Source organism: Rhinoderma darwinii, chromosome 12 (assembly GCF_050947455.1).
Source record: "Rhinoderma darwinii isolate aRhiDar2 chromosome 12, aRhiDar2.hap1, whole genome shotgun sequence".
Classification (NCBI taxonomy): domain Eukaryota; kingdom Metazoa; phylum Chordata; class Amphibia; order Anura; family Rhinodermatidae; genus Rhinoderma; species Rhinoderma darwinii.
Window position 1 is genome coordinate 4402220 of NC_134698.1, and position 72089 is coordinate 4474308.

General features: G+C 41.8%; 3 protein-coding genes across 3 annotated transcripts; all 3 read right to left on the reverse strand.

Annotated features, from left to right (window-relative positions):
* Nucleotides 1–1620: 1620 nt before the first annotated feature.
* Nucleotides 1621–8790, reverse strand: LOC142665016 (SLAM family member 9-like). The gene is made up of 4 exons (XM_075844551.1): nucleotides 8672–8790; nucleotides 6443–6843; nucleotides 3538–3795; nucleotides 1621–1946 (listed from the first exon to the last, which is right to left on the reverse strand). The coding sequence occupies exons 1-4, from the start codon at nucleotides 8788–8790 to the stop codon at nucleotides 1786–1788; spliced, it is 939 nt and encodes a 312-aa protein (XP_075700666.1). The 3' UTR covers nucleotides 1621–1785.
* A 3348-nt stretch (nucleotides 8791–12138) lies between these two features.
* On the reverse strand, nucleotides 12139–20957 carry LOC142664355 (uncharacterized). Its single transcript, XM_075843411.1, has 6 exons — nucleotides 20803–20957; nucleotides 18492–18803; nucleotides 16647–16955; nucleotides 15262–15347; nucleotides 14038–14092; nucleotides 12139–12698 (listed from the first exon to the last, which is right to left on the reverse strand). The coding sequence occupies exons 1-6, from the start codon at nucleotides 20840–20842 to the stop codon at nucleotides 12256–12258; spliced, it is 1245 nt and encodes a 414-aa protein (XP_075699526.1). The 5' UTR covers nucleotides 20843–20957; the 3' UTR covers nucleotides 12139–12255.
* A 2649-nt stretch (nucleotides 20958–23606) lies between these two features.
* Nucleotides 23607–26529, reverse strand: LOC142664744 (SLAM family member 5-like). Its single transcript, XM_075844042.1, has 3 exons — nucleotides 26160–26529; nucleotides 24960–25214; nucleotides 23607–24078 (listed from the first exon to the last, which is right to left on the reverse strand). Exons 1-3 carry the CDS (start codon nucleotides 26437–26439, stop codon nucleotides 23951–23953), a joined length of 663 nt encoding a protein of 220 aa, XP_075700157.1. The 5' UTR covers nucleotides 26440–26529; the 3' UTR covers nucleotides 23607–23950.
* Between the last annotated feature and the right edge of the window lie 45560 nt (nucleotides 26530–72089).

Below are 72089 nucleotides of genomic sequence, written 5' to 3' on the forward strand. Positions count from 1 at the left end.
GGTCGATTCAAGATCATGACGACATCACAGGAGATGCGAGCGGATATGCTGGACCTCCGGTCTCGACAGGACCAACTCCTCCAGGCGTTGAACATCCTTGCACGTCGGCAGGAGGCACAAGCTGCTGTTCCTCCTACTACACCTCCTGGCAGTATTAATCCTCAGACTACACCTCTTGGCAGTGTTGACCCGCGTGTTTCTTTGCCACTTTCTGACCACTATGATGGAGAAGCAAGTACCTGTTGTTACCCGTGCCCTGCTACCAGTATCCTGTATCCCGTGTTGTAGTTGTTCCTGTGCCCGCTATAGTGTTGGAGTCGAGTTCTGCCATGTCTGCTGTGTAACACCACGTCTGGTGTCTGCTGTCAAGGTCCCATCTGTGCCGAGCCTCCATTACTGTCTGAACCACTATAGGTACCCTTGTGCTTGGACTATATATATATATTGACTTGGTAATCTGTTGGCCAGCTGCTATCCCGCTACGGCGGTACAGCCAGTGGGTCCACATACCCACAGATCATGACAAAGAGCAACAAACAAAGCAGAATCTTCGCTGCTTTCTTACATCCGAGAAACGAGAAGTTCTGAAGCTGAGTGTGAATAATATCTGCAGATTCACCACATTTTAGGGGAATACAACAGGAAGCTACTAGAAAACACAAAATATACTTCTCAAACATACATGGTATAACATGTAATACACCGTAAGTAGAAATACAAATGAACCTGGTAAAAAGGAGAGATCACAAGGGAGTGCACACCAGGAAAAAGAGAAGGCTATAATCCCATTCAGCGATACATCTGTCAGCAGGTGATACAAGAGCTGCCATAGAGGTACATAGGACCCATAGGGTCTGTACTGCTCTGATATCGTGTATGGCTCCGATATCATGTAGGGGCATACAGAATTTTATTTGTCAGACTAAGTACGAATCCGTTGAAAAGGAAACCCAGAGTGGATCCTATTAAAAGATTCTTTACATTCAGGATAAGGAGCAGAGAAAGTATTCAAGACTTTTCGGATTCAGACAGAATTTTCATGGTGGAAGTACTTTAGTACTTCCTACTTGTGTGCTACAAAATTTCCTGTGTACATATGATTTCAGTCCGCTATTGCTATCTATCAGCCTGTATCCAATTATCTGTTAACAGCCCATATCCAGTTATCTGTTATCAGCCTGTATCAAGCTACCCGCTACCTGCCTGTGTCCAGTCATCCGCTACCAGCTTCCATCCAGCGGCCCGCTGCCAGTCTGCCTCCAACTGTCGGTGACAAGCCTGATGCTTCCATCTTTCAAGGTACGATCTGCCAGTGCCTGTACCTGGTCCGCTGGGCCTGCAGCTACTCCAAAAGGTAGTGACCTACCAGTGGAGTAGCCTAGTGGGTCCATAACCCGCTGGATGTAACAGGTCTATAGTTATATAAAACATAAGAAAAAAATCCTAATAGTAATACTATAATGTAATCAACCAGTAGTAGGCGACCTGCACAATGAAGAGCAGCAAATGAGCAGGGGCGGGGTAAATACCCCTCAGGGGAGGCCCCAACCCATATCTCAAGCACTGGCAGAGGACCCTTAGTTTTCTTGTGGCTGTTTTTGCTGAAATTGCTCAAGTATGTGATAAAACCTAGAATACAATTGATATAAAAAACGTTTTTAAAAACAAAAGCTTTATATAAAACATCCAAATAAAATGTCAATCATCATCTGTCCTCCTGGCTGTAGAGTAAAAAAGTCACTCAGAAAAAAGTACGAGTCAAACTTTTCCGGCCATAAGTCCCATTTAGTGACGACGTCTTGAGTATCTATTAGGGGGGTCCATGACTTCAGTCCTTATATGATGAATGAAGACACAGCCGGTGATAAGTAAGACGACACCACATAATATCCAACGGGTTAATAGTATTGTACCAAGGTCTTTTTGGAATTTCCTTATCAAGGAATCTGAAAAATATAAAATGATTGAGAAGTTTTGTATGAATTGAGAATTATTACATGGGATTACAAGTCGCACCTCTCAGACACATATATACATAATAAGATATATGCAGATAATACAATAATTTGGAAATAAAAATCTGCATTATTATATAATGGATTAACAATTAAATTCCTCTTTATTACTTCATAAAGATAACCATAAAATACTAATAATACATTAATTTGCTCATGAAAAATGGTCAAGCTATTGAATAGTCAAAATACACCCAATTACTGGGTGACCTAACTCCCTAATAATAAGAGGGTGTAGTGGGCGGGGCTCCATGGGACCGATGCTTCAGAGGTACTCATTCTTAGTCATAGAGAGAATCAGATATACTTTACTGACCACCCTGATTGGTTGGCGGCCAGGCAGGAACAAAAAAATAACCAATCCTTAACCTGTTGCTACCTACGGTGCCCCTGCGCCACTATAGAGACCTCGAAACAGCTGATTGGTCGATCAACCAAGCAGCTGTCCAAAATAACTATCAGCGAGCGCCCCCCAATACATTGACATGCTTTGTCCCTCCCCTTCCACCTCTATAGTGGGAATAAGAAGGGAGTCGAAACTTGGCGCCACTGCTTCCATATGCCCACCTCTAGGGAGGGAAGATCATCCCAGAAGACTACAAGTGTCCAAATTTATGTCTTCAGCGTTCTCGTCCTCAGAACAAAGAAGCTTCAGGCTCAGTAGTCATCAAGATCTTCAGCTCTCAGTTACGACGACAGATTTCCTGTAACTTACTATAATTGACAGACGAAGACGTAAAACCCATCAAAAAACAATGGCACCGATAGAACTGGACGGTGAAATTCCAATTTTACCAAAGCTAACAATTGTCGGAAACTCGGTAGAAGTTGACACCAATAATCTAATATCTGTGGTCACCTCTAGATTGTGAGCTGATAAAAGCATAAAGTAAGGACAATGCAATATAAAAATAAAAGAGTCCAAATCCATCATGGAAGGTCAATAGTTGGGACGAACCAGCAAGCGGAGAAGCCTCAATAATGGAAGGTCAATAGCTGGGACAAACCAGTTAGCGGAGAAACCTCTATAATGGAAGTTTAGAAGAACAGAAAAGGTTTCAGATATACTGAATGTCCCAAACTAACCGTTAAGACTTCCAGTCACATATCGGGCTACAACAGTGCCCATACTATACAATGCCCAAACTATTGGGCTGTATCCCCACCATGGCCTAGATTGTCTCTACATCTCCTACATGAAATTAGATGTGAACAGCCAGTCAACCACAACTAGAATGTAACTGGAGCTGAGACAATCCCTCTAGTTAGAGGTCCATTCTAGAGAAGACAATTCAAGTAGAGATGATCAGAGATGTGTTCTGTCCCGGGACAATGCCAGGAAATCACTTGTTTAACAGGATTTGGCAAGTCAGGAACAACATGAAAGGGGCCTTCAAGCTCTTGAGCAACATGATGTCCACCTAAGGTCTATAATCATAAAAGGTGGAATGAAAAGGAGAATTACAAATACTTTATATGAGTACTACCCCAATGAATGACACCATTATATAATTAGAATTACCTGTCTGGCAGTATTTCCCGGGGATCACAGTTTCGGAGACGTTACTGACAGGGTTACGTGCGGTGCAGATATAGGTGATGTCCACACTACTCGGAGGTATATACAGGACACCTTGGGTCACATTGATATCACTGCTGTTTAGATTACTCCATGTTACAGTCACATCTCGTTTATCCACGGTGCACAACAACCCCAGTGAGCAAGTGTCGTTCCTGGTGATGCTGTGGTTGATCTTGATATCTTCAGGTGACAGTCTCTCTATGTAGAAGAAATGTAAGAAACATTTACAAAGGGTTTTCCTGGACTTATCCATAGGATAGACCATCAATATTTTAATGGTGGTAGTCCGACCTCCGGGACTCCTGATTAGCAAAATTAAGGGACCACAGTGTTCCTGTGAGTGCCGTGTTCCCTTTAAATGTTTGGTACTGCGTCTTCGTCTCATTCACTTAAAGAGAACTCAGGCTTAGTATCCAGCATAGCCACCACTATGGATGAGCCGCGGTGCCAGTAGAAATACTGAAGGGTTCGTGGCACTCGCTCGATGTGCTCCATGCCTCAGTGACTCTTTTGTCTGACCCATGGCAGTGGTGCCCAGGTCAGGAGGATATGGATAAGGATGAAGAAAGTGGTGGAAGAAAAGAAAAGGATATAAATATTGCTAAAATTTCAGATTTGTGTAGATGTAAGATGTGGAGAGAGCCCCTTTAGAAATGCTGGGCTCCAGAGACTTCCCGGCAAATACGGACGCTGAAGAGTATGGTGGGCCAGGCTACTATGTGTAGATAAGTAACCCATGTTTTTGTTTCAGGTACCAGTTCCAGTGTAATGCCAAGGGCAGCATCAGTTAAACCCGGGATGAGATACAAGGTGTGCCCATGGCACCAAATGTGAATGTCCTTTTTTATATTTAATTTCTTAACAGGTTGAATACCAAGCATGTGTCTATAAATGTTGGTCGTAGCAGCAATTCTGTATCATTCTAGAGAGTTGCCTCTGCTTAGTGGCCAATCTATATTAGCATTTTATATTTTGCTGTTGTGTATTATAGAAATAGGACCTGTTGTCACATGACCAAGAAGTACATGTTCCAAGTTAGTGCGATACTGTAGATGCTGTTGTTGGCAGGCTGTAGTGGTGCTCACTTGGTGGCAGGGAGGTGTGGCCCCATCTACCATTACTAAGGTGGCAGGTCCCTTGAAGTTGAAGTTTGTAGAACGTGAAGGCTCCTTAACGACAAATGCTGTTAGGCGTATGACTGTGGTGAAGGAAGAAGGTACAGGTCAGTGATCAGGTCGCAAATGATGATTCAGTGGAGCAGACCAAGATAGGGCCCGAGGCGCTGTGATATGAACAGGGTGTGAGAGTCTGAGTAGTGTAATGAGGCTGAATGCTGCGATCCTGAGCGGGATTCATGAGGAGTAGACTACAACTGATTGACTGGAGAAGGCCATCGCATGTAAGAGAGTGTCAGAGACCTGAGAAGGTACCGTACCCTGCTTGTTGAGACAACCATCCTATCCCCACTTAGACTGTTAGTTAAATTGAGTTTGGATTTTTGAGGCAGATTTTGATCTGCCTGCACGTTTGTCGCGTTTTTCGCTGCATTTTTCGCCCGTGACCATTGAGCGCCGCGGGCAAAAACGCCACGAAAAATGCTTTCTCTGCCTCCCATTGATGTCAAAGGGAGGTCAGACACATAAACGCCCGAAGATAGGGCATGTCGCTTCTTTCTCCCGTGAGGCGGTTTTTCCGCAGGAAAAAAACGTCTCCGCCTCCCATTCAAATCAATGGGAGGCATTTTCGGCCATTTTGTAGCGCATTTTCCGACACGGTTTCCACATCAAAAAAACGTGTAAAAAAAACCTGTGTAGACACGGCCTTAGAGTGCATTGTGTTGACGAGCTACTGCCAGAGACTCTAAAACAATATTAAGGCTGAGTTCACACGAGGCAGATATGCTGCGTAAAAGCACACAACGTATCTGCCCTGTGCGCGGCTGGGAATTCCGGGGGAAAAAACACACCAAACTGTGGTGCAGTTTTTCACCCGGAATGTCCGCTGCGGAAAACTGCAGCACTTAGCCGGCCTCTTAGTGTCAGTTTTCATCCCATGTGACTGCCCCTACAGCCTGTGATTGGCTGCACATGGAATGAAAGGTCATCCCAGGAGGAAGAAACACAGACTGGGTAAGTATAAGATTATTTTTTTTCTGAGTTTAATTTTTTGCGGCGGAATCTCTGCACAAAAAATGCGACAACTTCTATTTGTTGCAGGATTTACCTTCCTATTGAATATACAATTGACATGCTGCGGAAGAAAACTCCGCACCGCAGGTGATTTTCTGAGCGTTTTTCAGGTCAGTATTTACGCAGCGTGCGGATGAGGTTTATTTTATCTTATCCACTTTGCTGCTACTGTATTTACTGCAGATTTTCTGCAACTAATTCCGTTGCGGAAAATACGCAACGTGTGAACTGACCATAAAAGGGGAAGCCACTACAGCCAACAACTAAACAAAGTTGTTTGCATGAGTCTGTAACTAAGAATTGTGGTCAGTGAAAAACCGACACCAATCTGCAAAACGCCACGTGCCATGTATATAAGTCCGGAACTTTTACCTTTGTGCACTCTGTGTGAGGGACGGTGGCATTAAGCTGGTTGTACTTTGTATATACTAGTATATATGTGAAACCATCAAGCGTACATTGCCGAGGGAGTGAGTAAAAGTTATAGTTGCTGTAGTCTAATTTAGTTTCGAGCCATCAAAGTTCCTACAGGTGGAGCGTCGCCCTCCCACCACCTCCATGTGACGTAGACCCCGAACACAGAAAAGAAGAAAGAAGAACAGAAAAGAAGAAGAACCGAAAAGAAGAAGAACCGAAAAGAAGAAAGAAGAACCTACCATATACAGTGAGATTAAACTGTACACAGATCCCATGTTCTTCTTTTCGTATATCTGCTTTATAGATCTTCTGATCTTGTGGGGATAAGTTACGGAGGTGTAAGGATCCGTCAGCTTCACTTCTCAATCTTCCCTTATATTGATCTATCACATCACTTTCATCAATAGATTCTCCAGGCTCAGTTGTAATAAGAACGTCTCCTTCTGGTAACAGAATCCAGTAGATAAATGTGATCCCCGTCTGATGGACGCGTAGAATGACTTCTCCTCCTTCAGCACCAGATACATTTTCCCGTCTACAGAACTCATCACAGACGACACCTGATACAAAGTATTTATACCGGATTAATAGGTGGCCGGACGTTAATATATATACTCTACTAATACTGCTGGTTACGGACCTGGATAGAGTTCATTTAGGCCGTTTTCACATTAACGGGCATCATATCGGCCATTTGGACCCCTCATAGACTTGAATCTATTGAGGGAACCCGGGAAAACGGGCAAAAGTTGGACATGTCGTATTTTTTCATGGGCCATTAAAAAAACGGCCGTGTGATTAGCCCCGTAGACGTGTATTGATTTTAATGCCGCCGTGTGACGGCCGTTAAAAAAATGTTCAGCACACGGTCGATAACCCCTGTCGTGTGAATAAGCGCATAGGCCAAATGCACACGTTGCGTATTACGTGCGGTTTTGGCGGCAATATTCACGTGCGGCAAAACCGCATAATACAGTACCAGCAAAATCAATCCACAGTGCGCTGTTTATCTGCACCTGAATTGACACACGGGGTGTATTTTCAGAACCGCAGCATGTCAATTTATCTTGCTATTCCGCTGGCGAAATCCATCTCCGTAGTTATGAAGAAATACGCAGCATGAAAATGCAGCAAAATGTAAAAACCGCACCAAAAAAAGTACCGAAAAAACTAGCGATCCGGTGCGGTTTTTACCTGCGAATTTCCTGCGTATTGCTGCGGTTTTGATGAGTATTTTCCGCACCAAAATACTCAACGTGTGCATGCAGCCTTAGACCTCATGCACACGACCGTAAAAACTCCCGTTATTACGGGTCGTAATTACGACCCGTAATAACGGGCTCATAGACTTCTATTGGCGACGGGTGCCTTCCCGTTTTCTTATGGGAAGGTGTCCGTGCCGTTGAAAAAGATAGAACATGTCCTATTTCAGGCCGTAATAACGGCACGGGCAGCCCATAGAAGTCTATGGAGCTCCCGTAATGACGGGTGGCTACATGTGTGCACCCGTCATTACGGCAGCGTTGCTAGGCGACGCCAGTAAATAGTCACTGTCCAGGGTGCTGAAAGAGTTAAGCGATCGGCAGTAACTCTTTCAGCACCCTGGACAGTGAATTCCGATCACAATATACAGCAACCTGTAAAAAAAAAAAGACGTTCATACTTACCGAGAACTCCCTGCTTCTTCCTCCAGTCAGGTCTCCCGGCCGTTGCCTTGGTGACGCGTCCCTCTCGACATCCGGCCCGACATCCCTGGATGATGTTTCAGCCCATGTGACCGCTGCAGCCAATCACAGGCCAATTACATGCTGCAGCGGTCACATGGACAGCCGCGTCATCCAGGGATGTCGGGCTGGATGTGAAGAGAGGGAAGCGTCACCAAGACAACGACCGGGTAAGTATGAATTTCTTTTACTTTTACCTCGGAAAGGGCTGCCCCTTCTCTCTATCCTGTACTGATAGAGAGAAGGGGCTGCCGATTAGTGCAGTGCAATTTTGCATCGAAAACGTGCCCGTAAATACGGGTGACACCGGACCCGTATTTACGCCAGTATTTACGGGAGGGAAAAAATACGTTCGTGTGCATGAGGCCTTAGGCAGTGAGTTTTATGAAAACCCTGGTCACATTTTACCCCGAGAAGGAGGTATGTGGGGCGTACATGGAGGAGAGGAGGTCTCAAAGCAAAAATCAAAGTTGAGTGTCCTCCTGGTGCTGGATCATACCACCATCCATTATGGAGTAGGGGTTCCCAGCAATCGTTGCCCCCCCCCTCTTTCCATATAATAACCCCCACACCCTCTATAGTCACACCAATGACAGGGTAAAGAAGTGTGGTTATATTGGTTGTCATCCCGCTTTCCCAGAAACAATGTAACAGACATGAACTCAAGTTTCCATAAAATTCCAAAATTCCAAAAATTTGATGTAAAACATAAAACATCTAAATCTATAAAAGTAAAATACTCACATGGTTGATGAATAAACATAAAGAGCAACAAACAAAACAGCATCTTCGTTACTTTGTAACGTCCCAGAAATGAGAAGTTCTGAGGCGGGATGTCCTTCGTATATGAAACTTGACCACATTTCCGATCCTGTCACTGATCATTAGAGATTGGGGGATGAAGAACAGGTTCGATATGTCTGAAGTAAAGCAATCTGCTGCAAACTGCTGTTACCTAAAAGCGTAATTCCACTTTGTGGTTGTATTAAGCAACACAAGTTGAGTAACTTCATAAATACTTCTCTTTACTGCATTTCATTCCAATTCCTCTATTCACATCCGAAGCTGCTTTTTTCCTTTTCGTAAAAATTTATATTTTTGCCCGTGGGAATAGAGAGTCCAGCCCCGACAGTGACCGCAGAATGAAATGCTCCCTGGAAATAGTACAATTAGCAGAATTGTGAATGTTGCTTTAGGCATGAATGGAGAAGAAAAGATAATTAGTACAAGGAAAGTATTTATTAACCCCTTCCGTCCGCAGCCATTTTAAATGTTTTAATTTTTGTTTTTCCTTCCCCATCGTGCATAACTTTTTCCATTTTTCTGTTGATATCGCCATGTGAGGGCTTGTTTTTTGCGGAACGAGATGTAGTTTTTCACGGCACCATTTATTGTACCATATAATGTACTGGGAAACTGGAAAAAGTTTCTTGGTGGCGTGCAATTGGAAAAAAAACAGCGATTCCTCCATTGTTTTTTGGGTTTCGTTTTGACGGCGTTCATTGTACGGTAAAAATTACATGTTAATTTTTTTCTGCGGGTCAGTACGATTACGGCGATACCAAATTTCTAAAAATTTTTCCATGTTTTACTACAAAAAAACGAATTGTTAAAAATTACATTTGTTTTGCGTCGCCAAATTCTGAGAGCCAGAACTTTTTGGTTTTTCAGTAGATCGGGCGGTGCGAGGGCTTATTGCGGGGTAAGCTGTGGTTTCTATTGGTACAATTTTAGTGTTCATGAGACTTTTTCATCACCTTTTATTCCAGTTTACGTTAGCGATGAGGTAACCAAAAATTTGCATGTCTGGAAATGTAAAAAAAAAAAATTATTACGTTTACCAGGCGATGATACAAATTCTATCAATTTTTTCCTCCTCGAGAAGGAGTGATTTTTTTCTGCATAGTCCATTGGATATTGCCATTCGAAAAGCAAAATTCTTAGCATGTACGGTAACTTTTAGGTACGGCCGCACTAATAATCGCTATCACAGGAGCAAATTTTCACACTACGATGATGATCGTTGTCGTAGTATTTGTAAAATTTGCGGCGGCTGACAGCAGACTACGGTCTGTTGAAAAAAAATGATCTTCGATTTCTTGGGTCGTCGTTGGTTAGAGTTAGGCGTGATGGCTTGATCGGCAGATTACGACTGATCGTTCTCCACTTTGTGCACGCCCGCTCTGTGGTTTAACTTTTTTTATTTTTACTATGTCCCTGATCTGTTGGTTTAGGTGCCCCACACACGAGCGTGTTCAGTCCGTGATATACGGTCCGTGTGTCGGCCGCATTTCCCGGACTGAACACAGTGCAGGGAGCCGGGCTCCTAGCATCATAGTTATCTGTTACGCTAGGAGTCCCTGCCTCCCCGCGGATCTACTGTCCCGTAAAGAAAACATGATTACAGTTCAGGACAGTTGTCCCGTAGCGAGGCAGTGACACCTAGCGTCATAGATAACGATGATGCTAGAAGCCCGGCTCCCTGCAGTGTGTTCAGTCCAGGAAATGTGGCCAACATACGGACCGTATATAACGGACTGAACACGCTCATGTGAATCCGGCCTTAGTCTGACATGTTGATGGTGGGATTATTTGTAGGAATTGATCTGACATGCGAATGATTAGCTGGATCGGGGCTATTTATCTGCAGATCATTGGCAGAATCATCATATTATAATAGCATCTGATTTTGACGTCTGTGTATGACCACTACAGATTGTCAGCAGATCTCACCAAATTTTGACGGTCTGCAGATAAATATCTCATGTCTATGGCCAGCAATAAGATAGCCAAACACTTTAGATAACTGTAGGCCGAAAGCGATCCTCCCAGGTATTCCTCCCAATCCCTCCACTCGCGTGCCCACTACTCTCAGCCGTGGAGTCAAGCATTCTCAATAGGTAGAAAGACGCTGCCAGACTCTTCTTTTACGAACAAAAGGATCGGGCATGTTGAAATGTAACAGCCTGATCTTTCTGTCCCTTGACATCTGCCATCGGGAGAGAGTCGGGAGACCGCCATACACATTACACATTCGGCCGGTCCTGCTGGAATCTGCGAGTACGGCTGGCATTCATCTAATGTGCATGGCCACCTGTAGACATGAAATGTTTAAAGGGTAACTAAACTTTCATAAAACTTTTGGGGATCCGAGCACTGAGAACCCCACCGATCGGTAAAACAAAGCATCAGGTGAGCGATGTGCCGCTTCGTTTCTGATCGGCTTTCCTCGGAGCGGTGTACAGACTCAAACTTTTTTTTGGGCCCGTACACCGCTCCGAGGAAAGGCGATTAGAAACGAAGTGACACAGTCCTCATCTTAGCGCTTCTGACGCTTGTTTTTGGGATCGGTGGGAGTCTCAGCACCCGAACCCCACCGATCAAAACTTCTGACCAGTCAGGGGTGATAGGGTCAATTTGTGCTAAATGACGATTGGTCACATAGGTCAAAATGTGCTATTCCTCCTAATAAATTCTTGTGTTGTCGTGTAAATTTTCGCTAGAATTTACGTCACTTTCTGCCGTAAAAGTTAATAAATCTGTCGGACTGTAGTGACCGCGCCTGTTTTGAAGCCACACCAACTTGTCGTAAAAGTGCTGAGCGCAGCGTAAAACTGTAAAAAGTTGCACATTTTTGTGAAAAAAATACTTGCTACTAAATTTTGACAAAATTTTTTACCACTAAAGCCGGGTCAACACCTCAATAAACGAGTGTTTTTTTCTTGGCCAGGAGGGATCACCTGCTCAGCTGAAAGAAATGGAACCATGGGGCTTGTTAGGCGATCCTGTAATGACGTATTGCTGCCTCTATGCTGCCAGCGTTCTCCTACTCCGGTGTCCACGCTGTAACACTGCGCTGTGTCTGATCTTGTATTCTTTTTGTTTGTTTGGTTGCAGAATTACATGTAACTCCACTTTGCTGCCCTCTGCTGGTCTAGGCGTACTTTCTGAAATTTAAAGGGCCAGTACACATGATTTTTTTGGATGCGATAGCGGATGATGATGACACACCTATATGCAGGGGTTGCCTAGTAAAAAATGCCACTTTTTTTTTTTTGTGTGTACGCCGCTGGCAACTCCTTTTTGTAGACACTTTTCAAAACTTTCGAGCAAGGTGCATAAAGTGCCCAAAAAGCATAATAAATTTGACGATCGGCCTGTACGGTGCATTTCGCTTAGTAAATGTCCCCTCATTTTTTTCTAAGTCAACATAACATGTATAAATGTATTTATTACTATTTTCATTAGTACCTTTACCAGAACAATCATTGTAGTCACACACAGAATAGAAAAAGACTTAAAAAAATTATCACATCATTAGGGACGTTTTATCCATGGGGATAGCATAATGTGGGGGGCTGATAATCAGGGGGCATCTGGGGATGATAATCAGGGGGCATCTGGGGATGATAATCAGGGGGCATCTGGGGATGATAATCAGGGGGCATCTGGAAACGTTCTGAAGGTGAGGAGGGGGCTCCCATTAAACGTTCTGAAGGTGAGGAGGGGGCTCCCATTAAATGTTCTGAAGGTGAGGAGGAGGCTCCCATGAAATGTTCTGAAGGTGAGGAGGAGGCTCCCATTAAATGTTCTGAAGGTGAGGAGGGGGCTCCCATTAAATGTTCTGAAGGTGAGGAGGGGGCTCCCATGAATTGTTTGCACTGGGTCCACAAATGTATTAACACATCCCGGTTTGTCGTTCCTCGGTGACCTCTGTGCGGTATCGGAACGCTTATCTGACATGTTCCATCATCCGACTCTGAAATACTTTCTAGAAGAAAATAAAAAACAAAGATTTCAATAAGATCCAGAAAGATCCGACATGACGGTGGGAGCGGCACTTTACGAAGTGTCAGGTCTTCCATACAGGAGTCGTCCAGAGATCTGAGGAGCCCAGAAATCCATTCCAAGACTCCCCAAATCCAACATGATGAGGCGACAGATCACATATAAAGTGTGGCCGCATGTCAGAAAGAAAAATATCCCTCCACACACACACAAATCAGCAAATGTCTCCAGTCACATTACATTTTAGTTTTTTCTTGACATAAAGAAGACGCTGCAGAAAAGAGTCAAAAGAAATTGGATCATCCCTGTATCTCATCCATGTATTCCAGGACCACCCCGCAATGGTAAATTACAGCTGTCAGGGGCAGAACACTGGCAGGCTTAGATACACCGGCTCAGCAGACAGTATCACACATTATAGGATTAGATACTGCAGCTCAGCAGACAGTATCACACATGATAGGATTAGATACACAGCTCAGCAGACTGTATCACACATGATAGGATTAGATACACAGCTCAGCAGACAGTATCACACATGATAGGATTAGATACACAGCTCAGCAGACAGTATCACACATGATAGGATTAGATACACCGCTCAGCAGACAGTATCACACATTATAGGATTAGATACACAGCTCAGCAGACAGTATCACACATGATAGGATTAGATACAGTGGCCCAGCAGACAGTATCACACATGATAGGATTAGATACACGGCTCAGCAGACAGTATCACACATTATAGGATTAGATACACAGCTCAGCAGACAGTATCACACATGATAGGCTTAGATACACAGCTCAGCAGACAGTATCACACATGATAGGATTAGATACACAGCTCAGCAGACAGTATCACACATGATAGGCTTAGATACATGGCTCAGCAGGCAGTATCACACATGATAGGATTAGATACACAGATCAGCAGACAGTATCACACATGATAGGATTAGATACACAGCTCAGCAGACTGTATCACACATGATAGGATTAGATACACAGCTCAGCAGACAGTATCACACATGATAGGATTAGATACAGAATCTCAGCAGACAGTATCACACATGATAGGATTAGATACACAGCTCAGCAGACAGTATCACACATGATAGAATTAGATACAGGGCTCAGCAGACAGTATCACACATGATAGGATTAGATACAGAGCTCAGCAGACAGTATCACACATGATAGGATTAGATACAGAATCTCAGCAGACAGTATCACACATGATAGGATTAGATACAGAATCTCAGCGTACGCTGTCTCTGGAGATTATTATATGATGGGGAGCGTAGTTCTAGATATTATACCTTTATTTATTGTTTTCACTTTTTTCTTTAAACATTTTTTGGTTCGTAAACAGATCTGTTGAAGAAGCAAAAAGACGTTTCACAGATTACTCAAAATGTAGTTGCAAAATGCTAAAAAGGGTGAAAAGGTGACGGGGGGGGCACTAAGTCTCATATGAGATGTGTAAATTAAATGTTCAGATAATCCCCCAAATATACAGTATCCACATATGAAGCCTCCGCACACCTGTATATGTTCTATATGGAGTCTAAGGCCGGGTTCACACTGGGTATTTTGCCGAGTTTTTTGACGCGGAAACCGCGTCGCAAAACTCGGCAAAAACGGCCCGAGAAAAAACTGCCTCGCGGGAAAAAGAAGCGACATGCCCTATCTTCGGGCGCTTCCGCCTCTGACCTCCCATTGACTTCAATGGGAGGCAGGAGAAAGCGTATTCCTCGCTGTTTTATGCCCGCGGCGCTCAATGGCCGCGGGCGAAAAACGGCGCGATAATTGCCGCGAAAATCGGCGTGCAGGGAGAGGAATATCTGCCTCAAAGTTCCAAACGGAATTTTGAGGCAGATATTCCTCCCCCAAAATACTCCGTGTGAACATAGCCTTAGGCCGGGTTCACACTGAGTTTTTTGCAGGCGGAATTTCTGCCTCAAAATTCCTAATGAAGTTTGAGGCAGATTTTCCTCTCCCTGCACGGCGATTTTCGCTGCGTTTTCTTTCGCCCGCGGCCATTGAGCACCGCAGGCATAAAACTCAGCGAAATACGTTTTCTCTGCCTCCCATTGATGTCAATGGGAGGTCAGAGGTGTAAACGCCCGAAGATGGGTCACATCCCTTCTTTCTCCCGCGAGACAGTTTTACCGCTTGCGGGAAAAAGACGCCTCCGCCTCCCATTGAAATCGTGGGGAGGCATTTTCGGGCCGTTTTTTGACGAGTTTTGCGGTGCGGTTTCCGCGTCAAAAAACTCTGTGTGAACCCAGCCTAAATGAAACAATCTACAACTTCCTAAAATACTTTATGTTTCAATTCCCCACCATTTTCAATATATGTGTTTGCGGTCAGTGAAAGTGAACACTTTTGCAGGGGAAGCTGTGTTGCAGGGCGGCCCTAAACATCACTGACCCTTTATATACAGTCCCCCCGATATGTGGCTCCTCGGACTAAAAAAGGGGTTGTGTACCTCAATATAAACAATTAATAAAACAAAAAGAGTAAAAAACAACATGACTTACCCATAGCAAACGACCAATGATGACAACTAATAATAACGATAATAGCGAATTTAGATTAGGTACAAAAAAGTTTAACCAGTGGTAACCTGGAAAAAGAAAAAGAGACAAATATAAGAAGTCTACATGCGATATGAATCATCTTGGGTCGGCTGCAGGAGGAATTTGGAGGAAACAAAAGGGTCTGGAAGAGACAGAGGGGTCTACAGGGGACAGAGGAGTTGTCTGGAGGGAAAAAAAGGGAACTAAAGGAGACAGAGGAGTCTGGAAGAGACAGAGGTGTCTAGAGGTGACAGAGGGGAGTAGGAAACAGAGTGCAGAGGAGACAAAGAAGGGACAGAGGGAACTAGAGGAGACAGACGCCTGGAGGAGACACAGGGAACTAGAAGAAACAGAGGAGTCTGGAAGAGAAACATGGGACTGGAGGAGACAGAGGTCGTCTAGAGGAGACAGAGGTCGTCTAGAGGAGACAGAGGTCGTCTAGAGGAGACAGACGCCTGGAGGAGACACAGGGAACTAGAAGAAACAGAGGAGTCTGGAAGAGAAACATGGGACTGGAGGAGACAGAGGTCGTCTAGAGGAGACAGAGGTCGTCTAGAGGAGACAGAGGTCGTCTAGAGGAGACAGAAGTCGTCTAGAGGAGACAGAAGTCGTCTAGAGGAGACAGAAGTCGTCTAGAGGAGACAGAAGTCGTCTAGAGGAGACAGAAGTCGTCTAGAGGAGACAGAAGTCGTCTAGAGGAGACAGAAGTCATCTAGAGGAGACAGAAGTCATCTAGAGGAGACAGAAGTCGTCTAGAGGAGACAGAGGTCGTCTAGAGTAGACAGAGGTCGTCCAGAGGAGACAGAGGTCGTCCAGAGGAGACAGAGGTCGTCCAGAGGAGACAGAGGCGTCCAGAGGAGACAGAGGCGTCCAGAGGAGACAGAGGCGTCCAGAGGAGACAGAGGCATCCAGAGGAGACAGAGGTCGTCTAGAGGAGACAGACGCGTCCAGAGGCGCCTGGAGAGGACAGAGGCGCCTGGAGAGGACAGAGGGGACTAGATACAGGGCTCAGCAGACAGTATCACACATGATAGGATTAGATTAATAGAGGATTAATCTCCGGGCGCAGCGCGGGTCCTGATGCCATTCTGTGTCATGGTGATGTGGGTAAGTATATTGCCACTGTAGTAACAGGGGTCCGTGTAGTTTATTACATAAGCCCCAGTTACTATAGTTAGTGTGGACTGATGTGCAGCAAGGACCATGGGCCCCATCCTGGCTTCGGGGCCCGGTTGCAATTGCGACCCCTATAGCTACACCATGAAGGGGGACACATTGTGATCAACAAGTAGGGAATGTACAAAGCGGGGAACCCCTTTAATATTGATGAATGGAAGAGAACTTACTTTGGAAGTTGACAATATAGTGTTGAAGGCACCGGGTCCCATTATGGAATGATACCGTGGCGGTGTAGTTTCCATGGTCTTTTATGTTTGCATTGTGTTTACATAGGGACACGCCAATTACGCTCAAGTTCCCTTTATAATCGCTGTCTAATATCTGTAGTTTTGCTTTGTCTTCGGTTACAGCGATGGTCCCGATGCTGCTTTTATTCCAGTCGATTTTCTCCACTCCATCTGTGTCGAATTCTAGTCTGAAATCGTTTTCTGGAGCTGTAACTCTGATTGCCTTTATTTCACCACAGATCTGGTTATCTGATGGAGAAATCCAAAAAGTTGTAGCACAGTACAAGTCAACACTCAGTATACAAAAAAAACATACACCTCCATATTTAAACCGCGGGCATCGCGAGTCATTCCCGGTCACATACTGAAGCTGCAGCTGGCTACCGTAATTTTTCATTTGTTTTTTTAAAGTGTATCTCCAGTTGGGATCTCCCGACGGATCGAACATCGGGCATGGAGAGATGCTACTATACGCTGGGCAGTACAGTTGCCTCCGTAACTGTACAACGCCCAGAGTGTATCTACTTATTATGTTTTCCAATACTTTTAATATTTTTGTTTTTGTAAAAAAAAAATTTACCAAAATTTTGCATTTCATATTAAACTTTGGATCCCTATTCGCGAATTGACATGTACGTCATATGCCGGAGGTAATTCCTGCATTGTGACATACATGTACATCAATGCGACTGTGCCGACACAGCTTTGTGAATTCCTTTTTTTTCCCATTGTGTTCCTAATAAAAAGTTAATAGAAATTGTGAGTTATTTATGCTCCAAATTGATACCATAAAAATCGACAAACTGTCATAGGCCCTCAAACACGTACTCTTAAAAAACTACCAGGTCTTAAAAATAAAAAAATGGTGGATTCCCTTGGTCTTTAAAGGGATAATCTCATCACAGGCAATACCTTACATAAGGGAGTCAGTGTGGCAATCAGCAGATCACTTTGGGTCCGACTCCCAAAACGCTGGGAAGCCTCGGCCAGCCAAATGAATGGCCGTCCATGTAATACCTGAACGGCTCATGTCCACACTTAAAGGGGTTGTCCATGACCACACTACTCATGACCTATCCACGGGATAGGCCATCAGTATATTATCGGTGAGGGTCCGACACCCGGAACCCGCACCGATTAACTGGTCCGGCTGCTTGCGGGCACGGACGTCCATGCCGGAAGCAGACGGCTCCGGTCACGGAATAGCAGCTGAGCTGCAGTACTATTCAGCTCCAGAACGGCCGCTATTCAGTGGTTGAAGCCATCTACCTCCGACTAGCGAATACCGTTCAAAACATCCGGTGCCCGCAGGCAGCCGGAGCAGCTGATCGGAGCGGGGTCCGGGTGTCGGACCTGCACCGATCATATCCTATAGATAAGTCATCAGTTGTCCGGTCGCGGACAACCCCTTTAAGGTATGTAGCGCAGTCTACTATGCTATTCTATACAGAAAAAAAACGGTATGCCGATGCACCGAGCCATAGAATGCCAAAAGGACACTTTTTTGGCAATCACCGGGGAAAATGGGGGCTTATGTATATCTTTGGCTTATACAATGAGAGCGTAACGTGCCGAATGTGATGTGAACACAGTCCTAGTCATGGCGATCACGTGCCGATAACCAAGTTTATTGGCTCGGTTATTACTGGGCAAGTACCAAGGCAGCAAAACATCAGGGAGAGGCGGAGCACCGGGAGGCTGTCAGAAAACGGTGACTCGAGTCCTGGTGGAAAGTGGCACAGTGTATTAGGGGTTCATAGTGATGTGATGGGATTCAGTACTTACCACGGAGAGTGACCACGTAGTGCTGGGTGCAGTGGGCATCGTTGATGTACAATACACTGGCAGTATAATTCCCTTGGTCTTCGGGGGTGGCGCTCTTTATTTGGAAGTCGACGCCATTGGAGAGGATCCTATGTTTATAACGCTCATCTAATATATGTAATGTTCCGTTTTCTATCTTAGCAATAACATTGCCGCTGCCGTTTATCAGGGTGTTGTCCTTCACTTCGTGTTGGTCAATGTCGAGGGTGAATGATTCTCCGCTAGAATACGAGACGTTCCTTGTTTTATTGCAGTTATCGGTGAAGGACACACCTGGAAGATAAAGGAAAAGACCGAGAGGTCGGGTAAATATGGTGTCGTCTCCTGTCGTAGGTACATCCGTTTCTGGAAAAGCTGGGTCATAAACCAACATGCCTGTCATTACGGATCCTATAACAGGCTGTCACCCAGCTTTCCTGGACCCCTGTCATGCAAAATATGTCTCATTGTGGGGGACTGGAACGTGTGACTCTCCACCTGCGGAGGTCTTGTACGTCGCCTCCGCTCTTATCATTAGCAAACCGGGAATGTGACTCCAGGACAATTGTGGAGGGTCGGCAGATATAGATGTCAGTGAATGGAAGCTTGTCTACATCCGAGGCAGAAAACCCGTCCTGACCTGCATCGTTACATTCTCAAAAGCAGTACATGACGCAGCGCACGCAACGTTTATATAGGACTCGCCCTGCAAAATAAACACATACTGACACCAGAATCTATAAATACAGACCCCAGACCCCTAAACTAATACACACTCCAGGCCAGGCCCCTAAATACAGACACCAGACCCCTAAATACAGACACCAGCCCCCCTAAATACAGACACCAGACCCCTAAACTAATACAGACCCCAGGCCAGACCCCTAAATACAGACACCAAACCCCCTAAATACAGACACCAGACCCCATAAACTAATGCAGACACCAGACCCCCTAAATACAGACACCAGACCCCATAAACTAATGCAGACACCAGACCCCCTAAATACAGACACCAAACCCCCTACATAAAGACAGACTCCAGAACAGGCCCCTAAATAAACAGACCCCAGACCCCTAAATAAATACAGACCCCAGACCAGACCCCTAAATAAATACAGACCTCAGACCAGACCCCTAAATAAATACAGACCCCCCCAGACCAGACCCCTAAATAAATACAGACCCCAGACCAGACCCCTAAATAAATACAGACCCCCCCCCAGACCAGACCCCTAAATAAATACAGACCCCAGACCAGACCCCTAAATAAATACAGACCTCAGGCTCCCTAAATATAGACCCCAGACCAGACCCCTAAATAAATACAGACCCCCCCAGACCAGACCCCTAAATAAATACAGACCCCAGACCAGACCCCTAAATACAGACCCCAGACCAGACCCCTAAATAAATACAGACCCCTAAATATATACAGACCCCAGACCAGACCCCCAACATAATACAGACCCCAGACCAGACCCCTAAATAAATACAGACCCCAGACCAGACCCCCAACATAATACAGACCCCAGACCAGACCCCTAAATAAATACAGACCCCTAAATATATACAGACCCCAGACCAGACCCCCAACATAATACAGACCCCAGACCAGACCCCTAAATATATACAGACCCCAGACCAGACCCCCAACATAATACAGACCCCAGACCAGACCCCTAAATAAATACAGACCCCAGACCAGACCCCTAAATAAATACAGACCCCAGAACAGACCCCTAAATAAATACAGACCCCAGACCCCTAAATAAATACAGACCTCAGTCTCGATTATTACACCCCCCCCCCCACCTTATTAAACACAGACCCCTCCCCGCTTTTGCACTCCTCCTCTCTCCCTTGACATCGCCTTGGCGCCGTTGCAGGGAGATTTTCCTGCTCCTCCTCTATTCCCCGGACTATGGCAGGAGTTTTGCTTCTGCTGATGTGTTTATCTCACCGAGCATTGCCTGAACTGGATACAATTGTAACAAAACCTCAGCTGTGAGAAGTATTAGATCGATACAAGTTTCAGCTCTAGATATAAACAATCATTTTCCCATTCACTGACAGCAAGTCGAGGTCTTGAAAATGGTGAAACTCAAAATACGCTGAACTTTTCATCGTTGAATAAGCTTTATTGACATAACACAGGACGACGCCTTTAATGTCTGAGGTAAACCACCTATGGGAAGCTACAGATATATCACTGCAAATGTGACCAAATGACAAACACAGCTCTGCTACATCTCTATATACACCCCCTCCAATGATAATGACCAGGTCTTACCTTTTACAAACATACAAAGAAAAAACAGACTGATCCACATTTTAGTCAAATCCTCTACGTCCTGACCACGGCTGAGCCCGCCACTAAATCAAACTCCACCAGCTCCACGTTATATACGGCGAACCTTTATAGGAAGTACGTCACCTGCCTCACGTGAAGGCCGCCACCAATGTATAACTTTCTACAGCATAGACAGCAAAACTACAACTCCCACAATGCTCGGCACTGCTAAGTCGTGTAGACTTCCTTTCGCTTCCTGCGTTGTAAAAATATTAACCATTTCTTTTCCTAGGTCTACGTTATAGGAAATCTACGTAAACGCGGCGCTGCGGAGTATCCATCCGGCTATCTGTCGTATAATATCCATCAGCTTCCTTTCATTGTATGCTTTCTTCTCGCTAATTGTATACAGATGTAGCAGAGCTGACTTGGTCATGTTCCAGAACTCCAGTTCCTCCGCACCTAAACTCCTCGCCCCGTGTCTTTATGGGCCTCGCTGTGTACACGGGGGGCACAGTCATGATGGAACAGGAAAGGGTCGAACCCCAAAATGTTGTCAACTATAATAGCATGGGCCCGGACTGGGGCGCGGAGTAAGAGAGGGATGACGAGGCAAGAAAGGGTTAAGTTAGAATAGTGGAGGAAGCTAGGGGAACGGGGGTATGTAGTGATGGGGGGGGTCCTATACCTGGTTGGCCGGGAGGCGGAATTTGAGGGGGTAATATATACTTGTAGGAAGGGTCCCAGTGGCACTTCGGAGCAGCGTCCTATCCGTTTTTTTGCCAATTTTGGTGCATTTTTTGGTGTTTTTGTTGCTCTTTTACGGGTTTGCTCCATCACTGCAGGTGGCAGGATCGGGGGTCTTCGAAGACGGTACAATACTGGGTGAACGGGATCCATTGCAGGTATGGGGGGGTCACCCTGGTTATACATTACTGGAAGAATGACCCTACTGGGCTTAGATCTCAGCGAGACGTTAATTTTGGGCAACAGTCAGCGGGAGGTGCCCTCGAATCGGCACAGTGTGGAGAGGAGGTTGCAGGTAATATATGGAGGACCTTCAAAGACCCCCTTCCTATGTTTATATGTATCAGGTTATTCCGTATATAATGGTATTTTATCGACATATTTCTCATGTATGATGTTAATAAAGAGGCTGCTGTGGCCACTTCAGCCAAAGTCACGTGGCGTTGGTCTATATTTCGGGTAAGGTTATTAAGTAGAGGTGTTTTTCATTGTTTATATGGCGTAGAATTAAACATTCACAGGAAATAAGGGTCTGAAACCTGAAAAACAGCCCCAGACCATTACCCCTCCTCCACGAAATGTTACTGTAGGCACTATGCATTCTGGTAGTCAGCGTTCTCCTGGAAACTGTCAAAACCGGATTCCTCCATCAGACTGCCAGACAATGAGCTCTGATTCATCCCTCCAGAGAACGCGCTGCTCCAGAGTCTAGTGACGACGTGCTTTACACCGCTCCAGCCGCCACTTGGCATTGAGTATGGTGATCTCAGGCTTTTGTGCAGTGACCATAGAAGCCCATATCATGAAGCTTTGGACGCACAGTTCTGGTCCTGATGTCACCTCCAGAGGCCGTGTGGATCTCTGTAGTGAGTGATATGACAGAGGATAGGTGATTATTACACACCACAAGCTTCAGCACTCGGTGGCCCCGCTCTGTGAGTTGCATCGTCTTTCGCATTGTGGCTGAGCTGTTGTTACCCGTAAACGCTTCCACTTCACAATAATAGCACTTACAGGTGACCGGGGCAGATCTAGCAACGAATAATAACACTTACATGTGACTGGGGAAGATCTAGCAGATTATAATAACACTTACGGGTGACCGGGGCAGATCTAGCAGATAATAACACTTACAGGTGACTGGTGCAGGTCTAGCAGATAATAATAACACTTACATGTGACCGGGGCAGATCTAGCAGATAATAATAACACTTACAGGTGACTGGGGCAGGTCTAGCAGATAATACGGTAGTAACATTTACAGGTGACTGGGGCCGATCTAGCAGATAATAAGGCACTTACAGGTGACCGGGCAGGTCTAGCAGATAATAACACTTACAGGAGTGTGGGGCAGATCCAGCAGATAATAATAACACTTACAGGTGACTGGGGCAGATCTAGCAGATAATAATAACACTTACAGGTGACCGGGCAGATAATAACACTTACAGGAGTGTGGGGCAGATCCAGCAGATAATAATAACACTTACAGATGACTGGGGCAGATCTAGCAGATAATAATAACACTTACAGGTGACCGGGCAGATAATAACACTTACAGGAGTGTGGGGTAGATCCAGCAGATAATAATAACACTTACTGATGACTGGAGCAGATCCAGCAACTAATAATAACACTTACAGGTGAGAATGCATTGCTGTGTGCTTGCTTTTATGCACATCTCGTGACAGGTGTGGCTGAATCCCCTGAACTCAATTAGCAGTGATGTCCACATACTTTTGGCCATATAGTGTGTGTGTGTGTGTGTGTGTGTGTGTGTGTGTGTGTGTGTGTGTGTGTGTGTGTGTGTGTGTGTGTGTGTGTGTGTGTGTGTAAAACTCCAGAGCATTAGGTTCCTGTCAAACTAATCACAAACTCTGACCATTCTTGGTCTTGGAGGCTTAGAAAGTAATGTAAATGTAATAGACCATCTACATCAATATCTACATTCTTATCTATTAAAAAAACGAAAACAAGAAAAAAGTTTTTCACTTTTTTTATATACACAAATCAAGAAAAATGTTTTTCACATTTTTAATACAATCTATATTGTTTTTCATACATTTCTTCTAATAAGACTCTTGGTATTTGCTTGGGACATATTCTGACAAAACAACTTATAGGACAAAAGACTCCACTTCTAATTAGCATTGGCGGTAGTCACGCCATGCCACCTCTTTAAAGGGAAAAATTAAGTCTCTCACATGTATCATTATCTTTAGTTAATTAAGGAGAATATTAAGGGAAGGATAATCACACTGTCCTCCCTAGCGGGCAGATATAACACTGGTTCTAGCTGATCATGTGATGCTACGTTGAGGCATCATGGGATTGATAGCAAAGCACAGAGGAAGAGAAAGCAGGAGCTAAAGTCCACCAGAAAGCATCTATACATCCGAGGTTATTTTCCTTTCTGTCTTAAGTGACATGTAAGCAAACAGGAAGCGAGGATCAGTATACACCCAGATAGTATAAGACGTCCGAAATTCTCCCTGCCGTAGTCCGCTTGGATTCTAGTTTGAGTTCTATCTGCAATGAAAATCGAAAATATTAGTTACTCGAGTAATAACCCTTGAAAGAATAAGCCTCTAGTTTCGAGCAGATATCACCGTGTTTACCACTTTGAAAACGACCGCCAATCGTTAATAAAGCTTGTCGATCGGCGCTCGTTGCTCCCTTTAAACAGATCAATGATCGTTTAGTATGTGGAGGATCGATCGTTACTATGATCGCTCGTCCCCATGCATTTGCATCCTGTCGGCAGCACATCTTTCTGTTTACACAGCGATTATTTTTTTAGCTGCATAAAAGATGCGATCGGCCGATCGGTTGATCATTGCTCGTTCACCCAATCATTGGTCCGTGTAAAAGGGTCTTTAGGATTACAGCACAGTCAAAGGGGTTTTATCAACTGAAGAATTTATGACCTATCCAATGCAAAGTGGCTTATACCTGCACCGGCTTCAGTGGAGAGGTGGCCCCATTGCTATGGGCTCACTTCATTGAAGTCTATGCGAGATACGGAAAGGGACATGAGCCACCTTTACGTTGAAACCAATGCAGGGTCAGGGGACCACTGTTCTTTAATAGTTGGATATCCTGTGAATATAACATAAATATTTTAGATGGGAATACCCTTTTAACGAGGTGGGAAAGTGGACACTTCCTGTTTACTTGTCAGCTTTACTGTGTAGATTGGGATATATTGAGCAGAGTCATCTCAATATCAATACAGGGTGGGAGATTTAATGACAGGTCTATTTTACAGCCTGGATAAGGTAGAATAGTAACATTTCACACTAGACACACAGATAAGGTCCTGTATGCAGCTCCCCCGTCACTCCGTGGTCTCTCGGAAGGACTGTCATAATCTAGGACATTTCTCTGTAATATAATCCTGTCTTTGTTACCTTCGTTACAGTAGCTCCAGGGGGTGACAGATTTGGAGCGGTTAGTGCCGGGGTTCCACGCTGTACAGGTGTAGATGGTTTTTGCATCGGGGTTATGTACAGACACAACATTGTCCCTCGTAATACCGTCTCTGTCGGAGCTGATCCAGGTCACCGCCACATCTGATCTATTCACCGTGCAGGTTAAGTTCACGCTGCAGCCCTCATTACTGGACGCGGTGTGACCGATCCGCACTTCATCTGCTCTTATCTTTTCTGTTGAAGACAAATATTTTAAAGATTTACAAATGGTGATTATTTGGAGGCCGAAATTACTGGAATGTTTGATGCTTTAGCCAAATTACCTTACATAGATGTAACTTAATACTATACATGTGGCTACAAGTCTGAAGCAAGCGTATCCTGTGTGATACTGTCTGCTGAGCCGTGTATCTAATCCTATCATGTGTGATACTGTGTGCTGAGCTGTGTATCTAATCCTATCCTGTGTGATACTGTCTGCTGAGCCATGTATCTAATCCTATCATGTGTGATACTGTGTGCTGAGCTGTGTATCTAATCCTATCCTGTGTGATACTGTCTGCTGAGCCGTGTATCTAATCCTATCCTGTGTGATACTGTCTGTTGAGCCGTGTATCTAATCCTATCCTGTGTGATACTGTCTGCTGAGCCACTGTATCTAATCCTATCATGTGTGATACTGTCTGCTGAGCTGTGTATCTAATCCTATCATGTGTGATACTGTCTGCTGAGCTGTGTATCTAATCCTATCATGTGTGATACTGTCTGCTGAGCTGTGTATCTAATCCTATCATGTGTGATACTGACCGAAGTGTATCTAATCCTATCATGTGTGATACTGTCTGCTGAGCCCTGTATCTAATCCTATAATGTGTGATACAGTCTGCTGAGCCAGTGTATCTAATCCTATCATGTGTGATACTGTCTGCTGAGCTGTGTATCTCATCCTATCATGTGTGATACAGTCTGCTGAGCTGTGTATCTAATCCTATCATGTGTGATACTGTCTGCTAAGCTGTGTATCTAATCCTATCATGTGTGATACAGTCTGCTGAGCTGTGTATCTAATCCTATGATGTGTGATACAGTCTGCTGAGCTGTGTATCTAATCCTATCATGTGTGATACATCTGATATTTGCTGTCATTACTATTATACAATGAATATTTTTATAACTTACTGTAAACCCTGAGATAGAATTGGCGACACTGCTGGTTTTCTGGCGGTCTCTGGTCGGCTTTGTAGAGTCCTTGGTCATCTCTTGTTAGGTTGGTTATTCTTAAGGAGCCATCACTCTCTCCAAAAAGTTTCCCCTTATACTTAGCACCGCGTACAAAGATCTTCCCCCCTGCGTGAGTCCGAGCGATGTTATAGTTATCAGGACGGGTGACCCAGGACACTTCTGTTATCGCAACCTGATCCAACCTCAGAACCACTTCTCCTTCCTCCACAGAAGACATGTCCTCCACCCCACAGGGGGCAGTATACAGCACATCTGAAAATAATGGGGAACACTCATACCATTTATATCATCTTATCATCTACTATTACAAATTCTAGGGGCGCCGCTTATCACAGGAGAGATAATAGATGTAAGAGGAGGGCAGGAAAAATCCAACCAAATGTATACATTATTCTCCAACATAAGACAGGTTAACCGTACTGTTATATTCTATATACAGGATACAACCTTATCAAATGTTATACAAGAAGATGTATACCTTATACCCACTGTACATATATAGTTATATACAGGAGATACCCAGGTTATACCAGCATGCTCCATATCACTATATACAAGAAGATGTATAACTTATACCCACTGTACATATATAGTTATATACAGGAGATACCCAGGTTATACCAGCATGCTTCATATCACTATATACAAGAAGATGTATAACTTATACCAGCTGCACATATATAATTATATACAGGGGATGCCCAGGTTATACCAGCATGCTCCATATCACTATATACAAGAAGATGTATAACTTATACCAGCTGTACATATATAATTATATACAGGAGATACCCAGGTTATACCTGCATGCTCCATATCACTATATACAAGAAGATGTATAACTTATACCAGCTGTACATATATAATTATATACAGAAGATACCCAGGTTATACCAGCATGATCCATATCACTACATACAAGATGATGTATAACTTATACCAGATGTACATATATAATTATATACAGAAGATACCCAGGTTATACCAGCATGCTCCATATCACTATATACAAGAAGATGTATAACTTATACCAGCTGTACATATATAATTATACACAGAAGATACCCAGGTTATACCAGCATGCTCCATATCACTATATACAAGAAGATGTATAACTTATACCAGCTGTACATATATAATTATACACAGAAGATACCCAGGTTATACCAGCATGCTCCATATCACTATATACAAGAAGATGTATAACTTATACCAGCTGTACATATATAATTATATACAGAAGATACCCAGGTTATACCAGCATGCTCCATATCACTATATACAAGAAGATGTATAACTTATACCAGCTGTACATATATAATTATACACAGAAGATACCCAGGTTATACCAGCATGCTCCATATCACTATATACAAGAAGATGTATAACTTATACCAGCTGTACATATATAATTATACACAGAAGATACCCAGGTTATACCAGCATGCTCCATATCACTATATACAAGAAGATGTATAACTTATACCAGCTGTACATATATAATTATATACAGAAGATACCCAGGTTATACCAGCATGCTCCATATCACTATATACAGGAAGATGTATAACTTATACCAGCCGTATATATATAATTATATACAGAAAATACCCAGGTTATACCAGCATGCTCCATATCACTATATACAGGAAGATGTATAACTTATACCAGCTGTACATATATAATTATATACAGAAGATACCCAGGTTATACCAGCATGCTCCATATCACTATATATAAGAAGATGTATAACTTATACCAGCTGTACATATATAATTATATACAGAAGATACCCAGGATATACCAGCATGCTCCATATCACTATATACAAGAAGATGTATCACTTATACCAGCTGTACATATATAATTATATACAGAAGATACCCAGGTTATACCAGCATGCTCCATATCACTATATACAAGAAGATGTATAACTTATACCAGCTGTACATATATAATTATATACAGCAGATACCCAGGATATACCAGCATGCTCCATATCACTATATACAAGAAGATGTATAACTTATACCAGCTGTACATATATAATTATATACAGGAGATACCCAGGTTATACCAGCATGCTCCATATCACTATATACAAGAAGATGTATAACTTATACCAGCTGTACATATATAATTATATACAGAAGATACCCAGGTTATACCAGCATGCTACATATCATTATATACAAGAAGATGTATAACTTATACCAGCTGCACATATATAATCATATACTGAAGATACCCAGCTTATACCAGCATGGTCCATATCACTATATACAAGAAGATGTATAACTTATACCAGCTGTACATATATAATTATATACAGGAGATACCCAGGTTATACCAGCATGCTCCATATCACTATATACAAGAAGATGTATAACTTATACCAGCTGTACATATATAATTATATACAGGAGATACCCAGGTTATACCAGCATGTTCCATATCACTATATACAAGAAGATGTATAACTTATACCAGCTGTACATATATAATTATATACAGAAGATACCCAGGTTATACCAGCATGCTCCATATCACTATATACAAGAAGATGTATAACATATACCAGCTGTACATATATAATTATATACAGCAGATACCCAGGATATACCAGCATGCTCCATATCACTATATACAAGAAGATGTATAACTTATACCAGCTGTACATATATAATTATATACAGAAGATACCCAGGTTATACCAGCATGCTCCATATCACCATATACAAGAAGATGTATAACTTATACCAGCTGTACATATATAATTATATACAGAAGATACCCAGGTTATACCAGCATGCTCCATATCACTATATACAAGAAGATGTATAACTTATACCAGCTGTACATATATAATTATATACAGCAGATACCCAGGATATACCAGCATGCTCCATATCACTATATACAAGAAGATGTATAACTTATACTGGCTGTACATATATAATTATATACAGAAGATACCCAGGTTATACCAGCATGCTCCATATCACTATATACAGGAAGATGTATAACTTATACCAGCTGTACATATATAGTTATATACAGATCATACCCAGGTTATACCAGAATGCTCCATATCACTATATACAAGACGATGTATAACTTATACAAGCTGTACATATATAATTATATACAGAAGATACCCAGGTTATACCAGCATGCTTCATATCACTATATACAAGAAGATCTATAACTTATACCAGCTGTACATATATAATTATATACAGAATATACCCAGGTTATACCAGCATGCTCCATATCACTATATACAAGAAGATGTATAACTTATACCAGCTGTACATATATAATTATATACAGGAGATACCCAGGTTATACCAGCATGCTCCATATCACTATATACAGAAGATGTATAACTTATACCAGCTGTACATATATAATTATATACAGAAGATACCCGGGTGATACCAGCATGCTCCATATCACTATATACAAGAAGATGTATAACTTATACCAGCTGTACATATATAATTATATACAGAAGATACCCAGGTTATACCAGCATGCTCCATATCACTATATACAAGAAGATGTATAACTTATACCAGCTGTACATATATAATTATATACAGAAGATACCCAGGTTATACCAGCATGCTCCATATCAGTATATACAAGAATATGTATAACTTATACCAGCTGTACATATATAATTATATACAGAAGATACCCAGGTTATACCAGCATGTTCCATATCACTATATACAAGAAGATGTATAACTTATACCAGCTGTACATATATAATTATATACAGAAGATACCCAGGTTATACCAGCATGCTCCATATCACTATATACCAGAAGATGTATAACGTATACAAGCTGTACATATATAATTATATACAGAAGATACCCAGGTTATACCAGCATGCTCCATATCACTATATACAAGAAGATGTATAACTTATACCAGCTGTACATATATAATTATATACAGAAGATACCCAGGTTATACCAGCATGCTCCATATCACTGTATACAAGAAGATGTATACCTTATACCAGCTGTACATATATAATTATATACAGAAGATACCCAGGTTATACCAGCATGCTCCATATCAGTATATACAAGGAGATGTATAACTTATACCAGCTATATATATTTAATTATATACAGGAGATACCCAGGTTATACCAGCATGCTCCATATAACTATATACAAGAAGATGTATAACTTATACCAGCTGTACATATATAGTTATATACAGATCATACCCAGGTTATACCAGAATGCTCCATATCACTATATACAAGACGATGTATAACTTATACAAGCTGTACATATATAATTATATACAGAAGATACCCAGGTTATACCAGCATGCTCCATATCACTATATACAAGAAGATGTATAACTTATACCAGCTGTACATATATAATTATATACAGAAGATACCCAGGTTATACCAGCATGCTCCATATCACTATATACAAGAAGATGTATAACTTATACCAGCTGTACATATATAATTATATACAGGAGGTACCCAGGTTATACCAGCATGCTCCATATCACTATATACAAGAAGATATATAACTTATACCAGCTGTACATATATAATTATATACAGAAGATACCCAGGTTATACCAGCATGCTCCATATCACTATATACAAGAAGATGTATAACTTATACCAGCTGTACATATATAGTTATATACAGAAGATACCCAGGTTATACCAGCATGCTCCATATCACTATATACAAGAAGATGTGTAACTTATACCAGCTATACATATATAATTATACACAGAAGATACCCAGGTTATACCAGCATGCTCCATATCACTATACACAAAAAGATGTATAACTTATACCAGCTGTACATATATAATTATACACAGAAGATACCCAGGTTATACCAGCATGCTCCATATCACTATATACAAGAAGATGTATAACTTATACCAGCTGTACCTATATAATTATATACAGAAGATACCCAGGTTATACCAGCATGGTCCATATCACTATATACAAGAAGATGTATAACTTATCCCATCTGTACATATATAATTATATACAGAAGATACCCATGTTATACCAGCATGTTCCATATCACTATATACAAGGAGATGTATAACTTATACCAGCTGTACATATATAATTATATACAGAAGATACCCAGGTTATACCAGCATGCTCCATATCACTATATACAAGAAGATGTATAACTTATACCAGCTGTACATATATAGTTATATACAGAAGATACCCAGGTTATACCAGCATGCTCCATATCACTATATACAAGAAGATGTATAACTTATACCAGCTGTACATATATAATTATATACAGAAGATGCCCAGGTTACAGCAGCATGCTACATATCACTATATACAAGAAGATGTATAACTTATACCAGCTGTACATATATAATTATATACAGAAGATACCCAGGTTATACCAGCATGCTCCATATCACTATATACAAGAAGATGTGTAACTTATACCAGCTGTACATATATAATTATACACAGAAGATACCCAGGTTATACCAGCATGCTCCATATCACTATACACAAGAAGATGTATAACTTATACCAGCTGTACATATATAATTATATACAGAAGATCCCCAGGTTATACCAGCGTGCCCCATATCACTATATACAAGGAGATGTATAACTTATACCAGCTGTACATATATAATTATATACAGAAGATACCCATGTTATACCAGCATGCTCCATATCACTATATACAAGAAGATGTATAACTTATACCAGCTGTACATATATAATTATATACAGAAGATACCCAGGTTATACCAGCATGCTCCATATCACTATATACAAGAAGATGTATAACTTATACCAGCTGTACATATATAGTTATATACAGAAGATACCCAGGTTATACCAGCATGCTCCATATCACTATATACAAGAAGATGTGTAACTTATACCAGCTATACATATATAATTATACACAGAAGATACCCAGGTTATACCAGCATGCTCCATATCACTATACACAAGAAGATGTATAACTTATACCAGCTGTACATATATAATTATACACAGAAGATACCCAGGTTATACCAGCATGCTCCATATCACTATATACAAGAAGATGTATAACTTATACCAGCTGTACATATATAATTATATACAGGAGATACCCAGGTTATACCAGCATGCTCCATATCACTATATACAAGAAGATGTATAACTTATACCAGCTGTACATATATAATTATATACAGAAGATACCCAGGTTATACCAGCATGCTACATATCATTATATACAAGAAGATGTATAACTTATACCAGCTGTACATATATATTTATATACAGAAGATACCCAGGTTATACAAGCATGCTCCATATCACTATACACAAGAAGATGTATAACTTATACCAGCTGTACATATATAATTATATACAGAAGATCCCCAGGTTATACCAGCGTGCCCCATATCACTATATACAAGGAGATGTATAACTTATACCAGCTGTACATATATAATTATATACAGAAGATACCCAGGTTATACCAGCATGCTCCATATCACTATATACAGGAAGATGTATAACTTATACCAGCTGTACATATATAATTATATAAAGAATATACCCAGGTTATACCAGCATGCTCCATATCACTATATACAAGAAGATGCATAACTTATACCAGCTGTACATATATAATTATATACAGAAGATACCCAAGTTATACCAGCTTGCTCCATATCACTATATACAGGAAGATGTATAACTTATACCAGCTGTACATATATAATTATATACAGAATATACCCAGGTTATACCAGCATGCTCCATATCATTATATACAAGGAGATGTATAACTTATACCAGCTGTACATATATAATTATATACAGGAGATACCCAGGTTATACCAGCATGCTCCATATCACTATATACAGGAGATGTATAACTTATACCAGCTGTACATATATAATTATATACAGAAGATACCCAGGTTATACCAGCATGCTCCATATCACTATATACAAGATGTATAACTTATACCAGCTGTACATATATAATTATATACAGAAGATACTCAGGCTATACCAGCATGCTCCATATATCTATATACAAGAAGATGTATAACTTATACCAGCTGTACATATATAATTATATACAGAAGATACCCAGGTTATACCACCATGTTCCATATCACTATATACAAGAAGATGTATAACTTATACCAGCAGTACATATATAATTATATACAGAAGATACCCAGGTTATACCAGCATGCTGCATATCACTATATACAAGAAGATGTATAACTTATACCAGCTGTACATATATAATTATATACAGAAGATGCCCAGGTTATACTAGCATACTCCATATCACTATATAAAAGAAGATGTATAATTTATACCAGCTGTACATATATAATTATATACAGGAGATATCCAGGTTATACCAGCATGCTCCATATCACTATATACAAGAAGATGTATAACTTATACCAGCTGTACATATATAATTATATACAGGAGATACCCAGGTTATACCAGCATGCTCCATATCACTATATACAAGAAGATGTATAACTTATACCAGCTGTACATATATAATTATATACAGAAGATACCCAGGTTATACCAGCATGCTCCATATCACTATATACAAGAAGATGTATAACTTATACCAGGTGTACATATATAATTATATACAGAAGATACCCAGGTTATACCAGCATGCTCCATATCACTATATACAAGAAGATGTATAACTTATACCAGCTGTACATATATAATTATATACTGCAGATACCCAGGTTATACCAGCATGCCCCATATCACTATATACAAGAAGAGGTATAACTTATACCAGCTGTACATATATAATTATATACAGAAGATACCCAGGTTATACCAGCATGCTCTATATCACTATATACAAGAAGATGTATAACTTATACCAGCTGTACATATATACTTATATACAGAAGATACCCAGGTTATACCAGCATGCTCTATATCACTATATACAAGAAGATGTATAACTTATACCAGCTGTACATATATAATTATATACAGAAGATACCCAGGTTATACCAGCATGCTCCATATCACTATATACAAGAAGATATATAACTTATACCAGCTGTACATATATAATTATATACAGAAGATACCCAGGTTATACCAGCATGCTCCATATCACTATATACAAGAAGATGTATAACTTATACCAGCTGTACATATATAATTATATACAGAAGATACCCAGGTTATACCAGCATGCTCCATATCACTATATATAAGAAGATGTATAACCTATACCAGCTGTACATATATAATTATATACAGGAGATACCCAGGTTATACCAGCATGCTCTATATCACTATATACAAGAAGATGTATAACTTATACCAGCTGTACATATATAATTATATACAGAAGATACCCAGGTTATACCAGCATGCTCCATATCACTATATACAAGAAGATATATAACTTATACCAGCTGTACATATATAATTATATACAGAAGATACCCAGGTTATACCAGCATGCCCCATATCACTATATACAGGAAGATGTATAACTTATACCAGCTGTACATATATAATTATATACAGAATATACCCAGGTTATACCAGCATGCTCCATATCACTATATACAGGAAGATGTATAACTTATACCAGCTGTACATATACAATTATATACAGAAGATACCCAGGTTATACCAGCATGCTCCATATCACTATATACAAGAAGATGTATAACTTATACCAGCTGTACATATATAATTATATACAGAGGATACCCAGGTTATACCAGCATGCTCCATATCACTATATACAAGAAGATGTATAACTTATACCAGCTGTACATATATAATTATATACAGAAGAAACCCAGGTTATACCAGCATGCTCCATATCACTATATACAAGAAGATGTATAACTTATACCAGCTGTACATGTATAATTATATACAGAAGATACCCAGGTTATACCAGCATGCTTCATATCACTATATACAAGAAGATATATAACTTATACCAGCTGTACATATATAATTATATACAGAAGATACCCAGGTTATACCAGCATGCTCCATATCACTATATACAAGAAGATGTATAACTTATACCAGCTGTAGATATATAATTATATACAGAAGATACCCAGATTATACCAGCATGCTCCATATCACTATATACAAGAAGATGTATAACTTATACCAGCTGCACATATATAATTATATACAGAAGATACCCAGGTTATACCAGCATGCTCCATATCACTATATACAAGAAGATGTATAACTTATACCAGCTGTACATATATAATTATATACAGAAGATACACAGGTTATACCAGCATGCTCCATATCACTATATACAAGAAGATGTATAACTTATACCAGCTGTACATATATAATTATATACAGAAGATACCCAGGTTATACCAGCATGCTCCATATCACTATATACAAGAAGATGTACAACGTATACCAGCTGTACATATATAATTATATACAGAAGATACCCAGGTTACACCAGCATGCTCCATATCACTATATACAGGAAGATGTATAACTTATACCAGCTGTACATATATAATTATATACAGAAGATACCCAGGTTATACCAGCATGCTCCATATCACTATATACAGGAAGATGTATAACTTATACCAGCTGTACATATATAATTATATACAGAAGATACCCAGGTTATACCAGCATGCTCCATATCACTATATACACAAGAAGATGTACAACGTATACCAGCTGTACATATATAATTATATACAGAAGATACCCAGGTTACACCAGCATGCTCCATATCACTATATACAGGAAGATGTATAACTTATACCAGCTGTACATATATAATTATATACAGAAGATACCCAGGTTATACCAGCATGCTCCATATCACTATATACAAGAAGGTGTATAACATATACCAGCTGTAAATATATAATTATATACAGGAGATCCCCAGGTTATACCAGCATGCTCCATATTACTATATACAAGAAGATGTATAACTTATACCAGCTGTAGATATATAATTATTTACAGAAGATACCCAGGTTATACCAGCATGCTCCATATCACTATATACAAGAAGATGTATAACTTATACCAGCTGTACATATATAATTATATACAGAAGATACCCAGGTTACACCAGCATGCTCCATATCACTATATACAGGAAGATGTATAACTTATACCAGCTGTACATATATAATTATATACAGAAGATACCCAGGTTATACCAGCGTGCTCCATATCACTATATACAAGAAGATGTATAACGTATACCAGCTGTACATATATAATTATACACAGAAGATACCCAGGTTATACCAGCATGCTCCATATCACTATATACAAGAAGATGTATAACTTATACCAGCTGTACATATATAATTATATACAGAAAATACCCAGGTTATACCAGCATGCTCCATATCACTATATACAAGAAGATGTATAACTTATACCAGCTGTACATATATAATTATATACAGGGGATGCCCAGGTTATACCAGCATGCTCCATATCACTATATACAAGAAGATGTATAACTTATACCAGCTGTACATATATAATTATATACAGAAGATACCCAGGTTATACCAGCATGCTCCATATCACTATATACAAGAAGATGTATAATTTATACCAGCTGTACATATATAATTATATACAGAAGATACCCAGGTTATACCAGCATGCTCCATATCACTATATACAAGAAGATGTATAACTTATACCAGCTGTACATATATAATTATATACAGAAGATACCCAGGTTATACCAGCATGCTCCATATCACTATTTACAAGAAGATGTATAACTTACACCAGCTGTACATATATTATTATATACAGAAGATACCCAGGTTACACCAGCATGCTCCATATCACTATATACAAGAAGATGTATAACTTATACCAGCTGTACATATATAATTATATACAGAAGATACCCAGGTTACACCAGCATGCTCCATATCACTATATACAAGAAGATGTATAACGTTTACCAGCTGTACATATATAATTATATACAGAAGATACCCAGGTTATACCAGCATGCTCCATATCACTATATACAAGAAGATGTATAATTTATACCAGCTGTACATATATAATTATATACAGAAGATACCCAGGTTATACCAGCATGCTCCATATCACTATATACAGGAAGATGTATAACTTATACCAGCTGTACATATATAATTATATACAGAAGATACCCAGGTTATACCAGCATGCTCCATATCACTATATACAAGAAGATGTATAACTTATACCAGCTGTACATATATAATTATACACAGAAGATACCCAGGTTATACCAGCATGCTCCATATCACTATATACAAGAAGATGTATAACTTATACCAGCTGTACATATATAATTATATACAGAAGATATCCAGGTTATACCAGCATGCTCCATATCACTATATACAAGAAGATGTATAACTTATACCAGCTGTACATATATAATTATATACAGGGGATGCCCAGGTTATACCAGCATGCTCCATATCACTATATACAAGAAGATGTATAACTTATACCAGCTGTACATATATAATTATATACAGAAGATACCCAGGTTATACCAGCATGCTCCATATCACTATATACAAGAAGATGTATAACTTATACCAGCTGTACATATATAATTATATACAGAAGATACCCAGGTTATACCAGCATGCTCCATATCACTATATACAAGAAGATGTATAACTTATACCAGCTGTACATATATAATTATATACAGAAGATGCCCAGGTTATACCAGCATGCTCCATATCACTATATACAAGAAGATGTATAACTTATACCAGCTGTACATATATAATTATATACAGAAGATACCCAGGTTATACCAGCATGCTCCATATCACTATATACAAGAAGATGTATAACTTATACCAGCTGTACATATATAATTATATACAGAAGATACCCAGGTTATACCAGCATGCTCCATATCACTATATACAAGAAGATGTATAATTTATACCAGCTGTACATATATAATTATACACAGAAGATACCCAGGTTATACCAGCATGCTCTATATCACTATATACAAGAAGATGTATAACTTATACCAGCTGTACATATATAATTATATACAGAAGATACCCAGGTTATACCAGCATGCGCCTTATCACTATATACAAGAAGATGTATAACTTATACCAGCTGTACATATATAATTATATACAGAAGATACCCAGGTTATACCAGCATGCTCCATATCACTATATACAAGAAGATGTATAATTTATACCAGCTGTACATATATAATTATATACAGAAGATGCCCAGGTTATACCAGCATGCTCCATATCACTATATACAAGAAGATGTATAACTTATACCAGCTGTACATATATAATTATATACAGGAGATACCCAGGTTATACCAGCATGCTCCATATCACTATATACAAGAAGATGTATAACTTATACCAGCTGTACATATATAATTATATACAGGAGATACCCAGGTTATACCAGCGTGCTCCATATCACTATATACAAGAAGATGTATAACATATACCAGCTGTACATATATAATTATATACAGAAGATACCCAGGTTATACCAGCATGCTCCATATCACTATATACAAGAAGATGTATAACTTATACCAGCTGTACATATATAATTATATACAGAAGATACCCAGGTTATACCAGCCTGCTCTATGTAACTATATACACGATGTACAATATATAGGTTACTGTCATATATTACCATGCTATAGGAAAATCACACATTTTTATGAATAATTTTTTTATTTAGATAATTTTTTTGAGATGTAAACTTACGATTTAGCAGGTTCAGGACTCTTAATACGTTCCAGCAGTGAAATAGTTTCATTTTTAGTACCTGACCTAATTAGAAAAGCTGTTTCACATGAGGTCTATTTCCTGTCTTGTAGTATTAAGAACAAAAAATGACCGGACAACAAAAACAAAAAAAAAACACTTTTAGTGCAATGAGTTAATATTAATATATGACACCAGACAGGGCTGTTTCTCCGGCTGGTGCCGCCCTCGGCCCTGAATACGCCCCATTTTAGCAAATGTGCTGATTTTTTATTTGGTACTTTGATTTTTTTAATCAGGGCAATTTGCAATTAGGGGTGTATTTCTTGGAATGTTCTTTAAATACAAAAACAAGTGAACAATCGGAGTCGAACAGGAATTTTGGCTGTGATTTTTAAAGTGATAGTCGTGCAGTTCTTAAAGGTGTATTTGGGAGCATAGCCATTGGATTCCCCATAAATGTCTGATTGGGAGGGGTACAAGTGCTGCGGTAGAACAGAGCTCCCGGTGTTTTAAATAGTGACATGGTGAGGGCTAGTGGACAATACATTTTAGCAACCAATGCCAAGCAGCTGCTGCCAAGGCCAATAAAAAGCTCATGGGATCATCAAAAGGGGCTTAGATACACATGACAAGAACGTAGTTTTGTTTCTATAAAAAAATCTCCTGTCAGACACACATGGAATATTGTGTACAATTTTTGGCACCTGTGTATAATAGAAAGAGAGTCCCCGAGTCATCCCCTACGTGACTGGAGCGGTAGCCGAGCATGCATAGTACCGCTCCATTCACTGTGTATGGGACTGTCGTAGATAGCCGAGTACTGTACTCGGATATCTTCGGCAGTGCCACAGACAGTGAGTAAAGGGGTATTGCGTATGCTTGGCCACCGTTCCATTCACATAAGGGACTCGATGACACGTGATTGATGGAGGTCCTAGTGGTCGGACCCCACCCATCAGGCATTTATTACCTTTCGTAGTTGATAAATGTTATTTATGGGAAAACTTTTTTCCCTTCTAATACGAGGCTACTGACAACTACTTCATATAGGGTTTTTTGTTTGCCTTCTTCTCGATCCACGCCGTAGGATAATAGGTTGAACTTGATAGACTTGTGTCAATTTTTTTCAACCTGATAAACTATGTTACTCTATCCCAAGTCGCGCTTTTGAGGCCTGAAGAACCCAGCCACAAAGAGGAGAAATAAGGGCGAGTCGGCCAAAAATGTGCGAAGCACTTTCCGTTATAGTCTATGGAGAGTTATGGAACCAACCTGACCAATAAATAGGACATGTCATCAAAGTCTGATCCCGGCTGTTAGATCAACCCGTGATGTCTAGAATGTAGTGGCAATAATGGGGTTCCTACATAGGGCTGGATCGGGAGTGGCACTGTTTTAGAGACAAAGCCAATGGGACCGCAGCACTTTATCCAGCATCATGGCCCCTTCATTGTAGAGATTGGCAGAGGTCCCAACAGTCGGACGACCACCACCACCAGACATTGATGATATACCCTATTGATGATATACCTGAGGCTGGAACTACTATTTGACTCAGGCCATGTAGTTATATTTCTGTAAACCACTTGTGATCCCTTTGTCTGGGTCTCTCAGCCGAAACGCGTGTTGAGGTGGACGCCTCTCTGGTGGTACAGATCACATGAGTATGCGCATTGACAAAGCTACATGATATGTTGAATTCTAATACAACCTAATATTTCTTGCACCCGCTTTATAGAACAGTTATTTATTAGGTAGTGTGTAACTTTGTATTTAGCAGGGTTTACTCATCTGTCACGAAATATCACACCTCTAGCTGCCGGCCAACTTTAGTCAAGATTGTACCTAACATTTGTAGTGAACTGACCACATCCCTTCCAAGAAATCAAAAATAACAAAAGATTGACCCTGACATAATATTTCCATCTGCATATCTCATAGTAGATGCTCAAGGCTTTCTAGAGACAAGGGGATGTATCAAAATTTGCAACACACAACCATAGTATAGTATACCCTGACTACATGATGTACATTAGAGACAGCTGGACCTCCCTGGTAACTCCTTGAGGGGTTCTACGTTGTCCGCTTGCCAAGAAGTCATAGAAAATGATGAAACGGACCAATATGGGGACTGTCTTCTTTTGTGTCCTTGCATGTCTCATTCTGCAGAAAGGTGAGTCTTCTAGTGTTCACTATTGAGGTGGAGCCAAGTCAGTTTTGACTCCCGTTGACCACACCAATGGTGTTTCTCCAGAATGTACCATCTTATTTTTGGGTCTTCAGGTTTCTCAATGAAGTTTTCATAATTTCTGTGTTTGTCTCCTCCATGGTGTCGTCGGTCGTCTTTTACTGTTTTCTTTTCATCTCTCCCAAGTTAAATTGTTCTTTTCGGCAATTTCCATAAGATGATCAGACTTGAGGTGGCCATACACATTAGACGAATATTCAAAAGGGGATGGGATAAGGGCCGGGTACTGTCAAATTCAGATACGGTACTGCACCTGCATGGAGTTTCTAATGGTAATATATTCATATATGGAGTCGGATGCCACACTTGCCCACGGGGAGCTCATCGAATATCATAGCATGATATCTTAAAATTTCAAGGAGTAGAAAAAAAATCGAGCCACTCACCTGGTAGGCTTACTCCACATCTAACAGACCAAGATCTGGAATAAAAGAAGTTGATTGCTACAGTCGGTGAGTGACTCGTTTTTTCTACTCCATGAAAACACATTAGATGAATGTTGGCCGAACCCACCGAATCCGGCTCGACCGGCCCACCATCTAATGTGTATGGCAGTGTACCAAGAGTGGCTTATCTCTTTATAAACAAAAGCATCAGGCATGTTGAAATTCAACAGCCTGATCCTTTTTTCCACTCCCGACACCTTCCGTTGCGAGAAAGAAGGATCGGGCTGTTGGATTTCAACATGCCCGATCCTTTGATTCCGTAAGGAGATAAGCCACTGCCAGCAGTATCTTGTAGTGACTTAATCTCCTTTATTCTTTTGAAAAAACACATACGCTCCTCCGAGTGGCTTGTGCATGTGGGTGGGGAAGTCGGGAGGAGTATTTGTCGGCCAAACGAGCTTTCGGCCGATAGCTATCCAAAGTCTATGGCCAGCTTCAGATAAAGCTTTACTCTGCTCATTCGGGCTTCTACGGTGGAAGCTTTGACTTGATCTGGTCAAGGATCCACTTGCTTGGGTTATTGCTAACCACAAGATTCTCGAAAGTTTTTACAAACCCCAAAGTTATAAGGAGTCATAACTATTCTTGTCCGGCTACTTTACTGTCCTGTCCTTCACATCCACACAGAACTTCTGAAGACACCATAGTCTGGTCAGTTCTTCTCTATATAACTGCTGTAGGTAAGCTCTTGAAGGGGCATTTTTAGGATATGCCGATTTCAGACTGATACATGTTCTTCATTATTGACCATGGCACCTGGAAGTATTTTTTTATTACCTCTACAATGCTGTAGAGCTCGAGAACGTCCAACTGTGTTTTTGAGTCATGGCATCCATGGACAGTGCCTCATGTGGTCACCACGTGGAAGTCTTTGACAATATTGTCTACAATTTTCTAGTTATAACTCTTCATAATGTTCTGTAATCGAAGGTCATCCTATTAAATCAATTCCTCAGGTGTCCCACAGAAAATTCCTTGTGGAGAGGGAAGGAACGTGACCGGTGTGGTGGGAGGAGAGGCGACTCTACAGGTGGATCACACTGGGATCAGAGACGTCACTTGGGTGACACAACATGAATTCGATGTAATTGCTACAACAGAACCGGGAAAGTTAAAAAAAACTATTCACCAATCGTATAGAGGACGACTGAACGCTACTTGTGACGGCTCCTTAGTAATAACTAATCTGTCCAGAGAAGACCACGGTATCTATACAGCATATATAAAGAGACAAAGTGCCAAGTGGTATACACAAACTTATAGACTCGTAGTATCTGGTAAGTTATACTTATTAAAGATGTTGTCTGAAATGAAAAGAAACGGGGCTGCCTTTTTTTTCTTTCAGAAACAGCGCCACACTTGACCATGGGCTGTGTCTGGTATTGCAGTTGAGCCAGATTAATTTCACTCTTTTTAATGAGCTTTCTTGAAGTTTATTCCTTTAGAATATACAATTTAATGCATTTATTTTTATCGGTATTTATATGCAGTCGTTTTGCCGATGTTAGGGAGATGTTAGTAGTCGCTCCGCACGTGACTGTTGTGGCTGTTCACATACCGATAAGACACGTCACAGCTTCAGTCAAAGTAAACATAGACCAGCGGGAGACCATGGGCCAACGGCACTGCAGGGGAGGCAGATTAAGGGGCGAGTATGAGCTTTTATATATTACGTTATCAAAAAGATACAAAACTCTTTAACCCCTTCCCGAATCCACGTTATATATATGGCGGAGGTCGGGTGGGGGAGTATGGAGTGGGCTCACGGACTGAGCCTGCTCCATAAGTTCAGCGTGTCGGCTTAATGTAAAGAGACGGTCAAAAAGTGACCACGGCATCTAAGCCATTAGAAATAAGGGGGGCCCTCTATGACGTTGCATTGCCCCCCTGTGACACGACTTGCGGGGTACCGACGGACGTCAGCATTTTTATTGCTTGGTGAACGCCGTAAAAACGAAGGACAAAAAAAATAAATGGAGGAATCAGTTTTTTTCCCATTACCCCCAACAGTTTCCCGGTACATTATATGGTACAATGGATAATGTCGTAAAAAAACGACAACTTATCCGGCAAAAAAAAAAAAGGCCCCTATACGGCTCTATAGACGGAAAAATAAAAAAGTTATGGCTTCTGGAAGGTGGGGCGGTAAATTAGGAAATGAAAATCCGAAAAATGTCTGTGGCAGGAAGGGGTTAATGCTGGATTTGCGCTACCGGCCGGTCACACGGAGTGTAGGGAACCATAATCACTCGTCAATTATAATTGCATGATCTTATATTAATCTCCGAGTCCTATAGGTAACGTCTGGTAGAAAGAGAAGTAGGAGGCCATGACCTTTGTTTTCACGCAGATTTCTAATCTCAGAACGGATTTGGATTATGAAATGAAGTTGTCATAATTATTATGTGTTTCTTCCCCTTTAGATAGGAAGTTATCGACACCTTTCAATGTACAGAAGGACAGCAGTTCACATAAAGACTATGCCGGTCAGTAATCTCATTCAATGTAGTTCTATTCTTGTCCACAGGGGGCAGTATTGCAGCATTTATATTATTACTGATTGATGGTAGTATTCAAAAATACTCATCGTGAGGGCCCCTATTCATGTCTATAAGGCTCAAACTTTTCCAGTCTTCATCAGTTCCGTCAATTTAGACTTTATTTTCATGGAGGTCAATGGGGGTTAGGTTGCAAAAAGTGTGAACCTAGCCTTATAAAAGAAATTGCTCTTATGCAAAGTATGAAATCGCTGAATCCATCACGTATAGTCCAAGTATCTATAGTGTCGCAGGTCCCAAGAGGATGGTGTGGACTCTCTGTGTTGCCAACGGATTTGATTTAGGACTAAATTGGGGAGCGGAGTCTAAGGGATAGCTAGGTTTTCACGCTTTAACCTCCGTACGGAAATGTGGACTTGGCCGCTGGATGACCCAGGTCGCTACCCCGAGAGTATCCCCTGTTGGCAATGTCTGACGTAAACCAGGCAAGGGATCAAAAACAGAAGACAAGGTGCGGGGTCCGTACCAACAAAGGTAAGGTGGCAGATGGTCACTGATGGCTAGCAGAGCCAGAGGTCGGAGCAGGCGGCAGATGGTCATCACATTAATCAGGTATAAGGTCAGGATAGGCGGCAATAAGGACAAGATCATGTTCAAGCAGCGTCAGCAATAGATAATCCAATAGTAACAAAATAAGAGATAGAGTAAGCAAGCTAGGCTACAGAACCTATATATCAGGCCCAGAGTAGAGGGGGAGGGTAGCTTATATACCCCGGAAAGCTGCGTTGATTTGGCGGGAAGAAGGGTCAGCACGTGTACGCACTAGAAAGCATCAGAGACCAGAAGGAGAGCAGCGGCAGGGGAGTCGGACCAGGCAGAGGAGAGGCCTAGGACCAGTAGGTCCTCGGAAGGAACTGGAGGCGACGACTGGAGACGCGGCCATGATACTTACATCCTGGAAGCCAAAAGTTTGGTATCTCAGTTGAACATATCCCATAAATGACAATTCCCTTGAGCATTGGGTCCTACATAACAAAATGCTGATAGTTCACGAAAGCTGCAGCCCTTTTATTCCAGTTGCCCAATGTCAGATGTTACTAGCCGTGGCTGGTGTATATGAACTAACATGCATAATATTTATTCGTAGTTTTTAACTTGAAAATTTTAATTTCCCTAAATTTTGAGGCAATTTTTTTCTTTGATCTTAAATCCACCCACATCTCTTCTGACTTTTTGGCTTCTCATGTTCTGATCCCGACAGATTACACAACAATAAATATCACCCGTCTGGCGTTGTCCGCCTGTGTGCTGGGTCTCACCTGCTACATATTCATTCACCACATGAAGAATGTCGAGGTAGATCAGGAATGAAGATTCGAGGAATTACAAGGATGAGAAGATGGGTCGAACCTTCATCAACAGTTACCGGAAATTGACCAGTGACTCAAGAAGTTTTTGTTTTTTTATCATTTTGATGGCCGTTTTGGTCCTTTGCCCATAAAAGATGTGTAGTAGACTCACTATCTTTCTCTATATAATCTATATGACCTTTCATGGCTTCAAAAACTAGGCCAGATATCGGTGGTGAGGTGGTGCACATATTTAAAGAGTTCAGGCTTGTAGACCATGGCTACGTTGTAAGGGTTGGGGGTAATTCCCACCCTTAGAGGGTATTTTATTACATTTCTTGCCTGTAATGGTCAGTATATGCTTATTTATGTGCACTGTGCCTTTAACATGTGTTGTGTTGCTGCCGGTTATGTTGCTTTATTCCACTAGGAGGCGTCCTGAAGGAGGAGCGTTGTCTATTGTACTTGTATGATCCGTGCGGCCTGTGTTTATTATGTTGTACTACTGTTTAGTATTGTTTCAGTGTAATGTTGTGTTTGTTTCGTACCGGTATGATCATGGTTGGCTTGGTGGACATCTAAATTGTTGGCAGCGCTGTGGCGGAGAGCTGTGTAACATGCTGCATGGTGATGATGTCATCATCGTCGGGTCTGTGGTCATGGAGCGAGTTGCGAGTGAAAGAAAGGACCCTCAATGTGATTTTGTGAAAGAGTCGCGTGAGTGGTGGAGGATGCGGGCAGGAACCATCCCACATGTGCACCAATCAAGCAGTAAGCCAGACCAACTAGGACTTATAATGCCAGACCAACACCTGTATCGGAGGGTGCCATTTGTCCTGTTTGCCACGATCAAGCCAACCCAACTATCACCAGCCTGAATCATGAATTAGACTGTGCCCTTCATATTGAGAAGTGAACTTTATACTTTTCTTTCTGTGGCGGGTTGTACTGTGTGAACACTGGTGTAGTCAAGTTTGAGTTGGCAACAAATCTCCTGCTTCATACCATCTTTGTTGTGACACCTACACCGGGAGCCGTACACCACCCATGCCCACCTTACAACGTCCAGGCTTCAACAGTAGTGTACTGATAGTATATGATGTTCAAGTTGTGTCTTCTCCATCCAGAAGCCAATAAGCAGTGAGCTTACTGGGGGGTTAGCATTGGTTGGGGTGGAGTAATGGGTGAAAAGGGTGTAATCAATATCAAAAGGGGCAGAACACTGGGTGGCTGTAAAAGGTTGGAGTATAGAGAGGCCCAAAGTGACTATCGTCTACTGGCTCCACCTACACAGTCATGAGGACTTTCAGGCTGTAGTGCCCAAATGGGATGTCCTTCCTAATAGTCTAGAAGGGTGAGTGTGGCCCTAAAGTTCTTTGCCCCCTGCAATCCAGCTCCCCCTTTTGGAGGAATCTAAAACTTGACATTAAATTGGTTGTCTGAGAGTTAAAAAAAAGACAGTACCAGTTAAAATCCCCACCGTGCCAATGCCGATGCTCCGGTTGCGGGGGGGGGGGGTCTTTGATTACTTTCCAGGAGTGATAATATGCCATATAATATGCAGCCAATCACTGGCCTTAGTGATGATGTCACTGTGTTTGGCGCGTAACCCCTGAGTAATTAGCTACAGTGGTCACGTGCTGGTACAACACTTCATCGCTCTTGAAACTTAGAATGGCGGGGGCCCACCGGGGCATCGACGCTGGAAAAGCGGGGGGATTAACATGGGATTTTTTTTCTTTACAGATGTTTTTTTTTTTACCTCTCAGATAAACCCTTTAAGGTCAGGAGAAAGCTTGGACCAGGCAGATGCCAGAACCGTTCACCCTGAGCTTCAGCAACGAGTGGCCACTTGACCATTCCGGGGCTTTCTGTCTTGTAGGGTTTGGGAATCGGTTAAGGTCCCTTGTGATGTGATAGACCCTATTCTTGTGTACTTTTTTGTGATTCATATCACTTATTTTACATTTGGGTGCAAGAAGGCTGTCACGATCTGTGGGTATGTGGACCCACTGGGCTGTACCGCCATAGCGGTAGAGCAGCTGGCCAAACAGGGTACAAGTCAATGTCTATAGTTCGGATAAAGGTAGCTGTGGCAATTCAGACAGTAGCGATGGTTTAGGTTCGGATGGAACACTGGCAGGCCGACAACAGGTGCGGTCATACACAGCGGGTGTAGCAGGCGGCACAACACGACTCCAACTCTGTACAGCACAGGAACACGAAAGCACGGGATACAGGTGTCAGGGATCATTACTATGTATATTGTCTGAAAAATATTATCCTCACATATATGTATATACATTTCAGTTCTTTGTGTAATATACTGATATATATAACAAGTTCTTTGTTCATGTCGGACACACCTATGGAAGACACCGCCCCCTGGAATGCAAAGAGGAGTGTGCAGAAGAATGTATAGCAAAAGTTACAGCAGAAGAGCCAATGGAATTCAAGCAAGTCACACATCTATAGGGAGGGGCATGTGTCTTCTCTGTGTGTGTTTCTTTGTTCTGAATAAAAGTTCAGTCCCTCCTGGCTGACATTGAAGCTGTACCTCAGACATTTGTGTGGTGTACTTCTCTCCAGGCATGCCTTCAGCTTTCAATTTACAGAGGTGGTTATTCGGTGTGAAATGCGGACCTGACATTTGGTGCCGAAACCCGGGACCTCACTCGAGGAAAAATCAAAATCCGGACAGTCGACAATCACAGGGTGAAACAGAGGACTCAAAGTTGCCCACTGAAGGAATTTGATCACCTCCGCAATAACACGGTAAGCGAATTGATTTTATAAATCTTCGTCTTATCTGTGTTAGTGGGCAGTCTTGTAGCGATCTGTAGAACCCTTTTGTTGATTTCCTGGATTATCTCAGGCGACAGAGGTGATATTTTCCGCTGTGAGGTCGAAAACCAGTGAGACCCTAGTCGCGCCCGACTAACCATCCTCTGGGTAATTAGGGACTGGATAAAGTTATATAACACGACCAGAGAGCTGCAGACTGTGGAATTTTTAATATTTCCAGCGAGGCCAGAGAGTCTAAATAAATAAAGTTATATAACACGACCAGAGAGCTGCAGACTGTGGAATTTTTAATATTTCCAGCGAGGCCAGAGAGTCTAATTGAATATTTTTGAGAGTCTAATTAAAGATTTTTATAATTCTAGCGAGATGTAATAATAAATACATTGCAGACTAGAGATGATACTATTTCGGCGAGACTTAGCGTTGGAGACTGTGAAATTATATTATTTCCTGCCAGACCAAGAGTTGCAGATCGAAAATTGTTATATAAATTACGTGTATAATATAGACTGTTAGAATGGATGGTTTACGGTCCATATTCAAATCATCAGGATCACCCGATCCTATTCATGATTTGGTGAAGTGAATGGAAGTTAGGAATAAGAAAGGTATTGTATGTTGTATGTATTAGAAAACACGACCAGCCGACGCCCGGTAATGGCGTCCGTACCTCATGTTGAGTGTGTCCTCATTGTTGGTGGGAAACCACCCCCCCCCCTTCACAGCTGCGCACTGTGTTTCCAATGGGAGAGGCTGCCCCCCCCCTGCCCCTGATGTGGCCACGCCCGGCCCAACCAAATCAGTATGAAATAATCACCTTGTTAATTTTGTTATTTGTAGTGTTTTTTCTATTTACAGAAGTTCCAGTCTAGTTCACTGATGAAACAACACGTCATCATAATATAGAGATGGTGGCCGACAAATTGTACGGTTAAAGATGTGTTTGATACGTAGATAATTCCTATACAATGGTGTGATGAATGATTGCAGATACGTATGTTGTTTTGCCGGCATTGAAAGTGTTAAGATTGTGAGAAGCTGTGAGTTTGTGACCCCCCCTCCCTCCCCTCTAAAGTGTGCTGTGTTTGGGAGGAGGAGGAGGAGGAGGGGGGGCTGACTGGGTGCAGTCTGCAGGGCTGATGAGACCAAGGGATTTCAATATGCACTGCTGAGATATATATATATCAGTAATGTCTACAAACCGAAATAAATTTCTTCTCTTTTGCGCATGCGCTGTTGTTTATAAAAGTTACGATATTTATGTGTTCTGATGTGATCAGATTTCATGTGTTTTGATGTTAATTCAGATGTATTAAACTTTAGATACTGTGAGACACGGGGTTTTGAAAATGTATGTGCCCCCACCGTTCCCTATTTTTATGTACAGTTTATTGGTTTGCAGTAATTAATGTTATCAGAGATAATATTTTCTGTTTTATTGAATAACTAACTACAATTGTTTTATTTTTGATTTCACACATGAGTTATGTCATTGTAAAGATCAAATGTATTTTCGTCAGGAAAAAGTCATTTTTTGTTTCAGGCTGTTGTACATTACAGAGGGTTAAATTAGTGTTATGTTGAGATGTCGTTTTGAACTCTGCTACATTACTTTCGCAGAGTCCACAAAGGGGGGAAGGGTGAAGGAACTGATCAGGTACAATTTTGGTTTGTTTTGAGTTAATTAATTTGGTTTCAGGAGATCTAAAAATGTGTAAGAGACCATCCCCCTCCAGCAAAGTTACACAGGAGGCAGAGGTGACGTCACTCACACGAGTCTTTATGGATTTAGATGTGGGAGAAGGCAAAACAAAAATTGTCTGGACATTGTTAATTTGATGTAAAGTTTTTAGGAATGTTTTCTTTTTATTTGGTTTTTTTTTATTAATCAAGTATTTGCAGAACCTGATAAAAGTGAGATTCTCAAAGTGCTCGTGATTATCAGATGAGTGTGGAGAAGTGTATAACATTTGGTTTTATTTTAGAGAATGAAGACGCCACCCCTTTGAGATGTTCTATCTATATGTGACATGGGTTTTTAATGTAAATTTGTAATAAAGAGATATTTTATTATACAGTATGTACAAGCCGGGATACGAGGCACCAGGTAAATTACCCAGAAACCACTCTCACCTTCTTGTTCATTTCAAGGAGCGGAGCTGGAGGTGCTCGCTGAGGCTTGTAACCTGGCAGAAGGTAAGACGGCCGACATTTACACTGACTCTAGGTACGCTTTTGGCATCGCCCACAATTATGGGCCCATTGGTAGTAGGAACTTTATTGGATCATCGGGTAAGCCAATTGAGAGAGCGAGAGAAGACAGACCTGACAACAAGAGTATGTGAAGCCAGGTGTCAGTAAATTGGCTTGTCCCTGGATACAATAATGCCACCACTAGGTTTGTAGCAGCCGGCGTGATGTGCGCACGGCATGACATAGGTAAAACAGCAAAGGTACCTGTGAAAAGTGCAGCCCGGCCAGATTAACAGTCCCAGCGACTGCAGAACATACAACTACCGGAGGTAGAAGTGTATGACAATGTGCTCGTGTGTGTAGACCTGTTCTCAGGGGGGCCTGAAGCATGGCCTGTATTTTCCCCACTACAGACGTTGTGTGTAAGTGACAGGGGAACAATGGTATCCCAGGTATTGACCTGATGTTTGTACAATAAGATATCAGCAGTTCTCCAGATGTTATCCCAAAGTTAGTTTGTTTAATAATTGTATTTAAGAAGTGTTGTGGGAATATTAAATATTGAGGTTAAGTTTTATGTAAAGTTCTGGACCAGCCTTAGCATTGGACTATTAGAGTCATGCGTCAGATAAAAGGTACAGAAGTGGAATATTCCCATTAGAAAACATTTTTATTTGTTTATTTTTATTTTTGTTGTGAAAGGGAAATTTTAGAGCAGAGAATTCTGTGCAGTGTATATGTGTATGTATAGATATGTATATAAAGAAGAAGAATCAATTTGTAAGTTTTAGTTACTGACCAGTGTGAACGTTTGATGTAAAGATGCTATTTGTTAATGTTTTTCTTCAATTGAATTATCTGATTAAGATCAATTAATGTTTATGCAATGAAAAAGCTTGTTCTCCACAGGAAGTGTCCAACTGGGAGCGGAAGGCGGGAGAACCAGATTCTAACAGAATGTGGACGGATAAAGGAAGGTGAACGGTGGCACCCAATTCACTCTTGATGGCACTTGTTTTGATGGTGTATGACCTCACATATGCCCCAAGACTGCAAGGATCGATTTGGTAAGATCTAATTGGTATGTCCCAGGTTTTACAGCTGTCGCTGCTAAATTCTGTTAGAGCTGTTTGATTTGCCTACAGAACAGTCCTGGCAGACCGGTGCCACCCTTATCATACCCGCCTCCCACGAAGAGAACCGACCTTGAGAGGCCTTCCCAGGTAGAACGAACCAGGTTAGAGTAAGAAAAATAGGTTTAAGACGCTTGTCAGATAAACATGTGGAATCTGTGTATCTTTCTGTGAGGTGGAGATGTTCCAGGCAATCAGCTGAGATCAAGGTACAAATCCTGCTGAAAGGGTATCACCAAGTGCAAATGAAATGTACCCAGTAAGTTACACATCTTCTAGGTGCCCTGTCCATTGTAACAGAGAAGTTTTTCCTTATATAAAGGTGTTTGATGTCATTTAGGGGCCTGACATTATTGTATGTACTTAGAACAACGTTTATAATGTATGCGGATGATGTTATCACCAGATTAGTATTTATTTTAACAATTGACAAGAGTTGGGGGTCCCCAGCAAGTGCCAGTAAACATGAACTAGAAGACTTTTAATATGATGAACTCCATCACTGAGATGCGGCAGGCGCAGCCTGAGCCAATACAACGCGTTTATCATGAACTGACGGCAGTGTCACAATTCTAAGCGGCCGCCCAGACGAGTAACTTGCCAGAGGAAGAGTACAGATGCGGAGGGTTTGATAGTCACAATACAACTCCACTAATCCGCCTACGTGGGATCTCACCCCAGGCTCACAACATGCGGTGCTATGTACAGCCTGATGACGTAAACTAAAGGAGACGTGTCGGACAGATGAGAAGGACCAAACCAAGTCCTGATGACATCAGCAAAGTAAAGACCAAAGACCTGAGTGAATCCGTCAGCAGGATCAAGTGTTTTGATAAGTGAGCAGGAGGGGGTAATAATAACTCCCCCACTGGACACCAACGTAGTCTGACTCCACAATTGTGTGGGTTACCCTGAGGGTGACAGTCAGTGAAGAGCAGAAGACAGGAGAAGAAGAAGACGATGGTGTACAGGACTGGCAATGAACTGATGGGACCCGAGACCTGAGGGTGATAGCATGAGATTGGTGATAGCATTATGTTATTAGCTGAGGCCCTATTGTTTATAATGTCTGAGGTTTATAATTATAATGTGTGTAAATATGCCACGGTGCTGCAAATTACAATCTGAGGAGTTTTATGTGAAGGTCACTGTGCTGCCCATGACCTGTCATATCTGCAGGGGTAAAGTCCCATTAGGACAGTAAGTGACAGTGCGACAATTATTACTGTTAATAAAAATGTAGACCGGATTAATATATATATATATATATTACAACCAGCAGTGGTTTGTAGATTATATCAAGACAACCATCCTGTATCCAGAGGAGAATAGGGAAAGTTAGGACCACTCCGACACCTTGGAAGTCCAGGTACAAAGGGGGGTTACTCATCAGGAGTAGCTCGTCTCAAGCTGGTGAAGAAATCCAAAACCCCTACCCGCCTGGTTCGAGTGGTCAGTGGTAGGTTGCTAGGCAAGACTCAGGGATAGAGTAATAATATTTTTAGGGGGGACTGTCAGGGATCATTACTATGTATATTGTCTGAAAAATATTATCCTCACATATATGTATATACATTTCAGTTCTTTGTGTAATATACTGATATATATAACAAGTTCTTTGTTCATGTCGGACACACCTATGGAAGACACCGCCCCCTGGAATGCAAAGAGGAGTGTGCAGAAGAATGTATAGCAAAAGTTACAGCAGAAGAGCCAATGGAATTCAAGCAAGTCACACATCTATAGGGAGGGGCATGTGTCTTCTCTGTGTGTGTTTCTTTGTTCTGAATAAAAGTTCAGTCCCTCCTGGCTGACATTGAAGCTGTACCTCAGACATTTGTGTGGTGTACTTCTCTCCAGGCATGCCTTCAGCTTTCAATTTACAGAGGTGGTTATTCGGTGTGAAATGCGGACCTGACACAGGTAGCAGGAACGGGAACACTGGGAACTGGAGAACACTCAAGGGACCATTTGCAGAGACTGACACGGGTAGGTCACAAACAACGCTCAGGCAATGAAGGAAGGGGCAGGGCCCTTCTTATAGTCCAGAGTGATCTGGGAACAATCTCAGACATGTGCGCGCTCTGGCTCTTTAAGGCTGGACTGAGCTCGCGCGCGCACCCTAGTGGTCACTGTGGGACAGGACGGCCGCATGTGCCGGCATCTCTGGAGAGAAGGGCGTCGGCAGGATGAGACGAGTTCGTGGTCAGCGACCGCGGACGTTACAAAGGCATGAGAAAAAAGGGTCCATTCACCATAAACTGTTATCAGGGGCACATCAGGTGGAGCTACAGTACAAGTGGTGCTTTACAAGGGGGGTATCTAAGCAGGGAACCCCTTTATATGACCTGCATTTCGTTTATCATGCATTCGGCAACCACGGACTTGAGCGTTTCTGTTTTTTTTATATCCGTTGGTGATATTTCCTCATTCTACTTTACCCACAGAAGACTCATTCAGATGTTTTTGGATGTTTTTGTACGGTGGGATGTCAACGGAACATATCGCATTATTTTTCCACGTTCTTACTGTCGAAAATAGTATGTAGTTGGATCGTTTAGAGGTCCAATACTCTGATCCCCGACAAGGTGCCCATACACAAGATAAAAGGTTTCCTAGGCGATCACAGCTAAATGTTGGGGGTAGGGAAGCCAGACCTGGGCGATCAGTTGATCTTCATAATACAACCCATTTACAGGATACAAAATATGTGACCTGTGGCAGAGGGGCTATTGGGGCCCCCTTTGGCTTCAGGGCCCAGGTGCAACTACTATCTCTGCACCCCCTGTAACTACACCCCAGCCTATACAATTGATTGAACAATAGATTTAACGATTTATTTATGGGATTCCCAAAAAAAAAAGAAAAAAAAAAGCTGCGGCTCATGTCATTGTATCGTGCACATTAGGTGGAGAGTTGTCCTGTATCCAGAAGAAAATCTTTAGTGGACTGATTGATGTATCTTCAATCCTACATACAAGAATGAGGATGATGAGTAAGTAGTAGTAACAATAATGAAACTGTGCGCCATTATCTTGTTCCCCAAGTGTCAGCGTGTCATTATCCTGTACCCCAAGTGTCAGCGTGTCATTATCCTGTACCCCAAGTGTCAGTGTATCATTATCCTGTTCCCCAAGTGTCAGCGTGTCATTATCCTGTTCCCCAAGTGTCAGTGTATCATTATCCTATACCCCAAGTGTCATTATCCTGTACCCCAAGTGTCAGTGTATCATTATCCTGTACCCCAAGTATCATTATCCTGTACCCCAAGTGTCAGTGTCATTATCCTGCACCCCAAGTGTCAGTGTATCATTATCCTGTACCCCAAGTGTCAGTGTCATTATCCTGTACCCCAAGTGTCAGTGTCATTATCCTGTACCCCAAGTGTCAGTGTCATTATCCTGTACCCCAAGTGTCAGTGTCATTATCCTGCACCCCAAGTGTCAGTGTATCATTATCCTGTACCTCAAGTGTCAGTGTCATTATCCTGTTCCCCAAGTGTCAGCGTGTCATTATCCTGTACCCCAAGTGTCAGCGTGTCATTATCCTGTACCCCAAGTGTCAGTGTCATTATCCTGTACCCCAAGTGTCAGCGTGTCATTATCCTGTAACCCAAGTGTCAGTGTATCGTTATCCTGTACCCCAAGTGTCAGTGTCATTATACTGTACCCCAAGTGTCAGTGTCATTATCCTGTTCCCCAAGTGTCAGCGTGTCATTATCCTGTACCCCAAGTGTCAGTGTCATTATACTGTACCCCAAGTGTCAGTGTCATTATCCTGTACCCCAAGTGTCAGTGTCATTATACTGTACCCCAAGTGTCAGTGTCATTATCCTGTTCCCCAAGTGTCAGTGTATCATAATCCTGTACCCCAAGTGTCAGTGTCTTTATCCTATTCCGCAAGTGTCAGTGTATCATTATCCTGTACCCCAAGTGTCAGTGTATCATTGTCCTGTACCAGAAGTGTCAGTGTATCATTATCCTGTACCCCAAGTGTCAGTGTATCATTATCCTGTTCCCCAAGTGTCAGTGTATCATTATCCTGTACCCCAAGTGTCAGTGTATCATTATCCTGTACCCCAAGTGTCAGTGTATCATTATCCTGTACCCCAAGTGTCAGTGTCTCATTATCCTGTACCCCAAGTGTCAGTGTATCATTATCCTGTACCCCAAGTGTCAGTGTATCATTATCCTGCACCCCAAGTGTCAGTGTATCATTATCCTGTACCCCAAGTGTCATTATCCTGTACCCCAAGTGTCAGTGTGTCATTATCCTGTACCCCAAGTGTCAGTGTATCATTATCCTGTACCCCAAGTGTCAGTGTCATTATCCTGCACCCCAAGTGTCAGTGTATCATTATCCTGTACCCCAATTGTCAGTGTCATTATCCTGTACCCCAAGTGTCAGTGTATCATTATCCTGTACCCCAAGTGTCAGTGTCATTATCCTGTACCCCAAGTGTCAGTGTATCATAATCCTGTACCCCAAGTGTCAGTGTCTTTATCCTATTCCGCAAGTGTCAGTGTATCATTATCCTGTACCCCAAGTGTCAGTGTATCATTATCCTGTTCCCCAAGTGTCAGTGTATCATTATCCTGTACCCCAAGTGTCAGTGTATCATTATCCTGTACCCCAAGTGTCAGTGTATCATTATCCTGTACCCCAAGTGTCAGTGTCTCATTATCCTGTACCCCAAGTGTCAGTGTCATTATCCTGTACCCCAAGTGTCAGTGTCATTATCCTGTACCCCAAGTGTCAGTGTCATTATACTGTACCCCAAGTGTCAGTGTCATTATCCTGTTCCCCAAGTGTCAGTGTATCATAATCCTGTACCCCAAGTGTCAGTGTCTTTATCCTATTCCGCAAGTGTCAGTGTATCATTATCCTGTACCCCAAGTGTCAGTGTATCATTGTCCTGTACCAGAAGTGTCAGTGTATCATTATCCTGTACCCCAAGTGTCAGTGTATCATTATCCTGTTCCCCAAGTGTCAGTGTATCATTATCCTGTACCCCAAGTGTCAGTGTATCATTATCCTGTACCCCAAGTGTCAGTGTATCATTATCCTGTACCCCAAGTGTCAGTGTCTCATTATCCTGTACCCCAAGTGTCAGTGTATCATTATCCTGTACCCCAAGTGTCAGTGTATCATTATCCTGCACCCCAAGTGTCAGTGTATCATTATCCTGTACCCCAAGTGTCATTATCCTGTACCCCAAGTGTCAGTGTGTCATTATCCTGTACCCCAAGTGTCAGTGTATCATTATCCTGTACCCCAAGTGTCAGTGTCATTATCCTGCACCCCAAGTGTCAGTGTATCATTATCCTGTACCCCAATTGTCAGTGTCATTATCCTGTACCCCAAGTGTCAGTGTCATTATCCTGCACCCCAAGTGTCAGTGTATCATTATCCTGTACCCCAAGTGTCAGTGTCATTATCCTGTACCCCAAGTGTCAGTGTATCATAATCCTGTACCCCAAGTGTCAGTGTCTTTATCCTATTCCGCAAGTGTCAGTGTATCATTATCCTGTACCCCAAGTGTCAGTGTATCATTATCCTGTTCCCCAAGTGTCAGTGTATCATTATCCTGTACCCCAAGTGTCAGTGTATCATTATCCTGTACCCCAAGTGTCAGTGTATCATTATCCTGTACCCCAAGTGTCAGTGTCTCATTATCCTGTACCCCAAGTGTCAGTGTATCATTATCCTGTACCCCAAGTGTCAGTGTATCATTATCCTGCACCCCAAGTGTCAGTGTATCATTATCCTGTACCCCAAGTGTCATTATCCTGTACCCCAAGTGTCAGTGTGTCATTATCCTGTACCCCAAGTGTCAGTGTATCATTATCCTGTACCCCAAGTGTCAGTGTCATTATCCTGCACCCCAAGTGTCAGTGTATCATTATCCTGTACCCCAATTGTCAGTGTCATTATCCTGTACCCCAAGTGTCAGTGTCATTATCCTGCACCCCAAGTGTCAGTGTATCATTATCCTGTACCCCAAGTGTCAGTGTCATTATCCTGTACCCCAAGTGTCAGTGTAATTATCCTGTACCCCAAGTGTCAGTGTCATTATCCTGCACCCCAAGTGTCAGTGTATCATTATCCTGTTCCCCAAGTGTCAGTGTCATTATCCTGTTCCCCAAGTGTCAGTGTCATTATCCTGCACCCCAAGTGTCAGTGTATCATTATCCTGTACCTCAAGTGTCAGTGTATCATTATCCTGTCCCGCAAGTGTCAGTGTCATTATCCTGTACCCCAAGTGTCAGTGTCATTATCCTGCACCCCAAGTGTCAGTGTATCATTATCCTGTACCCCAATTGTCAGTGTCATTATCCTGTACCCCAAGTGTCAGTGTCATTATCCTGCACCCCAAGTGTCAGTGTATCATTATCCTGTACCCCAAGTGTCAGTGTCATTATCCTGTACCCCAAGTGTCAGTGTCATTATCCTGCACCCCAAGTGTCAGTGTATCATTATCCTGTTCCCCAAGTGTCAGTGTCATTATCCTGTTCCCCAAGTGTCAGTGTCATTATCCTGCACCCCAAGTGTCAGTGTATCATTATCCTGTACCTCAAGTGTCAGTGTATCATTATCCTGTCCCGCAAGTGTCAGTGTCATTATCCTGTTCCCCAAGTGTCAGCGTGTCATTATCCTGTACCCCAAGTGTCAGCGTGTCATTATCCTGTACCCCAAGTGTCAGTGTATTATTATCATGTACCCCAAGTGTCAGTGTATTATTATCCTGTACCCCAAGTGTCAGTGTATTATTATCATGTACCCCAAGTGTCAGTGTATAATTATCCTGTACCCCAAGTGTCAGTGTATTATTATCATGTACCCCAAGTGTCAGTGTCATTATCCTGTACCCCAAGTGTCAGTGTATTATTATCCTGTACCCCAAGTGTCAGTGTATCATTATACTGTAGCCCAAGTGTCAGCGTGTCATTATCCTGTACCCCAAGTGTCAGTGTCATTATCCTGTTCCCCAAGTGTCAGTGTATCATAATCCTGTACCCCAAGTGTCAGTGTCATTATCCTGTTCCCCAAGTGTCAGTGTATCATTATCCTGTACCCCAAGTGTCAGTGTATCATTATCCTGTACCCCAAGTGTCAGTGTATAATTATCCTGTACCCCAAGTGTCAGTGTATCATTATCCTGTACCCCAAGTGTCAGTGTATCATTATCCTGTCCCGCAAGTGTCAGTGTCATTATCCTGTTCCCCAAGTGTCAGCGTGTCATTATCCTGTACCCCAAGTGTCAGCGTGTCATTATCCTGTACCCCAAGTGTCAGTGTATTATTATCATGTACCCCAAGTGTCAGTGTATTATTATCCTGTACCCCAAGTGTCAGTGTATTATTATCATGTACCCCAAGTGTCAGTGTATTATTATACTGTACCCCAAGTGTCAGTGTATTATTATCATGTACCCCAAGTGTCAGTGTCATTATCCTGTACCCCAAGTGTCAGTGTATTATTATCCTGTACCCCAAGTGTCAGTGTATCATTATACTGTAGCCCAAGTGTCAGTGTCATTATTCTGTACCCCAAGTGTCAGCGTGTCATTATCCTGTACCCCAAGTGTCAGTGTCATTATCCTGTTCCCCAAGTGTCAGTGTATCATAATCCTGTACCCCAAGTGTCAGTGTCATTATCCTGTTCCCCAAGTGTCAGTGTATCATTATCCTGTACCCCAAGTGTCAGTGTATCATTATCCTGTACCCCAAGTGTCAGTGTATAATTATCCTGTACCCCAAGTGTCAGTGTATCATTATCCTGTACCCCAAGTGTCAGTGTATCATTATCCTGTTCCCCAAGTGTCAGTGTCATTATCCTGTTCCCCAAGTGTCAGTGTATCATAATCCTGTACCCCAAGTGTCAGTGTCATTATCCTGTTCCCCAAGTGTCAGTGTATCATTATCCTGTACCCCAAGTGTCAGTGTATCATTATCCTGTACCCCAAGTGTCAGTGTATCATTATCCTGTACCCAAGTGTCAGTGTATCATTATCCTGTACCCCAAGTCTCAGTGTATCATTATCCTGTACCACAAGTGTCAGAGTATCATTATCCTATTCCCCAAGTGTCAGTGTATCATTATCCTATTCCCCAAGTGTCAGTGTATCATTATCCTGTTCCCCAAGTGTCAGTGTCATTATCCTGCACCCCAAGTGTCAGTGTGTCATTATCCTGTACCCCAAGTGTCAGTGTATCATTATCCTGTACCCCAAGTGTCAGTGTATCATTATCCTGTACCCCAAGTGTCATTATCCTGTACCCCAAGTGTCAGTGTGTCATTATCCTGTACCCCAAGTGTCAGTGTATCATTATCCTGTACCCCAAGTGTCAGTGTCATTATCCTGTTCCCCAAGTGTCAGTGTCATTATCCTGTACCCCGAGTATCAGTGTATCATTATCCTGTACCCCAAGTGTCAGTGTATTATTATCCTGTACCCCAAGTGTCAGTGTCATTATCCTGTACCCCAAGTGTCAGTGTATTATTATCCTGTTCCCCAAGTGTCAGTGTATTATTATCCTGTACCCCAAGTGTCAGTGTCATTATCCTGTACCCCAAGTGTCAGTGTATTATTATCATGTACCCCAAGTGTCAGTGTATTATTATCCTGTACCCCAAGTGTCAGTGTATTATTATAATGTACCCCAAGTGTCAATGTATTATTATCCTGTACCCCAAGTGTCAGTGTATTATTATCCTGTACCCCAAGTGTCAGTGTATTATTATCCTGTACCCCAAGTGTCAATGTATTATTATCCTGTACCCCAAGTGTCAGTGTATTATTATCCTGTACCCCAGGTATCAGTGTATTATTATCCTGTACCCCAAGTGTCAGTGTATTATTATCCTGTACCCCAAGTGTCAGTGTATCATTATCCTGTACCCCAAGTGTCAGTGTATTATTATAATGTACCCCAAGTGTCTATGTATTATTATCATGTACCCCAAGTGACAGTGTATTATTATCCTGTACCCCAAGTGTCAGTGTATTATCATCCTGTACCCCAAGTATCAGTGTCATTATCCTGTACCCCAAGTGTCAGTGTATTATTATCATGTACCCCAAGTGTCAGAGTATTATTATCCTGTACCCCAAGTGTCAGTGTATTATTATAATGTACCCCAAGTGTCTATGTATTATTATCATGTACCCCAAGTGTCAGTGTATTATTATCCTGTACCCCAAGTGTCAGTGTATCATTATCCTGTACCCAAGTGTCAGTGTGTCATTATCCTGTACCCCAAGTATCAGTGTCATTATCCTGTACCCAAAGTGTCAGTGTATTATTATCATCATGTACCCCAAGTGTCAGTGTATTATTATCCTGTACCACAAGTGTCAGTGTATCATTATCCTGTACCCCAAGTGTCAGTGTCATTATCCTGTTCCCCAAGTGTCAGTGTATCATTATCCTGTACTCCAAGTGTCAGTGTATCATTATCCTGTACCCTAAGTGTCAGTGTATCATTACCCTGTACCCCAAGTGTCAGTGTATCATTATCCTGTACCCCAAGTGTCAGTGTATCATTATCCTGTACCCCAAGTGTCAGTGTATCATTATCCTGTACCCCAAGTGTCAGTGTATCATTATCCTGTACCCCAAGTGTCAGTGTATCATTATCCTGTACCCAAGTGTCAGTGTATCATTATCCTGTTCCCCAAGTGTCAGTGTATCATTATCCTGTTCCCCAAGTGTCAGTGTCATTATCCTGTACCCCAAGTGTCAGTGTATCATTATCCTGTACCCCAAGTGTCAGTGTATCATTATCCTGTACCCCAAGTGTCAGTGTATCATTATCCTGTACCCCAAGTGTCAGTGTATCATTATCTTGTTCCCCAAGTGTCAGTGTATCATTATCCTGTTCCCCAAGTGTCAGTGTCATTATCCTGTACCCCAAGTGTCAGTGTATCATTATCCTGTACCCCAAGTGTCAGTGTATCATTATCCTGCACCCCAAGTGTCAGTGTATCATTATCCTGTTCCCCAAGTGTCAGTGTATCATTATCCTGTACCCCAAGTGTCAGTGTATCATTATCCTGTACCCCAAGTGTCAGTGTATCATTATCCTGTACCCCAAGTGTCATTATCCTGTACCCCAAGTGTCAGTGTGTCATTATCCTGTACCCCAAGTGTCAGTGTATCATTATCCTGTACCCCAAGTGTCATTATCCTGTACCCCAAGTGTCAGTGTCATTATCCTGTTCCCCAAGTGTCAGTGTATTATTATCATGTACCCCAAGTGTCAGTGTATCATTATCCTGTATCCCAAGTGTCAGTGTATCATTATCCTGTACCCCAAGTGTCAGTGTATCATTATCCTGTACCCCAAGTGTCAGTGTCATTATCCTGTACCCCAAGTGCCAGTGTCTCATTATCCTGCACCCCAAGTGTCAGTGTATTATTATCCTGTATCCCAAGTGTCAGCGTATCATTATCATGTACCCCAAGTGTCAGTGTCATTATCCTGTACCCTAAGTGTGATCCTATCATGTGTGATACTGTCTGCTGAGCCCTGTATCTAATCCTATCATGTGTGATACTGTCTGCTGAGCCCTGTATCTAATCCTATCATGTGTGATACTGTCTGCTGAGCTGTATATCTAATCCTATCATGTGTGATACTGTCTACTGAGCTGTGTATCTAATCCTATCATGTGTGATACGGTCTGCTGAGCTGTGTATCTAATCCTATCATGTGTGATACTGTCTGCTGAGCCCTGTATCTAATCCTATCATGTGTGATACTGTCTGCTGAGCTGTGTATCTAATCCTATCATGTGTGATACTGTCTGCTGAGCTGTGTATCTAATCCTATCATGTGTGATACTGTCTGCTGAGCTGTGTATCTAATCCTATCATGTGTGATACTGTCTGCTGAGCTGTGTATCTAATCCTATCATGTGTGATGCTGAGCTGTGTATCTAATCCTATCATGTGTGATACTGTCTGCTGAGCTGTGTATCTAATCCTATCATGTGTGATACTGTCTGCTGAGCCGCTGTATCTAATCCTATCGTGTGTGATACTGTCTGCTAAGCGGTGTATCTAATCCTATCATGTGTGATACTGTCTGCTGATCTGTGTATCTAATCCTATCCTGTGTAATACTGTCTGCTGGGCTGTGTATCTAATCCTATCATGTGTGATACTGTCTGTTGAACTGTGTATCTAATCCTATCAAGTGTGATACTGTCTGCTGAACTGTGTATCTAATCCTATCACGTGTGATACTGTCTGCTGAGCTGTGTATCTAATCCTATCATGTGTGATACTGTCTGCTGAGCTGTGTATCTAATCCTATCATGTGTGATACTGTCTGCTGAGCTGTGTATCTAATCCTATCATGTGTGATACTGTCTGCTGAGCTGTGTATCTAATCCTATCATGTGTGATACTGTTTGCTGAGCTGTGTATCTAATCCTATCATGTGTGATACTGTCTGCTGAGCTGTGTATCTAATCCTATCATGTGTGATACTGTCTGCTGAGCTGCTGTATCTAATCCTATCATGTGTGATACTGTCTGCTGAGTTGCAGTATCTAATCCTATCATGTGTGATACTATCTGCTGAGCTGTGTATCTAATCCCATCATGTGTGATACTGTCTGCTGAGCTGTGTATCTAATCCTATCATGTGTGATACTCTCTGCTGAGCTGTGTATCTAATCCTATCATGTGTGATAATCTCTGCTGAGCTGTGTATCTAATCCCATCATGTGTGATACTGTCTGCTGAGCTGTGTATCTAATCCTATCATGTGTGATACTGTCTGCTGAGCCGTGTATCTAATCCTATCATGTGTGATACTGTCTGCTGAGCCGTGTATCTAATCCTATCATGTGTGATACTGTCTGCTGAGCTGCTGTATCTAATCCTATCATGTGTGATACTGTCTGCTGAGCTGTGTATCTAATCCTATCATGTGTGATGCTGAGCTGTGTATCTAATCCTATCATGTGTGATACTGTCTGCTGAGCCGTGTATCTAATCCTATCATGTGTGATACTGTCTGCTGAGCTGTGTATCTAATCCTATCATTTGTGATACTCTATCTAATCCTATCATGTGTGATACTGTCTGCTGAGCTGTGTATCTAAGCCTATCATGTGTGATACTGTCTGCTGAGCTGTGTATCTAATCCTATCATGTGTGATGCTGAGCTGTGTATCTAATCCTATCACGTGTGATACTGACTGCTGAGCTGCTGTATCTAATCCTATAATGTGTGATACTGTCTGCTGAGCCGTGTATCTAATCCTATCATGTGTGATACTGTCTGCTGAGCCGCTGTATCTAATCCTATCATGTGTGATACTGTCTGCTGAGCCGCTGTATCTAATCCTATCATGTGTGATACTGTCTGCTGAGCCGCTGTATCTAATCCTATCATGTGTGATACTGTCTGCTGAGCTGTGTATCTGATCCTATCATGTGTGATACTGTCTGCTGAGCTGTGTATCTAATCCTATCATGTGTGATACTGCCTGCTGAGCTGGTGTATCTAATCCTATCATGTGTGATACTGTCTGCTGAGCCGCTGTATCTAATCCTATCATGTGTGGTACTGTCTGCTGAGCTGCTGTATCTAATCCTATCATGTGTGATACAGTCTGCTGAGCTGTGTATCTAATCCTATCATGTGTGATACTGTCTGCTGAGCTGTGTATCTAATCCTATCATGTGTGATACTGTCTGCTGATCCCTGTATCTAATCCTATAATGTGTGATACTGTCTGCTGAGGCGGGGTATCTAATCCTATCATGTGTGATACAGTCTGCTGAGCTGTGTATCTAATCCTATCATGTGTGATACTGTCTGCTGAGCTGTGTATCTAATCCTATCATGTGTGATACTGTCTGCTGAGCTGTGTATCTAATCCTATCATGTGTGATACTGTCTGCTGAGCCGCTGTATCTAATCCTATCGTGTGGGATACTGTCTGCTGAGTCCCTGTATCTAATCCTATCATGTGTGATACTGCCTGCTGAGCTATGTATCTAATCCTATCATGTGTGATACTGTCTGCTGAGCCGCTGTATCTAATCCTATCATGTGTGATACTGTCTGCTGAGCCGCTGTATCTAATCCTATCATGTGTGATACTGTCTGCTGAGCTGTGTATCTAATCCTATCATGTGTGACACTGTCTGCTGAGCCGCTGTATCTAATCCTATCGTGTGTGATACTGTCTGCTAAGCGGTGTATCTAATCCTATCATGTGTGATAATCTCTGCTGAGCTGTGTATCTAATCCTATCATGTGTGATAATCTCTGCTGAGCTGTGTATCTAATCCCATCATGTGTGATACTGTCTGCTGAGCTGTGTATCTAATCCTATCATGTGTGATACTGTCTGCTGAGCCGTGTATCTAATCCTATCATGTGTGATACTGTCTGCTGAGCCGTGTATCTAATCCTATCATGTGTGATACTGTCTGCTGAGCTGCTGTATCTAATCCTATCATGTGTGATACTGTCTGCTGAGCTGTGTATCTAATCCTATCATGTGTGATGCTGAGCTGTGTATCTAATCCTATCATGTGTGATACTGTCTGCTGAGCCGTGTATCTAATCCTATCATGTGTGATACTGTCTGCTGAGCTGTGTATCTAATCCTATCATTTGTGATACTCTATCTAATCCTATCATGTGTGATACTGTCTGCTGAGCTGTGTATCTAAGCCTATCATGTGTGATACTGTCTGCTGAGCTGTGTATCTAATCCTATCATGTGTGATGCTGAGCTGTGTATCTAATCCTATCACGTGTGATACTGACTGCTGAGCTGCTGTATCTAATCCTATAATGTGTGATACTGTCTGCTGAGCCGTGTATCTAATCCTATCATGTGTGATACTGTCTGCTGAGCCGCTGTATCTAATCCTATCATGTGTGATACTGTCTGCTGAGCTGTGTATCTAATCCTATCATGTGTGATACTGTCTGCTGAGCTGTGTATCTAAGCCTATCATGTGTGATACTGTCTGCTGAGCTGTGTATCTAATCCTATCATGTGTGATGCTGAGCTGTGTATCTAATCCTATCACGTGTGATACTGACTGCTGAGCTGCTGTATCTAATCCTATAATGTGTGATACTGTCTGCTGAGCCGTGTATCTAATCCTATCATGTGTGATACTGTCTGCTGAGCCGCTGTATCTAATCCTATCATGTGTGATACTGTCTGCTGAGCCGCTGTATCTAATCCTATCATGTGTGATACTGTCTGCTGAGCTGTGTATCTGATCCTATCATGTGTGATACTGTCTGCTGAGCTGTGTATCTAATCCTATCATGTGTGATACTGCCTGCTGAGCTGGTGTATCTAATCCTATCATGTGTGATACTGTCTGCTGAGCCGCTGTATCTAATCCTATCATGTGTGGTACTGTCTGCTGAGCTGCTGTATCTAATCCTATCATGTGTGATACAGTCTGCTGAGCTGTGTATCTAATCCTATCATGTGTGATACTGTCTGCTGAGCTGTGTATCTAATCCTATCATGTGTGATACTGTCTGCTGATCCCTGTATCTAATCCTATAATGTGTGATACTGTCTGCTGAGGCGGGGTATCTAATCCTATCATGTGTGATACAGTCTGCTGAGCTGTGTATCTAATCCTATCATGTGTGATACTGTCTGCTGAGCTGTGTATCTAATCCTATCATGTGTGATACTGTCTGCTGAGCTGTGTATCTAATCCTATCATGTGTGATACTGTCTGCTGAGCCGCTGTATCTAATCCTATCGTGTGGGATACTGTCTGCTGAGTCCCTGTATCTAATCCTATCATGTGTGATACTGCCTGCTGAGCTATGTATCTAATCCTATCATGTGTGATACTGTCTGCTGAGCCGCTGTATCTAATCCTATCATGTGTGATACTGTCTGCTGAGCCGCTGTATCTAATCCTATCATGTGTGATACTGTCTGCTGAGCTGTGTATCTAATCCTATCATGTGTGATACTGTCTGCTGAGCCGCTGTATCTAATCCTATCGTGTGTGATACTGTCTGCTAAGCGGTGTATCTAATCCTATCATGTGTGATACTGTCTGCTGAGCTGTGTATCTAATCCTATCATGTGTGATACTGTCTGCTGAGCTGTGTATCTAATCCTATCATGTGTGATACTATCTGCTGAACTGTGTATCTAATCCTATCCTGTGTGATACTGTCTGCTGAGCTGTGTATCTAATCCTATCATGTGTGATACTGTCTGCTGATCTGTGTATCTAATCCTATCCTGTGTAATACTGTCTGCTGGGCTGTGTATCTAATCCTATCATGTGTAATACTATCTGCTGAACTGTGTATCTAATCCTATCAAGTGTGATACTGTCTGCTGAACTGTGTATCTAATCCTATCACGTGTGATGCTGTCTGCTGAGCTGTGTATCTAATCCTATCATGTGTGATACTGTCTGCTGAGCTGTGTATCTAATCCTATCATGTGTGATACTGTCTGCTGAGCTGTATATCTAATCCTATCATGTGTGATACTGTCTGCTGAGCTGTGTATCTAATCCTATCATTTGTGATACTCTATCTAATCCTATCATGTGTGATACTGTCTGCTGAGCTGTGTATCTAAGCCTATCATGTGTGATACTGTCTGCTGAGCTGTGTATCTAATCCTATCATGTGTGATGCTGAGCTGTGTATCTAATCCTATCACGTGTGATACTGACTGCTGAGCTGCTGTATCTAATCCTATAATGTGTGATACTGTCTGCTGAGCCGGTGTATCTAATCCTATCATGTGTGATACTGTCTGCCGAGCTGTGTATCTAAGCCTCTCATGTGTGATACTGTCTGCTGAGCCGCTGTATCTAATCCTATCATGTGTGATACTGTCTGCTGAGCCGCTGTATCTAATCCTATCATGTGTGATACTGTCTGCTGAGCTGTGTATCTGATCCTATCATGTGTGATACTGTCTGCTGAGCTGTGTATCTAAGCCCTATCATGTGTGATACTGTCTGCTGAGCTGTATATCTAATCCTATCATGTGTGATACTGTCTACTGAGCTGTGTATCTAATCCTATCATGTGTGATACTGTCTGCTGAGCCCTGTATCTAATCCTATCATGTGTGATACTGTCTGCTGAGCCCTGTATCTAATCCTATCATGTGTGATAATGTCTGCTGAACCGTGTATCTAATCCTATCATGTGTGATACTGTCTGCTGAGCTGTATATCTAATCCTATCATGTGTGATACTGTCTACTGAGCTGTGTATCTAATCCTATCATGTGTGATACGGTCTGCTGAGCTGTGTATCTAATCCTATCATGTGTGATACTGTCTGCTGAGCCCTGTATCTAATCCTATCATGTGTGATACTGTCTGCTGAGCTGTGTATCTAATCCTATCATGTGTGATACTGTCTGCTGAGCTGTGTATCTAATCCTATCATGTGTGATACTGTCTGCTGAGCTGTGTATCTAATCCTATCATGTGTGATACTGTCTGCTGAGCTGTGTATCTAATCCTATCATGTGTGATGCTGAGCTGTGTATCTAATCCTATCATGTGTGATACTGTCTGCTGAGCTGTGTATCTAATCCTATCATGTGTGATACTGTCTGCTGAGCCGCTGTATCTAATCCTATCGTGTGTGATACTGTCTGCTAAGCGGTGTATCTAATCCTATCATGTGTGATACTGTCTGCTGATCTGTGTATCTAATCCTATCCTGTGTAATACTGTCTGCTGGGCTGTGTATCTAATCCTATCATGTGTGATACTATCTGCTGAACTGTGTATCTAATCCTATCAAGTGTGATACTGTCTGCTGAACTGTGTATCTAATCCTATCACGTGTGATACTGTCTGCTGAGCTGTGTATCTAATCCTATCATGTGTGATACTGTCTGCTGAGCTGTGTATCTAATCCTATCATGTGTGATACTGTCTGCTGAGCTGTGTATCTAATCCTATCATGTGTGATACTGTCTGCTGAGCTGTGTATCTAATCCTATCATGTGTGATACTGTTTGCTGAGCTGTGTATCTAATCCTATCATGTGTGATACTGTCTGCTGAGCTGCTGTATCTAATCCTATCATGTGTGATACTGTCTGCTGAGTTGCTGTATCTAATCCTATCATGTGTGATACTATCTGCTGAGCTGTGTATCTAATCCCATCATGTGTGATACTGTCTGCTGAGCTGTGTATCTAATCCTATCATGTGTGATACTCTCTGCTGAGCTGTGTATCTAATCCTATCATGTGTGATAATCTCTGCTGAGCTGTGTATCTAATCCCATCATGTGTGATACTGTCTGCTGAGCTGTGTATCTAATCCTATCATGTGTGATACTGTCTGCTGAGCCGTGTATCTAATCCTATCATGTGTGATACTGTCTGCTGAGCCGTGTATCTAATCCTATCATGTGTGATACTGTCTGCTGAGCTGCTGTATCTAATCCTATCATGTGTGATACTGTCTGCTGAGCTGTGTATCTAATCCTATCATGTGTGATGCTGAGCTGTGTATCTAATCCTATCATGTGTGATACTGTCTGCTGAGCCGTGTATCTAATCCTATCATGTGTGATACTGTCTGCTGAGCTGTGTATCTAATCCTATCATTTGTGATACTCTATCTAATCCTATCATGTGTGATACTGTCTGCTGAGCTGTGTATCTAAGCCTATCATGTGTGATACTGTCTGCTGAGCTGTGTATCTAATCCTATCATGTGTGATGCTGAGCTGTGTATCTAATCCTATCACGTGTGATACTGACTGCTGGAGCTGCTGTATCTAATCCTATAATGTGTGATACTGTCTGCTGAGCCGTGTATCTAATCCTATCATGTGTGATACTGTCTGCTGAGCCGCTGTATCTAATCCTATCATGTGTGATACTGTCTGCTGAGCCGCTGTATCTAATCCTATCATGTGTGATACTGTCTGCTGAGCCGCTGTATCTAATCCTATCATGTGTGATACTGTCTGCTGAGCTGTGTATCTGATCCTATCATGTGTGATACTGTCTGCTGAGCTGTGTATCTAATCCTATCATGTGTGATACTGCCTGCTGAGCTGGTGTATCTAATCCTATCATGTGTGATACTGTCTGCTGAGCCGCTGTATCTAATCCTATCATGTGTGGTACTGTCTGCTGAGCTGCTGTATCTAATCCTATCATGTGTGATACAGTCTGCTGAGCTGTGTATCTAATCCTATCATGTGTGATACTGTCTGCTGAGCTGTGTATCTAATCCTATCATGTGTGATACTGTCTGCTGATCCCTGTATCTAATCCTATAATGTGTGATACTGTCTGCTGAGGCGGGGTATCTAATCCTATCATGTGTGATACAGTCTGCTGAGCTGTGTATCTAATCCTATCATGTGTGATACTGTCTGCTGAGCTGTGTATCTAATCCTATCATGTGTGATACTGTCTGCTGAGCTGTGTATCTAATCCTATCATGTGTGATACTGTCTGCTGAGCCGCTGTATCTAATCCTATCGTGTGGGATACTGTCTGCTGAGTCCCTGTATCTAATCCTATCATGTGTGATACTGCCTGCTGAGCTATGTATCTAATCCTATCATGTGTGATACTGTCTGCTGAGCTGTGTATCTAATCCTATCATGTGTGATACTGTCTGCTGAGCTGTGTATCTAATCCTATCATGTGTGATACTGTCTGCTGAGCCGCTGTATCTAATCCTATCATGTGTGATACTGTCTGCTGAGCCGCTGTATCTAATCCTATCATGTGTGATACTGTCTGCTGAGCTGTGTATCTAATCCTATCATGTGTGATACTGTCTGCTGAGCCGCTGTATCTAATCCTATCGTGTGTGATACTGTCTGCTAAGCGGTGTATCTAATCCTATCATGTGTGATACTGTCTGCTGATCTGTGTATCTAATCCTATCCTGTGTAATACTGTCTGCTGGGCTGTGTATCTAATCCTATCATGTGTAATACTATCTGCTGAACTGTGTATCTAATCCTATCAAGTGTGATACTGTCTGCTGAACTGTGTATCTAATCCTATCACGTGTGATACTGTCTGCTGAGCTGTGTATCTAATCCTATCATGTGTGATACTGTCTGCTGAGCTGTGTATCTAATCCTATCATGTGTGATACTGTCTGCTGAGCTGTATATCTAATCCTATCATGTGTGATACTGTCTGCTGAGCTGTGTATCTAATCCTATCATTTGTGATACTCTATCTAATCCTATCATGTGTGATACTGTCTGCTGAGCTGTGTATCTAATCCTATCATGTGTGATGCTGAGCTGTGTATCTAATCCTATCACGTGTGATACTGACTGCTGAGCTGCTGTATCTAATCCTATAATGTGTGATACTGTCTGCTGAGCCGGTGTATCTAATCCTATCATGTGTGATACTGTCTGCCGAGCTGTGTATCTAAGCCTCTCATGTGTGATACTGTCTGCTGAGCCGCTGTATCTAATCCTATCATGTGTGATACTGTCTGCTGAGCCGCTGTATCTAATCCTATCATGTGTGATACTGTCTGCTGAGCTGTGTATCTGATCCTATCATGTGTGATACTGTCTGCTGAGCTGTGTATCTAAGCCTATCATGTGTGATACTGTCTGCTGAGCTGTGTATCTAATCCTATCATGTGTGATACTGTCTGCTGAGCTGTGTATCTAAGCCTATCATGTGTGATACTGTCTGCTGAGCTGTGTATCTAATCCTATCATGTGTGATGCTGAGCTGTGTATCTAATCCTATCACATGTGATACTGACTGCTGAGCTGCTGTATCTAATCCTATCATGTGTGATACTGTCTGCTGAGCCGGTGTATCTAATCCTATCATGTGTGATACTGTCTGCCGAGCTGTGTATCTAAGCCTCTCATGTGTGATACTGTCTGCTGAGCTGTGTATCTAATCCTATCATGTGTGATACTGTCTGCTGAGCCGCTGTATCTAATCCTATCATGTGTGATACTGTCTGCTGAGCTGTGTATCTAATCCTATCATGTGTGATACTGCCTGCTGAGGCTGTGTATATAATCCTATCATGTGTGATACTGTCTGCTGAGATACTGTATCTAATCCTATCATGTGTGATACCGTCTGCTGAGCTGTGTATCTAAGCCTATCATGTGTGATACTGTCTGCTGAGCTGTGTATCTAATCCTATCATTTGTGATACTCTATCTAATCCTATCATGTGTGATACTGTCTGCTGAGCTGTGTATCTAAGCCTATCATGTGTGATACTGTCTGCTGAGCTGTGTATCTAATCCTATCATGTGTGATGCTGAGCTGTGTATCTAATCCTATCACGTGTGATACTGTCT

Coding starts and splice junctions, on each gene's coding strand:
- LOC142665016 (XM_075844551.1), bottom strand. CDS start 8,790: ATGTGGTCAAGTTTCATATACGAAGGACATCCCGCCTCAGAACTTCTC. Junction 3,796..6,442: donor GTTTAATCTCACTGTATATG/GTAGGTTCTTCT, acceptor TCTTCTACATAG/AGAGACTGTCACCTGAAGAT. Junction 1,947..3,537: donor CGGGAAATACTGCCAGACAG/GTAATTCTAATT, acceptor TATATTTTTCAG/ATTCCTTGATAAGGAAATTC.
- LOC142664355 (XM_075843411.1), bottom strand. CDS start 20,842: ATGTGGATCAGTCTGTTTTTTCTTTGTATGTTTGTAAAAG. Junction 18,804..20,802: donor TCTTTGTATGTTTGTAAAAG/GTAAGACCTGGT, acceptor TTTATCTTCCAG/GTGTGTCCTTCACCGATAAC. Junction 14,093..15,261: donor TCATTGGTCGTTTGCTATGG/GTAAGTCATGTT, acceptor CTTCTTCAACAG/ATCTGTTTACGAACCAAAAA.
- LOC142664744 (XM_075844042.1), bottom strand. CDS start 26,439: ATGTCTTCTGTGGAGGAAGGAGAAGTGGTTCTGAGGTTGGATCAGGTT. Junction 25,215..26,159: donor ATTCTATCTCAGGGTTTACA/GTAAGTTATAAA, acceptor TGTCTTCAACAG/AAAAGATAAGAGCAGATGAA. Junction 24,079..24,959: donor CTGGAGCTACTGTAACGAAG/GTAACAAAGACA, acceptor TTTTCATTGCAG/ATAGAACTCAAACTAGAATC.